This window comes from Cervus elaphus, chromosome 19 (genome assembly GCF_910594005.1).
Source record: "Cervus elaphus chromosome 19, mCerEla1.1, whole genome shotgun sequence".
Lineage (NCBI taxonomy): Eukaryota > Metazoa > Chordata > Mammalia > Artiodactyla > Cervidae > Cervus > Cervus elaphus.
The window spans coordinates 46,731,499-46,802,587 of NC_057833.1; the positions used below are offsets into that span (position 1 = coordinate 46,731,499).

Below are 71,089 nucleotides of genomic sequence, written 5' to 3' on the forward strand. Positions count from 1 at the left end.
TGCATCATGAGGGATCTTTTGCTGCTGTGCATGGACTTTCTAGTTGTGGTGCGTGGGCTCAATAGCTGACACACGGGCTTAGTTGCTCGGTGGCATGTGGGATCTTACCTCCCTGACCAGGGATTGAACCAGGGTTCCCTGCATTGCAAGGTGGATTCTTAACCACCACTGGACCACCAGGAAAGTGGTTACAGTCTTTTTCATATTCTTTTCCATTACAGTTTATCACAGGATATTGAATTTAGTTCCCTGTTGAGATGCCTCTTTTGCACTAACCATTGGCTTAGTCTGGGATCCACCCCCATGTCCCTGCCCCCACCAAAACAGATTCTGAACAAGAATTTATATCAGGTAGTTTATTTGGGGAATGAATACCAAGGAACAGGACTGGAGGACTGGTAAGAGTCAAACAGTTAAGGCAGGAAAGAAAAAGGCAATCCGAGGGTGGACTACTGAGCTGATTAAGTTGGACACTACCACTGGCAGCCAGGGTTCTGTCATCTTAGGTGTTGTACAAAATGTACCTCGTAACTGCCCACGTAAGAGTGGAACATTTCTCCACTAGCTTCTGTTCACTTTGGTCAGAGGTTGTCCAAGGACGTGTTAATTCCTTTGTACTTCCAGGTTTATGTCAGAATGGGCTGTGGCTTCTTGCAGGGGTCCAGACTGCAGTGACAGAGAGGCCCTGAGATTATCAAGTACAGCTGAAGCAAGGTCTTCTCCGGTTACATCCGTATGTAGCAGGCTGCCACAGCAAAGCTGGAATAAAAAGATGGGCTGGGAAGGTGTGAGGTCAGCCACAAATGGAATCAGATAGACACCGGCAATTGTCCTGCCTTCCATAAATAGAACTTCATTTCCATAAATCCTCAGTCCAAAGGTAGGAAGGAAGTCTGTTTTTCCTGGGTGGAAATATTAACTCTTTAGTCAACTGCTTTTGAAGCAATGAATAACAGTCAAAGTATAACCTGGTGTCCCAGCGTAGCGATCTAGGTTATGGCAGTGGCATGCTGTACCAGTGACTACTCTAAAAAACACCATCGAAGCAAGCTTGAGTCTGTCTATGAAATGGGTACAGAAAAACAAGACTACCGTACCTTCACCTTTCACCGGGTCCTCAAAGCTCTACCTGCAGGAGCTGGAGATAAAGCAAGAAGACATAGACTCAGCCCTCAAGAAGCTCACATAAGGTGGAGCTGAGAGGTTTCTTTAAAGCACCACAGGGCCCTCACTTCCTTCCTGTTTTCATCTGCCTGGTCCCTTTCCAATCAGTTCTCCGTAATTTGACCTAAACATAGGTCTGCCACTAATTTGCCAAGACAGCTTCCTTCTCCTCAGTTGGTTTCTCCTCCAGGAAACTTGGCAGGGAAGCTTGACTTGTGGAGATCAGCCTCCGGCGTTCCTTTGTTGAAACTCTGGGAAGCTGTGCTATTCGTAAATCTTTTTTTTTTTTTTAACCCATTGGAATAAAAAAATTTTAAATTAACCTCATCTGATCAAAAGACAAACTTTAAAACCAACCAACCAACCCACCTACCCCAAAGAGCTCCAGAGACAGTAAATAGGCATAGGTCCTGAAAGGCGCCTCAATCTCACCAGGTTTCCTCACTTCCTGGGGCGGCACCTTCACCTCCCTACCCATACCCCCGGGTGGTCTTTCCCTGCTCGCTCCAGAACCAGGATGGCGGTGGAGATCTGAGCGAGGTTTAGGGCTAAAGGACGGTCAGCAAGGGGTTAATCCCGGGCCTGGCGCCTAAAGAATAGAGTTATCCTCCGCGGGAAGGGGGCTGTGCCTGACGCCCCAGGACAAAGAAGGCGGCGCGGCGCTGCGCGCTCCCCGCCCTGGCAACGCCCGCCGTCGGGCTCCGCCCCGCGCAGCCCTGAGGCTGAGCCACTGTCTGGAGGCGCACCCCGGCCACTGAGGGTGGAGGCCGCAGGAGTGAGAGCGGTTAAGGGGCTTCGAGAAGGAAACGGCGGTAGCGCCCCCACTAGGTGGTACGGGACGCGAGCACGGGTGCCTGCGAAGCGCCAGGTTATAGCGAACGCAACAGCTGAGCCCTCTGTAACTGGAGCCCCCGCGCCAGTTTGTTTTGGGGTAAGAGGAGGGGTCTGCACCTCTGCAGCTCGGGGGTGACGAGCGGGCTCCCCTAAATTGGCGTGATGCTAGGCTTGGTTTGGATTTGCGCTGCTCTTAAGCCGGGTCGCGGGGATGCGGGTGGAGAAGGGGCACCACATCCTGTAGGCTGGGCCCTGCGAACGCGGCCGGGGTAAAGGTGTAAAAAGATGTATCGATCTCGTCCAGACCTGCCTCAACCTTAGCTAATCGTCATCCTCCGCCCTCCCGGCCTGAAGGTTATTATTCGGAATAGTGTGCTCCGTAGGAGGAGACCCAGGTTGACCATGTGGCGCTGAGTCTCCCAAGTGAAACCCTCAGCACTTATTCTTCTTTGCCGCCGCATTTAACAGAAGGCGAGCGCAGCCACAAGAAGGGAAGAAGCCGGTCCAAGGTCACATGGTAGTCGGAGACCGAGCCAGGACCGAAGCCAGTAGAACTGCTTTCTAGCCCGAGCCCCTGCATCTCTCCCGGCCTGCCCCGCATCCCTCGTCCTCCTTCCACGTCCTCCACCAGGCTCTGTTCTCGGGGACTTGCTGGTGGTGGGAGTGCTTCCTCCCTTCCCGCGGCGCCCTCGGGAAGGATGCTGGACAGCAGTCGGGCCGTCGGTCCAGCTTCCTCGAGCACGAGCTGAGCCGGCTGCTGCTGGAGGACCGCATAGGCCGCAGGACCGAGGGAGGAGGAGGACCGAGCAAGGTGGAGGCGCCGCGGGAGCCGGCGGGAGATGCTGGGTTGGTGGTGGGCCCCGGCGGGGCGAGGCCGGGAGCCTCAGCAGCCTGCTGGCGCCGGCACAGCGCAGCTGGGTCTGGGCGGTGCCGTCTCAGCCAGTGGGAGCGCGGCTTGGGCCGAGCCCCCTCGGCTGCTCGCCTCTGGTAGGCGGGAAGGTGCGGCAGCCCTGCGATTGGCCGAGCTGCCCCGGACGCGCGGCCAGAGCGCGCGCAGCGAGTTGGCGCCTGCGCGTCTCTGGCGTCCCACGCTCTCCCAGCGCGCTGGGGCTCGTCTGAGACAGGGCTCAGGGCGGTCTGCGCGCCTCGGGGCCGCGCCCGGCTGGGGGAGGGTATTCTGCCGCGCGCCACGTTAAGCGCCGTTGATCTCTGCGTGTTTTTTTCCAACCCGTCTGCCAAAGTGTGCCCCAAGTCAGCTGATGTAAAGTCACCTTCTAACCCTGCGAGAGGCTGCAGAGGCAAACATTTAGTTACGGTGGGCTTCCGACTGCCAGGATCCTTTATGACGCATCAAATATCTTCCTTTCTACCAGAGCATTGGAGCCCCGCCCTGTACAGGGCATATACCCGTGGCGGGCGAGGAAGCTGACCTTTGAAATGTGTGTAGCTCTAGTATTCTCTCAATACACATTTAAAGAGTGGCTGCTTCCTGTCAGACACCAGAGTAGTCATTTTGGAGGAACCTGAGATCAATGAAACAACACGTAGGTCCTATTTGTGGGGCAGTCACAGGCCAGGTTGAGACTGGTGGTCAGATGGGGGCTGTGAATGGTTATAAACAGAGATACCTTTAATGCTACCCAGCCTAGGTTAAGTGCAGTTTCAGAGACGCATAAGGAAAGAGTGAACTGCAAATATGGATGAAATTGATTTTTGATTTAGGGGATCAGGAAAGGTTTCTTGAAGGAGGTTATTTGAATCAGGGCTTGATGGATGAAGGAGACCTCAGATTAGGTGTAGGATGAGCAAGGCAGGAAAATTGGAAAGTACAGGCTTATTGAGAGATGATGTAGTAAATGGTATGAGTAGATGAGAAAAGCATAGTTGGAGATAGAATTTGGAGGGGCCTGGTGAGGACTAGGGTGTCGGGCTTGTACATTCTGATTTGAAATGTGGTTAACACTTCTGAATAGGATGCTCCTTAAACTATCAGTTGTACTAATGCCTTTTTTTTTACATCTGCACGAAAAAATCTTGGAAATATCTTTGATTCTTCCTTCTTTCATATCCTACATTTAATTTGTCAGTAAATCACAGTGGGCTTTCCGTTCAAAACACAGCCAGACTTTGACCTCGTCTAATTGGCTCCGTGGTTTCCACCAGCATAGTTTCCTCCATGGCAGCCCTTTATATATATATCTCCAGGGAGTACCTCTTCACATTTTCCTGGAATTGTGCAGTACACAAACTGCATGGCTGTTTGTGGTCCTGGATTATCGCCATAGCTTCTAAATGGTCTCTCTGCTTCTGCCCTTGTCCATCCTCAATCTATTCTTAACCCAGTGAGAGTTATCATGTTAAAATATAAACCCAATATGGTATTCCTCTGCTGCAGACTCTCTTGAAGCATTCAAATATCTTGTGCCTACTGTGTACCAGTCTGACTTGAATTTGGTAGACAAGCCCTGTTCTCCTAGGGATGGAATGCCTGCTTAATCTGGTGGATGTAATTATGGCCATTTTGACAGCTCTGGTAGCACTTTCTTTTGGGGAAGGACAGATGTTTCCTTGACAGATGTGAAGAGGGAGAGGCTCATGTTCCTGTTATGATTACGAGGTCTGCAGTGTGGCATTCTCAGAATATCAGGCAAGCTTAAGAATTGATGATAGTGTCTGCAGAAAGAACCTGCTTTCAGCGTGTTTTCACCAATATTGTTTTGGCTGAAACTGATTTTAAGCATGCTTAAATCAACACAGAGAGTAAGGACATCACCTGCCTTACAGAGCTGAAGACTGGAGGGCAGCCTGGTCTCAGGACTGCCCCCAGGAGGCTCTGTTAGTTTTTTTTTCTCTCTTCACTTCCATCTCTGTTTCTGTCTACATGTGTGCCTGACTTTTCTCTCCTTGCAGATTGGCTTTCTCCATCTCTTACTTTCTGGCTTCAGGCTCAATGTCACATAGCTGCCTATCTGCCTTCTCCAGCTCCAGCAGTCAGGTCACATGTCTGTGCCCCACGAGGCTGATTTGTATGCTTTCACAGTGCCAGGAAACAGAATAATGGGTTCATCTAGGGTCGGGTGTCTCTCCCTGATATAGTCTTCATGGCCAGAGAGTGGGGGGTGGGGTGGTCCTCACTGCACAACTACAGTATCAGAGGCTAAACACTGGAAACAATAGGCAAGTCTGGAAGGACAGGGATCAGGTGAGCAAGATGGACACCCAAAATTTGGCCACTGCAGAGAGTGTGATGTATTCTCTGAGACTTGGCCATCACCTAAGTCTAATCAGGTGACTAGAATTTGTTGGACTAATCCAAGTGTCTGTTAGGTTTGCCTTTGCTGAACTGAGCGTTAAAGTTAAATCTTTGGCTTTTATTGAAGGTCTCTGTTAAAGGCAGCTATATAAAAGTCACTTCTCCATTTATGATAAAATGATAGGGAGAACATAATCTATAATATCGTTTAGTGTTCCTTCAGGCTTTTGTTCCTGAATAGTTATCTCTCTAAGGAATAATAGGCATCTTTTTAAAATAAGGGCTTTAAAACTTGTCATGTTTCCTTTTTGCCTGACGTCAAGGAAACCCCCATTAACTGTGTAGTTAACATGTGTAGCTGAGCTGAGCTGAAATCTTCAGGCAAGATTACATTAAAAGTGATCAGAAGGAAAATAGCCAAAGGATAATAGACACTTGTCTGGTGAGATCTCAGACTCTGATTCCCACAGTGGCCAGGCAGTTAACAGAGGTGATATGGGTAGGCTTAAAATAGTAAGTACAAACTTTTTGTATTGAGTTCAAGCATAACATAGCTGCCTTCTTACATTGCCTTTTAAAACATCAGGCTGGCCAAACAAAATAGCCAAATAGAGTATGTTAGAAACTGGCTGCTGGTTGTCAGACCTTGGAGTCTCACACCACTTACTGACTTTGAGCGCCTCAGTGTGGAGTCCTTGCATAGGATGGTTCTTTGCTTAAACCCAGCTTGCCCTCCCCAGTGAAACAGGACCTCCCCCTCCCACTTGTTAGTACCAGCGTGCATCCAGACCTCATGTCTGGAAGTTCCCTGAGTTCCAGAACTCTGGGTTCTCTTTTCTGCCTAAGTATTGCTTCCTGAATTCCTGTTTGTTGCTGACGCCCTGCCTTTTCTGAGGATGTCAGTACCGGGAATGTTTGCCACTTGCAGGAGACACCTTGACCCTGAGCACAGGAGGGCAACCAGCTGTGTCTTCTGCAAGATCCTCCTGTCAGAATGTAGCAAGTGAGCCCAGCATCAAGACAAGGATGCAGGCAGGTGTTTTTTGTTTTTTTGAGACAGTATGCTTTCCATGGGTTACACATGGGTTTTGCATTGACAGTGGAAAGGAGGTACCCTTGAGAGTAGACCTAAGTGTTCTCAGAAAAGTTTTCCCCAGATTCCAGAATACTTGACCATTTTTATTTTACAGCTGTATTTTATTTTATAAATTTGGTTACCCTGGAACAGCTAACGAATTCAAAGCTAAAGAGGTGGTCTCCACCCCCAACAGGGGCTCTGCCTGTCCCCTTGCAGCACCTCCCTCCTACAGCCATTTCTGTTTCCAAACCAAAAAGCAAATGAGGGGCATCTCAAGTTTGAGAAGCTAGTATTTACAGAGGCTAAAGCCCAGCACAAGACACTAAGATGACAAACCACCCTGAAGAGTGTGCAGCAATTTCACTGCCTGTAGCATTGTGTTTGGAATGAAAATAGGAACATATTTAAGAAATGTAAAAGTCCAGAAGAAAAAAGATCTAAAATTCTAGTATTTTGTATATAAGACTACAGTGTAATAGTGCATTATTAAAGGGGCTGAGTTTTTATAGACTTTAAGCTATTTTGATGCCAGCACTTTTAGATGTGGCTGACTTGAAGGAAAATAAAGTTGAAAAGCAGCCCTTTATTTGGAGATGACATTGAGGCATTCTCTGCCACAGGCATTGAGCAGAAGGGATGGAAAGGGCTTGAATTATAAACAACTGGATTTAAAATTACCCAGTGGCGGTGACCTCAGACTCCAGTCCTGGCTGGAGGAGGTGGAGATGTGTTTGCTCAGCCAGCTGCTCAGTACTTGGGAAGCAGGTAGGGGCACCCCCATAAAGAATCTGAGCCCAGCATGGGCCTGTGCCTTCCATGAAGGGCTAGTCTGTGGGTGTATGGCGGGGTGGGCTTCAAGCCCACAGCGCACCCCCACTCAGCACTCACTGAGTGCCTCCTTCGTGTCGGGTTTCTTCCAGGCACGGGGCATTCAGTGGTGACCAAGATGGACCAGGCGCCTGGCCTCACTGAGCTTATGAGCTGGAAGGGAGAGATCAAGTAACGAAACAAGAGAATGTTGGATTGAAGAGTGATCTTACGGAGAGCAATCCCTGTGTGCTGCATGGGGGGTTGGGGCAGCCTCTCCGAAGTCAGAAGGGTGAGAAGGACCCAGTCATCCAGTGTGAGGAAAGGCAAAGTCCAGGGCCTCGAGGCGAGAAAGAGCTTGGCGTGTGTTCAGGTCAGCGTGGCGGCAGCACAGCGTGTGCAGGGGAGGGAATATCGAATAGGAAGGGAGGCAGAGGCAGACTCCAGAAGGCGTGGGAAGGAGGGAGGTTTCTAGGCCAGGGAGTCACACAACCTGACTGGTGTTAGAAAGATCTTTCTGGCTGCAATGCTGAGACTGCTGTGTGGCAAATAAGGGCAGGAGTGGAAGCAAGAGCCTACTGCACAGTCTGGAAGGATCACACAAGACAAAAAGCCCCATGTTTTGCTCTTCCAAGGATTAAACAGGTGGAACACCTCCACCTGCCTCCTACAGTGAACACTGTGGGCCAGTCAATGAGCTTATTTCAGACCTGGAACCAGGTGGCTGGTTATCAGATTAGGGTGGCAGCAAGAAGGCAGGGGAGGAGCTGCATCTCAGGCAGAGCCTTGTTACTGATAAGGGCAGTCTAACCCAACACAGGCAGGTGTGCCAAGAGACTAGGACAGTTCACCAGGAAAAGGGCAACAGCTCCCCTGAATGTGACTGCTTGGCTCAATTCCCTCCCTACCTCCTTTTCCTTCCCTTAGGCCAGGAGGGGTCACTAGAGGGGAAGTAAGCAGAACATGAGGGTAACTAGTGCACACGCTGATCAACAGTTCATAATGCCCACCTAGTCACTGTGGCTGAGTAGACTAAAGGTGACACCAGGGATACATGGTCTTGTTGCAGCAAGATTGACTTAACCTGAAAAGGGAGTGGTAGGGTGGTGGGAGAGACTCTGTGCGTTTTTTAATTTAGATTAATTAGAGCATGTCTCATTTTGTAGCTCTAGTTTCCATGCTGTGATGAGTTTTGGATGCATTCAGTCCCAGAGCTGGACCCTGTGTGTGGTGAGGTGGGGAGAGAGGTGGAGAGCTGAATCAAATGGTATGTGGCCCCGGGCTGGAGAAACTGCCTGTGGGGTCACGTGGACAAATTGAGTTGGATGTTTTGCTAGGTATGGGGAACACAGACTAGAGAATGGGACTCATGGAGCTGGACTCGCCGAGGGCTCAGTTCCCCAAGTGCCCCGCTGGTTGCCGCACAGTCTGTTTTGAGGGTCACTGATCTGGCCCCATCTCCTCATGCTACAAATGGGTGATGATTCATCCAGGGTTGCCCCATGAGTTTGTACACAGCCAGAGCCAGAACCCAGGTTCCTAGATGTTTCAGCCATCTGACTCTTTCTATCAGATGAGGCTGTAGCTTGAGAGGAGGGTGGCAGGCAGGGACTGTCTGGTGCCATAACTGGACCTGGGTGGAACAGAGCCCAATTTGACTTTTACAACCTGGAAGGAAAATGGCCACTCCTGCCCAAAGCCCTGAAGGCAACAGGCAATGAGGGTGCTTTTTGTGTTTCAGAAGCCACCAGGAGGAGCCTGACCATTCTGCCTTTTGTGGCCATAATGCTGACAGCCCGCCTCTCCAGACCCCTGTCACAGCTCCCAAGGAAAACCCTGAATTTCTCTGATAGAGAAAATGGAACAAGGTAAGAAAATGAAGGGTGGAGGGAGCCTTGATGGTTACACTTTCTGGGTAAAGCAGAGCTCTTCACACATAATAATGTCTGACTCTCAAAGGTGTCTCTCAGTACCCACCGTCTACCAGCAAAGGACACGCAGTGGTGTCCTTGGAAGACAGACACCTTCCCACAGGGCACACAAAGCATAGAAGAATATCTTTCATCAGATTTTTTTTTTATTTTAAAATAACTCTATATTTGTACAAAGTTGCAAAAATAGTACAAAAATATTCCGTATCCCCTTTGAAACTAACTTCCCCAAATGTTAATGTCTTACAGAACCATAGTGCATTCATAAAAACCAGGAAATTACCACTGATATCATACTATTAACTACAGATTTGATTCAGATTTCATCAGATAGCTCACGAATGCAGCTTTTCCTAGTCTAGGATACAAACCAGGATTCCCATTGCATTTAGTTGTTATGTCCCCTTACTCTTCTCCTATTGAAAGGTTGCTGCTGCAAGACGTGTGTTATGCCGGGATTCATGACCTCCAGAGGAGAGGATTTTGATCCAGGATCAGAGATGAGGTTTGACTACTTGGAGCTTTTTGTGTAGCAAAGTTTTATTAAAGTATAACAGAGATAGGGAAAGCTTCTGACAGACATAAGAAGGGAACAGAAAGAGTGCCCCATTGCTAGTTTTTAGCAAGGTGTTTTATGTCTGTTAGAAAGCTATTATCAGGTAACAGAGACACTTAAAGGCTGAGGGAGTTTCACCAGGCCCCTCCCGCAGTATGCAGTTGTGAGATAGGATCGAACAAGGTGTGTCATCCCCGGCCTTGAAACAGTTGACATGAATACTGATTTGTTGAGCCATTATCAGTCCAAGGTTTGAGAAAAGAAAAAAAAAAAGGTTAGTCTTAGGCAGAACCAGTTTCGACAACAGAGAAGGGTAAAAAAAGTCTGTCACTTGCAGTTTATTTCCTTCTGCCTCTTGGGGACCTCTGGCCTTCCTACCTGTTACCCACTCACTATCGGGGTCAGTTCCTCAGTCTTTGTCATTCATGACCTTGATACCCTGGAAGAAAATGTCTCTCAATGTGGGTTGTGTGCTGTCCTCATGTTAGGATTCACTTAGATACCAGTCCTTTTAAAATCTCACTCGTGAAACCAGTTAACTAAAATGTCACAAGACTTCACTGAATTGTGTGATTTAGAGAAAGTATTGAGTTGGCCAAAAAAAAAAAATTATTGCAGACTGACTTGTTGCCAGATTTTCTCTAAACTACTTCCCCATATTCAAATATATCCACTCAAAGTTGGGGGTTGTATTACACCAGGTATAATGTGTGTATATATTACACCTGGGTGCATTATACCAGGCGCTACTGCTCATACCCAGCTGTCAGTGGCAAATTTGGGTTTTTCTGTAACAGCTCACAACAAACTCGAACAAACTTTTTTGCCAATTCAATACAAATTAAACAAGCAACTCTTCTTTGAGAGCTTCTGGAAATTGCCTTTTCCAAGAGGATTTCATGTGCTCTGCTACCTCATTTTCTTCTTTTGCAGTCAGAGCGAGGGAAAAATAATGCCTTTTTCTTTCTTTTATATTTGAGAGGAGTGAAATCAAGTGGCAGTTTAAATTCAGAGTCCCAGCAACTCTAAAATGGATGGTTATTTTCCATGCCAACATGTGCTCTCTGGTGAAGTAGAAATTTGCCATTGACAGCTGGATATGAGCAGTAGCACCTGGTATAATACACCCATATATATGATATGTATGATACACCTGGTGTAATACAACCCCCAACTTTGAGTGGATATAGTTGAATATGGGGAAGTGAGTTAGAGAAAATCTGGTGACAAGTCAGTTTGAAATAATTATTTTCTTGCTGTGACTTTTTGTAACTTTCTAAAATATCAAATAGTACAAAGGGATGGCAGAGGACAAGCACAGTTCTGCCAGGGACACCTTGTCCTTTTTGTACAGCAAATCCTGGGATTATGATAAAATAGTGATTATTTAGATAAGGTCATTTAACTAGTTTTGGGTGTAGTAACCTTACCATTCTACTCACTTGTGACCAGTGTCCTCACCAGAGGCTGTGTCAGAGAAAGCCAAGTAGGAGCCAGGACTTACATTCTTCCTCCCTAACCACCCCCAACCCCCACACCCCCGTAATAAGGCACCCTCCCTGCCTGAGGTGAGAGTGGAGGAGTGTCAGAGGACATCTAGTGGAGAAAGAGAATCAGGACTTCCTCCACCTCTCAGCAGTAACCCGTACACCACCGCCCCCCTCATACAATGGGGAGCAGCAATGAGACACTATCTCCTCACAGTCGGGAAGGTGTTGGTGGAGACCCAGTGGGGAGCCAGAACTCCCATCCGTATCCAGTGGTAACTCTTTCCAATTTATTTTATGAAGCTGGTATTACTCTGATTCTAAAACCAGACAAAGACCATACAAAACAGAGAACTACAGACCAATACCCCTCATGAATATAGATGCAAAATTCTTAAAATATTAGCCAATAGAATTAGGCAGTATATTAGAAGAATTATAAACCAGGAAAAAGTGGATTTGTTTCAGGGATGCAAAGATGGTTCACACTGAAAATCAATTAATGTAATCCACCAAATTGAAAGTCAAAGAAGAATAATCATATGAATCTATCAGTGCAGAAAAAACAAAATTTAATACTCATTTATGATTAAGAACTCTCAGAAAGATTGGCATAGAAGGAAACTTCCTGAACTTGACAAAGAGCATCTCTAAGAACCCTTGCAGCTAGCATTGTATTAATAGTTTCTGGTGAAAGACTGAGTACTTTCCCCCTAAGATGAGCAGCAAGGTACCTGATTCACCATAGTGCAGAAAGGAAGTACAGTAAAGCAATAAAAGTAAATAAAAGTGATGCAGATTGTAAAAGAAGAAATAAAACTGTCCCTAATTTGCAGATTATATGATTGACTACATAGAAAATCCCTAGGAATCCACAAAGCACTCCTAGAACTAATAAGTGAATTCAGCAGGACACAGAATACGTGATAAAACACACAAATCAGTCTTTTTCTATATCCTAGCAATGAGCTTGTGGATATAGAAATCTAAAACAATACCATTCATAAGTGCTCAAAAGAATGAGTTACTTTAAAAAAAATGAGTTACTTAGATATAAATATAACAAATTATACACGATTTGTACATTGAAAGCTATATAATGCTGATGAAAGAAATCAAAGATCTAAATAAATGGAGACCCACACTATGTTTAGAAATTGAAAGGCTCAAAAGAATAAAGACATTGATTTTCCCCAAACTGATACACAAGTTTGGCATAATTTCTATCAAAGTTTCAGTCGGATTTTTATAGATAAAGGCAAGATTATTCTAAAACTTATATGAAAAGGTAAAGAAAATAGAATAGTAAAAACCATTTTGAAAAAGAAAAATAAGGGGGGAGTGCATGGTTCAATGAAACAGAATCCAGAAATAGACCCACACGGATTTGCTCAACTAGAATTTGACGAAGATCAGTTCAAAGAATTTGCACAATCAGTTCAATGGAGGAAGGATAACATTTTCAAAAAATGATACTGGAGCATGGATATTCACAGGCAAAGGCTTACCAACTTTGACTTAAGTTTCACATTTTATACAAAAGTTAACTCACAGTGGATCATGGATTTAAATTGTAAAATAAAACTATAAAACTTTAGAAAAAAGATAGGAGAAAATCCTTGGTTTTGGGCATAGGCAAAGAGTTCTGAAACTTGACACCAAACATTTGGTCCTTAAAAGGAAAAATTAGATAATCAGAGTCATCAAAATGAAACACCATTTCTCTACATAAGATCCTGTTAAGAGAATGAAAAGAGAAGTTATGAGCTAGGAGAAAATATTTGCATATTACATATGCAACAAAGGACTAGCATCTACAATACATAATGAACTCTGAAAACTCAGTAGTAAAAGAACAATTCAATAAGAATATGCACAAAAGACATAAAGAGACATTTTATCGAAAGGGATATAATGATGGCAAATAAGCACGTTAAGAGATGTTCAACATCATTAGCCATTAGAGAAATACAAATTGAGACCACAATGGATATCTCTACACAGTTACCAGCATGGTTAAAATGAAAAATAGTGATACTGCTAAATGCTGGTGAGGATATAGAGAAGCTGGATCACTCATATGTTACTGCTTGGAATGTGGAATGCTATAGCAATTCTGGAAAACAGTTTGAAAGTCTATTAAAAAACTAAACATGCAACTACCATATGACCCAGCAATTGCTCTCCTTGGCATTTACCCAAGAGAAAAACAAATTCACACAAAAGCCTATACAGGAATGTTCCTAGAAACTTTGTTTGTAATAGTCCTAAAAACTGGAAGCAACCCGGATGACCTTGGTCCGTGGAATACAATTTAGCAATAAAAAGAAACAAATTATTGAAATGTGACAATCCGATGAATCTCTAGAGAATTATGTTCTGTGAAAATAACCAACCCCAGAATGTTAATGCTGTATGATTCCATTCTTGAAATGACAGAATTACAGAGGTGGAGAACAGATGAACAGGTCAGTAGTTAGAGGATATTGGAATGTGTGGCTATAAAAGAATAATGCAAGGGATCCTTGTGATGGAACTGTTCTGTATTTTCATGGCATGTGTCAATGTCCTGGTGATGATACTGTACTAGAGATGTGCAAAATGCTACCAGTAGGGGTAATTGGATAAAGGGTACAGGACATCTCTCTATTATATCTTAACTTTATGTGAATCTAAAATTATTTCAAAATAAAAAACTATCAGGAAGCCACATAAAACCTAAGGATTAAGACCCTGAATTTGTACAAGGCTTTATTAACAAAGGTCTATTGCTGGAAGGCTCTTCCTACACAGTGACAAAAATGGCCACTATGACTGCTAGCCCACTTTCTCCCAGACTAATAACCCAGGAGGAAACAGGCCACCCTCCTCAGTGGTACCAGCAGGTAGTCCTCAGGGGTTTGGGGCAGGAATAGTGGAGTGCTCACTGATGCCTGAGGGTCTGCTGAGTTGCTTCTGCTCTAGAACAAGGGCTTCCCTCATAGCTCAGTTGGTGAAGAATCCACCTGCAGTGCAGGAGACCCTGGTTCGATTCCTGGGTCAGGAAGATCCCCTGGAGAAGACCCACTCCAGTATTCTTCAGCTTCCCTTGTGGCTCAGCTGGTAAAGAATCTGCCTGCAATGCGGGAGACCTGAGTTCAATCCCTGGGTTGGGAACATTCCGTGGAGAAGGGAAAGGCTACCCACTCCAGTATTCTGGCCTGGAGAATTCCATGGACTATACAGTCCATGGGGTCGTAAAGAGTCAGACACGACTGAGCGACTTTCACTTTCAGAACAAGGTGTGGTGTGACGGCAGCCTCTGGTCATGGCTTTCTTTCCTCTTTCAGAGGCTCGCTGCAGTTTTACTCTGCCCCCTTCGTCCCTGTTGGCCATCGGACTTACGCTGCTTCAGTGAACCCGGTAAGTGGCAGCCTGGCTACTTAGGAACCAGCCAGGTGGTCAGAGGCCTCCTTCTGGGCTCCCAGGCTCTAAGCCACCCTCAGAGGACGGGCTTCCGTGCTTCCAGGGCACTCAGAGCCATCTGTCACTTGCTGAACAACTCCCAACCCCATCAAATGAAGTTGGGGTTAAGAGTTTAGACTCCAAAATCTCTCAGGCCCAGTTTCAGTTCTGGCTTTATCACTAGTGATGTTGGGTATTTTAAAATGTCTGTTTCCTCACTTGAAACACAATGTAATAATCACATTTAGTGTATGGAGATATTGTCAGATTTAACATAACATATGCACAGTGCCTTGCATGATAAGTACTCAGTACTTGATGAGGAAGATGTCAGTGATAACGGTGATGGTGATGATGATGAATGTAGATGAGGAAACTGAGGCCCAGAAGGGAGATGACTTTCTCAAGCAACAATACTAGTTGGTAGCAGAGTCTGGGTTAGAACCTGTCTCTTGATTCTGAGTCCAAGCATTTCTACCACACCATGGTGCTTCTCCAAACAGAAAAAACAGGTGGGGAGGACCAGGCCTGGCCCACTCAGGAAGCCCTAATTAATTGTTGCTGCCCAGAGGAGGCCTGGTCATTCAGCCCCCAGGATCCTGGATTCCTCACGTGGAGTCTGACCTTTTGAAACAGGTTGGCAGCAAAGCTGTCCTGATCACGGGCTGTGACTCGGGATTCGGGTTCTCCTTGGCCAAGCATCTGCATTCAGAAGGCTTCCTTGTGTTTGCTGGCTGCTTGATGAAGGTAAGAGATGAGTCATTTTCATCATCATTGTTATTTTTTGTGGAGTTTTAAAATCGCAGTCAAATACACATAGCATAAAATGTACCATCTTAACCATTTTTAAATGTATAGTTCAGTGGTATTAAATATATTCACATTATCGTTCAATCATCACCTCCATCATCCTCATAACACTTTTCATCTTGTGAAACTGAAAGTCTACACCTAATATAAACATTAACTGCCATTTTCCCCTCCCCTCCAGCTCCTGGCAATCACTATTACAGTTTCAGTCTTTATGGATTTGACTACTCTGAGTACCTCATATAAGTGGACTCATGCAATATTTGCCTTTTTGTGACTGGCTTATGTCACCTGGCATAATGTCCTCAAAGTTCATCCATGCTGTAGCATATTACAGAATTACCTTCTTAAGGCTGGGTAATATTCCATTGTATGTATATATCATATTTTGATTATCTGTTCATCTGTTGATGGACACTTGGGTTTCTTCCACATTATTGTAAATAATGCTGCTGTGAACATGGGTGTACAGATATCTCAAGGTCCTGCTTTCAATTCTTTGGGGGTATATACCCACAAGTAGAATTACTAGATCATATGATGAATTTATCCTAAGTTGCCTGAGGAACTGCCATGCTGTTTTCCACAGTGATTGTACTATTTTACATTCCTACCAACAGTGCACAAGCGTTCTAATTTCTCTCCATCCTTACCAATACTTGTCTTCTGTTTGTTTGTTTTTTCTGATAATACTCATCCTAAAGTGTGTGAGGTGATAACCTCATCATAGTTTTGATTTGCATTTCCCTCACAATTTTTGATGTTGAGCATCTTTTGATGTGCTTATCTTCTTTGGAGAAATGTCTATTGAAGTCCTTTTTTAATGGAATGTTTTTGTTGTTGTTGTCTTAGGAGTTCTCTATATATTCTGGATATTAAGTTCTTATCAGATACATGATTTGTAAATATTTTCTGCCACTCTATGGGTTGCCTTTTTATTCTGTGGATATTGTCTTTCGATATACAAAATTTTAAAATATTTATGAAGTCCAATTTACCTATTTTTAATTTTGTTACCTGCACATTTGGTGTCATATCTGAGAAATCATTGCCAAATTCAGTGTCATGAAATTTTGCCCTATGTTTTCTTCTAAGACTTTTATTGTTTGGGGTCTTACATACGTGTAGGTTTTTGATCCATTTTGAATTAATTTTTGTGTATGGTATTAGGTAAGGGTCCAATTTCTTTCTTTTACATGTGGATATCTGGTTTTCCCAGCACCATTTGTTGAAAAGACTGTCCTTTCCCCTTTAAGTGGTCAAGGCACCCTTGTTAAAAATCATTTGACCATATGTATTAGGGTTTATTTATGAGCTCTCTATTTTATTCCATTGATCCATATGTCTGTCCTTATGCCAATACTAGGCTATTTTGTAGCTTTGTAGTAAGTTTCAAAATCAGTGAGTCTGAGTCCTCCAGTTTTGTTCACTTTTTTGAGATTGTTTTGGCTATTTGGAATCTCTTGGGATTTCCTGTGAATGCTAGGATGGGTTTTTCTATTTCTGTAAAAGACAAAATCATTAAGATTTTGACAGGTATTCAATTAGATCTTAGATTGCTTTGAGTAGTATTGACATTTTAACAATATTAAGTCATCTGATTCATGAACCCAGAATGTGTTTCCATTTATTTCTATTATCTTTCATTTCATTCATAAATGTTTTGTAGTTTTCGTAGTGCAAGTCTTTCGCCTTCTTGGTTAATTTAATTCCTAAGTATTTTATTCTTTTTTGATGCTATTGTCAATGGAGTTGTTTTTGTAATTTCCTTTTTAGGTTGTTCATTTGTTTATGTATAGAAATGCACCTGATTTTTGTGTGTTGACTTTTGTCCTGCTACTTTGTTGAATTCATTTTTGAGTTCCAACAGGGTTATATTTTTGTGGAATCTTTAGGGTTTTCTATGTGTAAGATCATATCATCTGCAAGCAGATAGTTTTATTTCTTCCTTTCCAGTTTGGATATCTTTCATTTCTTTTTCTTGCCTAATTGCTACAAATTCCAGTAATGTAGAATAATATTCAGTAATATTGAATAGAGGTGGTTAGATTGGCCAAAATCGACTGCTGTTTACCATCCACGCATTCTCCTGGAAGTTGCAAGCCTTAACAGATTCTAGATTCTAACAGACAAGTTACATCAGACAGATTCTGCAAGTGCACTGTCTAGGTGAAGAGACAGATTCCTGGTGATTCCTACTCTGCCATCTTCCCAGAATCTTACTTCAACCTGTGTATTTAATATCAGTACTGCCCAGAACCTGGGCCAGTGTTTGTGGTTGGTTTTAATTGCTTTGCCAACAACTGGCTCATCTGTTGCTTAAAACAGCTGATATCTTTTCCATTCTCTTCATTGTCCCTTATTCTTCATAGCTTCATTCATTCATTCATTTGTCAAATGCTAATGATATGCCTGACACTTTGTTAGATGCTGAAGAAGAGTAAGACCTGATCCCTGTCCCCAAGGAGCATTGTCCAGTGATGGGACAGTCATGCCCAGACACAGCTGGAAGAATTAGAGTGGAGAGTATTCTCAGTGTTGTGCAAAGAATGCTTAATGAGAATACATAGAAGGAAGGGGGGGCTTCCCAGGTGGCGCTAGTGGTTAAGAACCTGCCTGCCCATGTAGGAGACGGAAGAGACGCAAGGAGAGGATTAATTCTGGCGTGACAGAATTAGTGACAGAAGGAAGTGACATTTGTTCTGGGCCATGGAGAATGAATAATGCTGTCATAAGTGGAGACTAAGAGGAATGACTAGTCAGACAGAAGGAATAACCTAACCATATGCTTGGAAGCATGAGGCTCCACTGGGACTCATAAAGTAGAATTTAGGGGACATGAAAGGAAGCAATGGGACATGAAGTTGCAAAAGTAATTAGGAGACAGTTGTGCAACCATTACTACCATCCATTTTTAGAACATTTCCAACTTTCAAAAATTTCCCTCTTGATTATCTGCACACCCATCCACTCCTCTCTCTAGTCTTAGGTAGCCACTGATTTCTGTCTCTTTAAATTTGCCCTTCTGGACTATTCAAATAAATAGAATCATACAAAAATAGTCTTTTGTGCCAGGTTTATTTTACTTAGCATACTGTGTTTGAGATTCATCCAATTGTAGACTGTATCAGTAGTTCATTTCTTTTTACTACTGATTAGTATTTTAGTGTATGAATATGCTACATTAAGGGCTTCCTGATGGCTCAGCAGATAAAGAATCTGCCTGCAATGCAGGAGACACAGGAGACACAGGTTCAATCCCTGGGTTGGAAAGATCCTCTAGAGAAGGAAATGGCAACTCATTCTGGTATTCTTGCCTGGAAAACCCAATGGACAGAGAAGCCTGGCGGGCTACAGTCCAAAGGGTCGCAAAGAGTCAGACACAACTAAACATGCAGGCATGGCATATGCTATATTAAAAATTTTACAAATTGATAAATATTTGGATAAAAGTGTTTGGACTTTTGGCCTTTATGAATAATGTTGCTATGAATGTTCACATACATGTCTCCATGTAGATGTATTTTTACCTGGTTCCTTTTGGTGGGATTTGGACAGCAACATCTGGTATTAGATGTGCTCGTTGCTAATGGGGCATTGCTTCTCCTTGATCGTCTCAGTGACCAAAACTGGAATGTGTATATAATCATACATACATTTATATATTCATATACTGTATCTATCTCCTACATACATTTCGTATAAATACACACACACACACACACACACACACACAATTTGTAAGGTTGTCCTGACTTATTCCAATTCATCACAGTAGCATTCTTCCTACTTCCCTTATTACATATTTCTTTCTTCTTTTCCTGTAGTTAGAATGCTGACTCCCAACTATGTGGATATATATTAACTAATTTAGTAAATCCTACAATACATACACAAATGCTTCAGAATTGCTACATTCATATACTACAAACAGCAAACCTACTAAGTTGTTGTGTCCGTTTGTATCCTGTGAGAAGCAGGTGCCAAAATAGGATTAGATGTGTTAAGAAACTGATTTAGGAAATGCCTGTGATGGCTAGAGGGAACGGAGCAGGAAGAGTCAGGGAAGTCCTTTAGACTGCAGTGCAGGTCTTTGAAAAGAAATTGGAAGGAAGAGGATTAGGTAGGCCGAGCTCAGAGTGCAGAATAGTCTGAGAGTCTCAGCTGGGATGATGGGGAGTCCCCAGGCAAAGGTTATTTGTTCGAGGAGACCTGCCTCAGGCAGGAATGGCCCAGTAGCTTCCTGTCATGCTTGGTCATTGGCGGAGAGCAGTCTAGGCACACGTGGCCGTGGCCATGGCATTCCTGCCAAAATAGATCTGAAGGTGCAGCAGCATGAGGCCTTCTCTTAGCTGCTCCCGCAGAAGGTTATCCTGAAGGGAAGTCTGCGCCGGTCACCACAGTGTAGCCTAAGATTTCTTTAAGTGTTTTTTAATCTGTTGATCAAAGGTATACAAACTACTGTGTTTAAAAGTTACTTGGATCGCCAAAAAAAAAAAAAAAAAAAAGTTACTTGGATTAATTAATATCATTATTAAATTGGAGTAGGAAATGGCAATCCACTCCAGTGTTCTTGCCTGGAAAATCCCACAAAGGAGACTGCCGGACTGCAGTTCATAGGGTCACAAAGAGTCAGACACGACTGAGAAACTGAGCATATATACATACATTATTATATTATTTATTTGAAAAATAGTTTGATTCATCTATTTGTATTTTGTTCCTCCCTATTCTTCTTGATTTATTTAGTTTTAAAAGATGCAGACATTAACAAGGATCTAAAGCTAAAATAATATAAAAAGGTAAACTCAAAGTAATGTTACTCCACCACCTCCTATTTTTTCTACTCTATTCTTTCATTTCCACCTTCACAAATGTTTGCATACTGTATGTGCTCTTTTTTAGCTAAAAAACTTATTGATATATCTTGGAAACCACCCCATGTGAGTTCACAGAGATCTTTTTCACTTTTTTTAAACAGCATCGTAATACTCCATTGTGTGGGTAGACCACAGTTTACTGCAATGGTTTCCTATATATTTACTAACATATAGGTTGTTTTCCAATATTTTGCAATTATAAATAATGCCATAATGAAGAACTTTGTGAATAGGTATTTTTTCACATATTGTTGGAAGTTTATCTTTAGGGTAAATTCCTAGGAGTAAGGTGACTCTTCAGTCAAAGGGTTAATGAAGTATGTCATCATTTTAAAAGATATCCCCCAATTTCCTATCATAAGGGTTGTGTAATTTTACATTCCCACCAGTAATGTATGAAAATACCTGTTTCTACATACTTTATGCTTTAAACTTTTGATTTTTGCCAATCTGATAGATGAGAAATGTATCTCAGTATAGTTGTAATTTGTATTTTTTTTTACAATGAGTGCTTCTCTTACTGGTCTTTAAAGTCATGAGCCAGAAGTTGCATTTATGGCACATGTACTCTCTCTCTATTGGCCAGAGCTTAGTCACATAGCCTGCCTGGCTGCTGGGGAGGCTGGTAAATGTAGTCGTTATTCTGAAACAATATGTACCCTGCTTTAAGTCAGGGGTTTTACTGCTATAGAAGAAGGGACTAATGGGTATTAAGGACAACTCACTGTCCTCTGTTCAGGGGATGAAATATTTTTCTTCATTTTGAAGGCAGTAGGAACCCTGGGAAGGAGTTTTTTTCACTAGGTTTAATATCTATAAAACAATATCCATGCAATGTAAAAATTTCAATGACGTAGCAAGCACAGATAATAATTTGCATTGTCATGGTTTGAACATATTTCCAGATCAGAGAAGAGTTTGTCCTTTCAACATTTATTTCTTTTGAATTTTGAAAGTAGTACTTATTCATAATAGATTCAAACAATATAGAAGTGTGCGATATAAAAAATTAAAGTCTTCATTTCAGTGTCTTGCCTCACCCATGTGCACCTGGGTATGTGTGCTCCGTCGTGTCCAACTGTGCAGCCCCATGGTAACTGCAATCCATTTGTGCCCTTTATTTCTCACTTTTGTTATTACAGACAAAGCCACAGTGAATAGTCTTGTACCTGTCTTTGCAGGCTTTTATTAGTAATTGTTAAAAAAAATTTCTAGATGTGAAAGTGCTAGGTGGAAAGATTTTAGAACTTATTCAAATCTGCCAGATTGCTCCCCATGAAAGCTATACCAGTGCTACTCCCTCTAATGGTGAAGGAAGGGCTCGGAATGCCTCTGATAGGACTTTTATCAGGGAATGCCAGCAGCCTCTGTCTTGCCACATCCATTGGTTACTTCTCCGGCCATTATCATACCCAACCCATCAGCAGCTTTGACTGAACAAACCACTCTTGCTTATAACGCTTTGCTTCTTGATTTCATGGACACCCTACTCTCTAGGTTTTTCTTCATCTCCTTTGCTGGCTTCTCCTGTGGCTCGTTTTGTCATATTACAGGGGCCCAGGTTTGCTCCTCTTGTCTCCATGTTTCTAATATATGTGATAGGTGCTCACGTATAACATGTGCCAAGTGTCCTCACCTTCTGCCTTGAGGTGTTAGGCCACCTAACAGTAAAATGCTGAGAAACCATGAAAGCTTTCTGCTGGGATTAGCCCATGACCTACCTGCCTCAATGTTGTAATAAATTGAGATAAAAGAGGTTGGAAATTTAGAGAGGGTAGTTAGAGTGTTGGTTTATTTTCCCTCTGGTCTCAAGTAAAACGAGGTGGGCTTCAGGGAGCTTACTTGGAGAGCTTACCTTTTGTGCCTTGGTGATTAGAGGTCACAAAATGGTGTGTTACTGTTTAGCAAAATGAGTCTAAAAGCCCCCAGATGAGGCCAGAGTGGCTTATCTGCAAGCAGAGCAAGCATAGCCCCAGTGAGAGAGGGTTGTTCTTCCACCCAACCAGGACACTGCTGCCTGGATGTGGACAGTGGGAGAGCTGCCTGGAGACACCTTAAGGGTATGAGATGCAGTGAGACTCCTGAGAGGCTGTGTGTGATCCCAGACAAAGCGATGTCCCACTGAAGCCCGGGCTGAGGGAGGAGACCCTTCTGTAGAGGAGGGAGCGGTCCAGTGGAGGGATCTCTGTGGAAATCACAAAAGTGTCCCAAAAAGGGAGGGCCAGCTCTGGTGCGTCTGCTGTCCCAGGGCACCAGGAGCAGACGACGACGGCACCCCCGCCCCCTAGAAGACTCAGGTCTTGCCCTTTCATTGGCCAGTCCCTGCATCCAAGTCTGAAAGGGTCAGAGATTAAGGAACAGGAGTCAAGGACGAGCTCAAAAATAGTGAGACACCCAGCTTCCAGCCCTGCTAGTTGGCACCCCACTCCCACACCCCTATCCTGCCAGGCCCGGGTCAAGGCAGGCTCTAAGCTGGATATAAGTTTGAGGGTTTGGGCATTCAAGCCAGGCTGTACTGGAGTTAGTGGATCAGTAGACTGAACCGGACTCTGCCAAAACAAAAAAGTTAATCTGGGAATGAATGCAAAAGTTACCAGACAAGTCTGGTAAAAAGTTACAAGTCTGCCTGAATTTCATCCAGGGGTGGAAAAATAGCTTACAGATGAAATTTAAAGGGATAACAAAAGAAATGGGTTTATCAAGAAACTGGTTACACAGGCACCAACACTGAAGGACCAAATGCTTGTCCCTAAGCAGCAAGACAGATGTGGACACACACGGAAACTCTGGAGCGAGGAGGTGGAATGACCCGGACAGTGCAGCCTGGGCCCTGGGGCAGAAGGATCCAGAAGGACAGACTGCCAAGGGCTGTGGGCTGTGGGCTGAGGGGGTTGGGAAAAGGCTCCTTTGAACAGCTGGAGGCCAATCAACAGTCAGGGAAGCAGGACGTGGAGCCTGCTCAGAGGCCGACGAGGACATGGAATGGCGGGTGTGGGGGGGCTTCAGGAGAAGGTGGGAGGGTGTGGCTTCTCTCCTGGGGGCCTGAATGCTGAGCTGGAAGCTGTGGTTTTCTCTGAGAAGGCTCTTAGCTGTCAAGCAGCCAAACTATGTTCCTGTGGGCACCCTAACCTAGATTGGGGGGCACCCTAACCCAGAGTGGGGTGGGGCTCCCCCCAGGGACTGCAGGGGCGTCGGCTTGATGCTGGCGAGAGGCACAGGAGAGGTCCGGTGTGGGGTTTGGGAGTTGTTTGTTGCCTGATGGCGGCAGGATTAACAGAGGTCAGAGGAGGAAGGACACTCAGTTCCTGGTCACCTCAGCTGGAATCGTTCTATTGAAGCAGACATCAGCAGCCCTCGGAGACTTGGGCCACGCAGACTCTATCCTGAGGGGCTTTTGAGGAACCCCGCTACAAGGACTGAATTAAAACAAGACGGGTGTTTTCCTGAGGCCCATCCGTGGGAAAGAGAGGTGTCTGGGGGCAGCCCCTCCAGCCTCTGGACTTGAAGATGGCGTCCGGGCAGTTCTTCTCTGGTGAACCCCGGGGGGACGGCAGTAGGTGCTCAGGCCTGTCTGCTCCCCTGGAGCTGGAGCACCATGTCGATTAGAAAGACCGGCACATCCAGGGATCCTCAGGGCCAAGTCTTGGGCAAACCAAGCCTCACCCTGGCTGCTCTGTGCAGAGGTGACTGATGTATCTGGTGTTCCTGGTGCCAAGCAGGGCAGAGGCTCAGGGAGCCATGCCTCTAAGTCTCCCAGGGCCTCTGGGGAGGCTCCCTGGAGAAGTTGACAGTTTAGGGGTGGAAGAGATATTAGAGGGGGGGTCAGCCTGATGTCTTGCCTGATGCCTGAGTCTTCTCTGTACCATGTTCTCCATCCCATCCAGACAGACCCCACATCGTGGCCTCATTGTCTGAACACCTCCAGGGTAGCCCCTGCCATCTCCAGACGGTGAGAGTCACTCCTCGTTTTGAGCTGAATTTGACTTCCCTGCCCTAATTCTGTTTTCCGGGCTGCACAGGACAAGTAGGCCCCCTCACCATCCCGTTCTCCCAAGTCCTCTCCAGAGAGATTATCCTCTCCAGTCTTCTCTAGCACCGGTGGTCCAACGTGATAGAGTCTCCCCCATTCTCCCCTAGGTCCCTCTGACATTGCATGATGTGGGTTCTTCAGGCCTGGGGCTAGGGGCCTCCTGGTTCAAACCACTGATGACACTCAGCCCATCTTGCAGAGAACTTTCCACCACAGCCATCCTCATGCTCCCTGCTCTGGCCTGGCCGGGGGTGTTCTTTCCAGCCCCAGATGTAGCCCAGACCTGCCCTCTGCAGAGTGATTCTCTCAGTGGTCCGTGGAACAGTGAGGCCTGTCTCCGTCCCTTCGTCTTCAGGCAGCTACTCCTGTCCTCTCCTCAGATGCATCACTGTTCCATGGACCACTGAGAAAAGTCACTGCCAGTCAAATTATGACTGACAGTGTCTCATTTCACACTGATTGTAGCTCATCCCTGTGGTGAAAAGTGTGTGTCGTAGAATATAGGCGGTATGGTAATACACCCTGCTCTGGATGGGAGGACTAATGAGATAATGCATTTCAAACAGCACAGTGAAGCACAGTAAACAATAAATGATGTCTGCTTTATTCAGATCCTGCATCTGCTCACTGCTGCCCCCAAGCAGGCCCTTGCCTGACTCTCCAGCCTCACGTCCCACATTCCTCTATCTCTGCTGTGCCTTCAATGGCTTGTGGTAGGACCAGAGTTATCCTCTTCAGGAAGTGCCTGGTCCCCGGGTCCCCCTCTGGTTCATGTCCTCGGCTGGCACTGCTCTTGGAGGACCTTCCCTGCCCGCCCCACTTTCTGTGCAGCCTCCTGCCTCCCACAGGCTTTCCTGCAGCATAGTTGCCCAGTCTTGTCTGCTCCCATATCTGCCTCCTTCCTTAAAACGTGACTCTCTGAGAACAGAGGCTGTTATTTATTTTCACGTCTGTGTTATTAGCACAGTGCTTGAACATGATAGAGGCCCAAGACGTGAGTGCTGAGTGAGTGACACTTTTCTCTTGTTTAATAATACTTGAATTTGCATAGTGCTTTGACATTTAGCAAGGTTTTTTTTTTTAAGCGATTTCCTCATGCCATTAACCTGAGCAGGTCCGTGCAGGTGGCGATGCCCTTGGAAATAGCAGTGTCTGGAAAAACTGGGCCCCTCTTAAGGGATGCACCTGAGTGCACAGAGCCTGGTTCATGACCCAGCTGCAGTTACAGTCTGGCTTTGGTCTCTGGTCATGCTGCTGTGACTGGCTCTTGGCTTAGAACAGAGGTGACCGACTGGCGGCCTGCTGGTCACATGCAGCTGTGGGTATGCTTTGGCATGCAGTGGTTTTTTTTTTTTTAAGGGTAATTTTTCTAACACTTGAAACATCAGGAGATCCTAGTTATTAGCTTAAAAATCTAAGCGTCTGGCTGCCCTGGGATTGCATACCCACATGGACAACAGCTGGCGGGGTGAGAGGGCGTGTGCTCCGTCCCTGAGCCCCACCCTCCCCACTGTCTGATCCCCACATGCTTGGCCCCGGTCTGTACTGTGTTTGTGACCTCTGCTGGGAGACAGCATCCTGCCAAGGGGCTTTGGGGGCTTGTGTCTGAGGTGCTTAGTTTGGTATTTGATGTGCCATCATGCTCAGGGGTTGACTAGAACCATTTACTGGTGGAGCAGGTCCGGGTGGGTCCCCAAAGACCACCGCCTGCGGCTGTTAATAAGCCGTGCACAAGCCCCAGGCTTTGGCTGGGACTGGGAGCAGTTCCCTGCCTTGGCCCTGGTCCTCATCCCGCAGGCTGGGTGGGAAGGAGGCGGGTGCAGCAGCTCCTCTCTTCTCCCCAGGACAAAGGGAGTGATGGGGTCAAAGAGCTGGACAGCATGAAAAGTGATCGCTTAAGAACTGTCCAGCTCAACGTCTGCAAAAGCGAAGAGGTGGATAAAGCGGCGGAGGTCATCCGCTCGAGCCTGGAGGACCCTGAGAAAGGTAAGGGCGCCTTGGGGCAGTGGGGGTGGCACCTGGGCTGGCCGTTCTGAGGGGACCCTCCCCAAACACCCCCTTCCATGTGCTAACATCCTGCCAAAAGACAGCTTTCTCTCTTGTTTGGGCTCTTCTTCCTGCTGCACAGTGGAGGAAATAGGTTAAATTTCACACTGCACTGAGGCCATACAGACCAACCCAGCCAGTCCTCACGGAGTGCAAGTTCTGGGTGCTGGGCTGATGCCGGGGACACAAAGACGGCCAAAACACAGCCCCTGACCCCAGGGACCTCACAGTTCACTGGGGAGTTGACCCAGATAATCGCCATATCGCCTCTCAGAGTGCAACATGGGACAGAGGGACAAGCCTGGTCTTGGGGTGGGCTGGGGGAGGGTCAGCCAGGGCAGATTGGCAGAGCACAGGATGGGCATTCCAAGTGGGAGGGGGACCGTGAACAGTGGTGGGGAGCACACGGGCTGTGCTGAGGGGCAGCCAGTCAGGGTCAGGCTGGCGGTTGTGTTGGCAGCACATGAGGTCAGGCAGGGAGGTTGTGCAGGGCTTGGGGCCCACGTGAAGGAGCGTGGTTGCTCTCTTGAGGGCGAGGGGAGACACTGAAGGGGCTTTGCTGTGAGGAATGACCTGCTCAGACTGGTAGTCTGGGGACGCTGGTGGCAGCGTGGAGGGGGGCTTAAAGGGAAAGCGTTTGAGTGTGAGCCTCCTGAACTCTAGGGCACTGGGTGTTGGGAAAAAGGAGGTACCAGATTCGAGGAGTATTGCGGAGACAGAGCTGGCCGGACTGTGTGTGGGGGTGAGGGAGAGGCGAGAGGTCTGTATCCTGGACACCTACTGCCCCGCCCTGGAGGACAGCCGAGGGATGGGAGGTGCTGAAATGCCTGTGCACACACCCCCTTCCCCAGAAGTCTGTGGGCTGGAAATCAGGTGTGCCTGGTTGGAAGTGAGACTAGGAGTGGAGGAGATGCGAGGAGGGACTCCTGGGGAACAGAAGCAATTTGGGGCCAGAGAAGAGAAAGACAACTGTCAGAGAGGTTTGCTACAGTGCCCCAGAAGCTAAGGTAACAGAAAGTTGGGGACCCATCGCCAACAGGGTCAGATGCTGCAGAAAATTCCATAACGTAAGAACTCGAGTGCCCTCCCGGCCCAGCCCACGGAGGACCTTGGTGGGAGAGGCTCTGCGTATAGCAGAGGGGAGGGGCACACAGCAGGATGGTGCTGCATTCTGGTTGCGTCGCTTCTTCCAGGACATTTACCTTCGAGCTTCCTGTCAGCCCAGGCGAAAAGGGGGTGCCTTATTCAGCTCTCTGCCATCCTGCAGAGTGGGGTGGGGCGGCTCTCCTGAGCCGTTACTTCAGTCGGTGGTAGGGAGCAGGCAAGTGGATGAGTGACCCAGGCCAGTGCTGGCCACTCTGCTGAGCATTTATCAGTGAAGTGGAGATGCTGTCATCCCCCCAGCAGTGACCCCAGGGGCTCCCATGCTGTGTGGCTATCAGAAGCTGTCACTGATACATCACCTTGTCAGCCCGGGGCCACCCCCACCCCCACAGCAGGCCATTCCCAGGCCCTCTGCTCTCCGAGGAGAGGCCCACGAGTTCCTGAACTCACTGAACATCTGTTTGGTAATGAACACGCAGAGCCAGGACTCCTGCCCCATTAAGCGAAGGCAGGATGGGTCCCACTGGGATGATTACCAGCTTGGAAGGTACAGCCTGCCTCACCCCCTCCCTGGTGGTAAAATCCTCCTCCTGCCCGCCTTCCCTGGGCCGCCCTCATAAACGATTAGGCTGGAAAACAGCTGCAGTCAGCACCATAAACCGACTTCATCACAGCCTGTGGGTTTGTGGTGATAAAATGGCCATGGGAAGGAAGGGTCAGGGTAGAACTGAGCCCAGAACAGGGCTGCACTGGGGTTGGGGGCTGCTCAGGACCCAGGTCCTTGTGCTCAGCCACCACGGCGGAATCAACTCTATCCCAATACTAGTCTGCCCAGTTAGCCTAACCGGACAAGTCGGGGAGGACCCCGGGCTCCCCCCTGCCCTTGGATTGGGCTCAAATCCCAGCACCAACCCTGGTGAAGAAACCTTTCCCTGTTCCTTTTTGCCACATGACACATTCCTGCAAGGGTTGTTCAACCACTCACCATCACCTTAATTAACCAGTACTGCATTTTTTGGAAAAAAAAAAAAAAAAAGATTTGAAGATTTTTTAGATCTGAAAAAGAAAATAAATCTGTCATATATGTGGCTGCCCAGGTCTCTCCCCTTTTCCCTTCCTTCTGCGTGCCCCCCAGCCCCGCAACCCCTCATGGACGTATTTTACTGGGCTGTTGTTCTTTATTATTTAGTCACTGAGTTGTGTCAGACTCTTTTGCGACCCCCCTGGGCTACACCCCCAAACTCTAGCCCACCAGGTTCCTCTGTCCCGGGGATTTCCCAAGCAAGAATGCTGGAGTGGGTTGCCATTTCTTTCTCCAGGGGATCTTTCTGACCCAGGGCTTAAATCCTCGTCTTCTGCATTGACAGGCAGATTCTTTACCACAGAGCCACCAGGGAAGCCCCGTTTTTCTGGGTTAAACTGTGCAAATTCCTCCCCTCCTTCTCAGGCAATACTGTCTTTGACCACCAGGTGGCGCCCTCCCTGATCTTGCAGACCAGATGCCTTCCTTAAGCCTGTGGCTACTTTTGACTCATTTCACCCATCCACCTCGACTTCCCAGGTGGTGCTAGTGGTAAAGAACCCGCCTGCCAATGCAGGAGACATAAAAGACACGGGTTCGATCCCTGGGTTGGGAAGATTCCCTGGAAAAGGAAATGGCTACCCCCTCCAGTATTCTCGCCTAGAGAATCCCATGGACAGAGGAGCCTGGCGGGCTACAGTCCCTGGGTCGCAAGGAGTCAGACATGACTGAAGTGACTTAGCACACACACACACACTCATCTACCTCGGCAGGAACCTTCCAGGAGACAGTCCATTCTTCCCACCCCCCCCCACCCCCCAATTCCCCCAGTGTGGAAGGCACATTTTGATGGCGAGTCATCACATTTTGATGGCGAGTTTGATGCCCTTCACCTGGGCTCTGTGGAATAGTTGCTGCCAAAGCCAGGAGAGCCAGCAGTGGTGGTAAGATGAAGGGGATTGTCAGGTTAGAGCTGGTGAGCCTTCTGCCACCAGCCCCTTTGCCTCCCTCGCAGGGACCTGAGGGACTGGCCGTCCAGAGCCTGTGACCAGCCCCTCCTCCACCACCACCATAGGGAAAGGCCGAGCAAGTGGACCAACCCGCAGGCTGTGGGCATGGCCTGATCTTGAAACCACCACTTACCTTGCATTCAGTAAACATTTACTGAGTGCCTACTGTATGTTTGGCAGTGTGCTGAGCACCTGAAAGGGTATGAGCTTGCAGAGGAAGTTTGTAGTTGGGCAAAATGGAAGTCAGTGGCTTCATGACGAGACCTATGAGGATTGGTTACAACACTGGGGACTTTATGCCATGGACAGGGAGGTCCCTACATCTGGGGCGTACTCAGTCTGGGAGTGAGAAGGCTGCAGTTGCTCTGGGCTTAGCCTCTTACTAGTGGTGTGAGCTTGGGCTTGTACCTTCAGCCATGTGGGCCTCAGGGTGCCCATCTGTGAGGCTCACACCTCGATCCAACCACAGCAGGAGCAAATCAACAGAAGCTGCTTTCAGGCTGAGGGTCAGGGCAGCTGAGCAGAGTTAGGACACAGTGGAGGCAGGAGGGGCCGTGATGTCAGGGGAGTGGCAGACTGTCCAGGCTCGAGGGCAGAGTCCTTGGCGGGGAGTGGATGACAAGTGTGGGAAAGGACGCTCGCACATCCCACTCCAGAGGGAAGCAGAGGAGCAGGAAGTAGCTGACTGAGGAGAGCCTGGTGGAGTGGGTCGGATCAGGATGGAGGAGGAGAGCGACTGACAGGGAGACCTGGGAGAGCTTCTCCAACAACAGGGACCCAAACTAATGCTGTGGACACCAGAAAGAAGGCAGAGGAAGCCAACAGCAGCACGGGATTAAGGGCTAGAGCTATGTCCTCACGCAGACCTAGGTCCTACGCCGTCCTACCCACTGGTTAGCTGGGTGATGTTGAACAAGCTGCTTAACCTCTCTGAGCCTCAGTTGCTTCATCTGGACATGGGACAATTCAGTATCTATTGATTGATTGTAAGGATCAGGTGAATGAATGGTTACAAAGTGCTTAGTTCAGGGCCCAGCAGCCATCCTTTTGATCCTTCTGGGTAATATTAAAGTACTCATGGGCGCTCTTCTCTTCGTGTCTTTGGATCGATGTGCCCTCACGCTTCGAAGATGGATTTTCCTGCTATTATCTAAATAAAATAGAGCTGTAACACTGAGCTGTAAAAAAAAATAATAAAGTACTCATGACTCATTATATGGGGGAGAAATGAAGGGGCTAGAGGAGCCGAAGATGACAGGGAAGCTATAGCGAAGGGAAACTGTTAGCAAAGCAGGCTTGAGCACTTGGTGGTTAGTTAGTGTGAGTTGGGGGCCTGTGGTACCTTCAGATGAAAATGACCATCAGGAGGAGGAGGTGGGGCTGGGAGAGCCATGAGTTTCGAGGGGTGCCTGGGAACAGTTACTCAGAGGTGGCGATGGGGTGGTTACACGAAAGCAGCTGTCACCCAGACCAGCAGGAAGGTTGTGAGTCTATTCAGAATGTTGACCGAGGACTCCAGGGATCTCCTGGGTGCACACACTTGTTACTTATCACATCATCAGAGCTGTAATCCTAGGAGCATTGTGCATCCACAGGTCAAGTGCAGTTAACCTTTTTTCATAGCGGAGTCAGATGTAATTAATTTTTAGGTGGATAAAAGGGCGGTATGTATTTTATGTCATATATATGGTCCATATGAATCAAACATAAAGCAGCTGGCAACTTTCATGAGCATAAAGAAGATGAGGCTGCCTAAGCATTGCGTGTCACTGCAGGACAGTTGCTCTAGGACAGGATCCTGGAGGACAGGTGGAAAACGGGGGTCAGGGGAGATGAAGGAGGTGTAAGGAGGTGTGTGGGTATCAGTAGTGCTCACACCGGGGGCAGGCTGAGGCCAGAGAAGATGGCAGGGAATGAGGGTGGGAGAGATATCCCTAGCAAGGGGATGCCTTGGACACCCTGGAGCAGTGTGGGGCTGGGACCCAGACTGGCAGGAAAATGGGAAACTGGAGAGTGTAGCTCATGTTCTCAGAAGCCTGGCCATGGAGGGAAGGAGAGCAGACAGTGGTGTGAGGGGGCAGCATGACTAAGAGAAAGTTCTTTGGGATATGAAACATGGTGTTGATATTTACATTCATTCATTCACTTGACAAACATTTATTGAGCATCTAATGTGTATACTGTTGAAGGGAGGGAGGCATGGATAGGAGAAGAGTGAAAGTTGCATAAAAAGAAGGGTGGATGGCTCATGATGTGGAATCCAGTGGAGGGTGAAGTGTCTTGACAATTGGTGGGAGGCCTCCTGCTTCTCCTGGGAAGAGGAGGGGGCAGTGACTCCCAGGGGAAGGTCTGCAGGGGGTCGGGGGTCGAGGGGAGTGGCTGCGTCACTGTGAGGTCACTCATGAGAGCTGAGGGGGTGGCTTTGGCTTGGTCGCCATGGGGAGTGGAGGTGAGAGCGTCATGAGCACTTTGTTAACCGGCAATTTCCTTTCTCTAATAAATGCTCTTAATTCTCCATAATTGAAGGAGAAAGCACAAGAGGTCAGTTGACAAGCTTTAATTTGGGTAACACGGAAGGAAAGCAGTTAGAGACCAATTACTCTGTCATTTACACAAACTCACTTCCGTGATTAACTGGGGTGAAGCAGGCCAAAGTTCCTACAGGAGGGGACAGCCTCCAGAAGGCAGCTCTGCCCGAGGCTACATCTTGGGAAGGAGCACTTTCATGACCACGGGAGACTGAACCCTGAGGGTTTCCACAAAGAAGAGGCAGGGCCCAGCTGTCCTGAGGTTCCAGCGTGTCCAGTCCTTGCACCTGAAAAAACAGAACTCAGAGGGGGCCCTGCTGCACAAGGCTGCCCCTCACTGTCTCGCCCCTCCCTGTCTCGCCCCTCACTGTCTCACCCCTCACTGTCTCACCCCTCACTGTCTCACCCCCTCACTGTCTCATCCCCTCACTGTCTCATCCCTCACTGTCTCATCCCTCACTGTCTCACCCCTCACTGTCTCATCCCTCACTCTCTCACCCCTCACTGTCTCATCACTCACTGTCTCACCCCCTCGCTGTCTCACCCCTCACTGTCTCATCACTCACTGTCTCACCCCCTCGCTGTCTCATCCCTCACTGTCTCATCACTCACTGTCTCACCCCCTCACTGTCTCACCCCTCACTGTCTCATCCCTCACTGTCTCGCCCCCTCACTGTCTCACCCCTCACTGTCTCATCCCTCACTCTCTCACCCCTCACTGTCTCATCACTCACTGTCTCACCCCCTCACTGTCTCATCACTCACTGTCTCACCCCCTCACTGTCTCACCCCTCACTGTCTCATCCCTCACTGTCTCACCCCTCACTGTCTCATCCCTCACTCTCTCACCCCTCACTGTCTCATCCCTCACTCTCTCACCCCTCACTGTCTCATCCCTCACTGTCTCACCCCTCACTGTCTCATCCCTCACTGTCTCGCCCCCTCACTGTCTCGCCCCCTCACTGTCTCGCCCCTCACTGTCTCGCCCCCTCACTGTCTCACCCCTCACTGTCTCATCCCTCACTCTCTCGGCCCCTCACTGTCTCGCCCCTCACTGTCTCACCCCTCACTGTCTGATCCCTCACTGTCTCGCCCCCTCACTGTCTCGCCCCCTCACTGTCTCGCCCCTCACTGTCTCGCCCCCTCACTGTCTCACCCCTCACTGTCTCATCCCTCACTCTCTCACCCCTCACTGTCTCATCACTCACTGTCTCACCCCCTCACTGTCTCACCCCTCACTGTCTCACCCCTCACTGTCTCATCCCTCACTGTCTCGCCCCCTCACTGTCTCGCCCCCTCACTGTCTCGCCCCTCACTGTCTCGCCCCTCACTGTCTCACCCCTCACTGTCTGATCCCTCACTGTCTCGCCCCTCACTGTCTCGCCCCCTCACTGTCTCGCCCCTCACTGTCTGATCCCTCACTGTCTCGCCCCTCACTGTCTCGCCCCCTCACTGTCTCGCCCCTCACTGTCTGATCCCTCACTGTCTCGCCCCTCACTGTCTGATCCCTCACTGTCTCACCCCTCACTGTCTGATCCCTCACTGTCTCGCCCCTCACTGTCTCGCCCCCTCACTGTCTCGCCCCTCACTGTCTGATCCCTCACTGTCTCACCCCTCACTGTCTCACCCACTCACTGTCTCGTCCCTCACTGTCTCACCCCTCACTGTCTGATCCCTCACTGTCTCGCCCCTCACTGTCTGATCCCTCACTGTCTGATCCCTCACTGTCTGATCCCTCACTGTCTCGCCCCTCACTGTCTGATCCCTCACTGTCTGATCCCTCACTGTCTCACCCCTCACTGTCTGATCCCTCACTGTCTCGCCCCTCACTGTCTGATCCCTCACTGTCTGATCCCTCACTGTCTCGCCCCTCACTGTCTGATCCCTCACTGTCTGATCCCTCACTGTCTCGCCCCTCACTGTCTGATCCCTCACTGTCTGATTCCTCACTGTCTCGTCCCTCACTGTCTCACCCCTTACTTTCTCATCCCTCACTGTCTGATCCCTCACTGTCTGATCCCTCACTGTCTCGTCCCTCACTGTCTCACCCCTCACTGTCTGATCCCTCACTGTCTCGCCCCTCACTGTCTGATCCCTCACTGTCTGAACCCTCACTGTCTCGCCCCTCACTGTCTGATCCCTCACTGTCTGATCCCTCACTGTCTGATTCCTCACTGTCTGATCCCTCACTGTCTCGTCCCTCACTGTCTCGTCCCTCACTGTCTGATCCCTCACTGTCTCGTCCCTCACTGTCTCATCCCTCACTGTCTCACCCCTTACTTTCTCATCCCTCACTGTCTCATCCCTCACTGTCTCACCCCTCACTGTCTCACCCCTCACTGTCTGATCCCTCACTGTCTCGTCCCTCACTGTCTCACCCCTTACTTTCTCATCCCTCACTGTCTCATCCCTCACTGTCTGATCCCTCACTGTCTGATCCCTCACTGCCTCGTCCCTCACTGTCTCGTCCCTCACTGTCTCACCCCTCACTGTCCCGTCCCTCACTGTCTCACCCTTACTTTCTCATCCCTCACTGTCTCTTGACTCTCACTGTCTCTTGACCCTCACTGTCTCATCCCAGTTCAGCTCTGCCCGGCCTCACTGGTCCCGCTGAAGCCAGGCTTCCCTCTCATGTCTCCCTACCCATGAGAGTAATTATCAGACTAAGTGGACTCGGATGATCCTTCAAGTTGGTCTTGCAGGAAACACAACCCAAGTACACTCGGAGAGTTTGCTCTGATCATTTACTAAGGCCCATGGGATCACACAAGGCTGAGGGGTCTTTGCTACCTGCAAGGACCAGGTGTGTTCAGTGTTCATATTGATGACTGATGACATGCTGATGGTTGACCACATGATATCCTGCCCATAGTGCGTGGTTCAGAGGGGAGATCAGAGGATGGAGGGGTTGTTAGCATCTCAGTGGAGTCGGACTGGGGCATGACCCAACATCAAGGCTTGGCTGAGTCTCTTACTTGCTGTGTGACCTTGGCTGCTGTGTCCCCTCTCTGGTTCTCCAGAGAGGACTTGGCCTGGAAGATTCCTGAGGTTCCCCTGGTTTCTGGCAAGAGGGAGAATACAAGCAAAGGCTCAGAGGTAGGAACGAATAAACAGGTGCAGAGTGCAGGGTGAGACTGGAGGGTAGAAATGAGTAAGGTGAGGGGGGGCTCCAGACTGGGGGCGCCAGCAGGGCTGGGTCGTGATGGATCAGAGAGTGGCTGCAGGCAGAAGCGAGATGAGAATTGGAAACTGGAGACTGAAGGGAGGTCACAGCCGGCACTTTAGACCTCTCCATCTCTGGTTATTCCTGGGTGTCTCTAGAACATGTCTTGAGAGACTTGGACAAGAAGCTGCCAAGTTATGGGGAAAAGGAATGAAAGTGGGTAGGAGGATGGGCTGCAGGCTGTTGGGTGATGCCTGAGGCTGAGCCCCGCGGTGACCCAGTTCTTTCTTCCGGTGCAGGCTTGTGGGGCCTGGTTAACAATGCGGGCATCTCGACGTTTGGAGACGTGGAGTTCACCAGCATGGAGACCTACAAGGAGGTGGCGGAAGTGAACCTCTGGGGCACCGTTCGGGTGACGAAAGCCTTTCTCCCCCTTATCCGGAGGGCAAAAGGTAAGGTGGAAGGGGACCTTCTTCCTGCCCCCTGGACCTGCTCTACCTTTTCATCTTCGCTCAGAATGGTAATAGGTCTCAGCAGACCCACTACCCACCACCATCACTGGCTGAGCCCATAAGCCCCAGGGGTGACACAGGGCCTGTGGATCATGGCCAATGGGGGTGCCCTGGGCAGAGGGTGGAAAGGGATGTGTGGTTTTCAGACAGTAGAGCAGGTAAGAGGTCAGCATTCTACACCAAAGGCTAAAAGATTATAGCAGTAATCCTAGTCTGAGAACTTAATCTAGACAAATAACCACCCTTGTGCACAGAGCTTTGTGTATACATCACGTGCTAACAGAGGTGTGCTTAAGTAAATGTTTGTATATCCATCCTATGGGTTACTATGCCATAGTTTAAAAATGAGACAATTGTGGTAGTAGTTGAAAATAATAAGAATCAAAAAAAAAAAAAAAAAAAGAAAATAATAAGAATCAAGATTAGAAATTGGCAAAACAGACAAAATGCCCAAACCAGGTTAGGTAGCCAAATGTAAGCAAACCACCTAAGAAGACCTGGGCTCATATTTTCTCCCTAGAGTAGCAAACAATATGGCAAAAAAGGGAAGGTCCATACTCTATGTCCCAGTGACCCAGCAGTGACAAGAGGGACCCAGAGAGCAGCTGTGGGGTTTTTGAAGAAAACGCCAACCTTTCAGCAACTTCCAAGTTGGAGGTTTCTGGAAGGTGTCTCTCCCTAGTGCCCTGGTGTGGCCATGCCTTGACTTACTGGGGGCACACCCAGGGCAAGGGGGCCTGTGGTCTGCCTGGCCTTCCGGGGAAGGCTGGATGGGCTCCTCTACCCACTGGTCCAGGGCAGGGAGAGGCTGTGCTAACTCCTAGCGTCCCCAGGCTGGGCCTGTGGGAGAGCTTCTCTAGGCCCCCACTCTCCCCTAGTGCCTGAGACTCCGCTCAGGTTATTGTATTAGACCTGAAGGCATGTTCGGAACCCTGACCCTGCCTGCTTGGCAACAGAGCCAGGCCAGGTAACAACAGTTTGGAGTTACTGGCAATAAGAGAACATGGCAGGCAAGACAGAGCTGTTGTCCTTTATGTTGTGCCCTCCTGCTCTGCAAGCCTACTTCTCTTTTCTCCTTCCCTATCCTGCTTGGACCCACCTGGCTAGCCAGGAAATACCAGGGATGCTGATGCTAATGTGTGGACCTGAGCTGGCCTCCACTGTAAATGAGAAACCCCCCAACACTGGGTGGTTCAGAAGGCTGAGCCCCAGCCACGCAGGCTGCAAAAGAGGTCTCGGGCCAAGAGGCTGGGTTCTAACCAGGCCTCCAGAAACATGCCAGGCCCCAGGTCCCCTGCAGGCAGGGCCCCGTGAGCAGGTGTTTGCCGTCTTCCTCTGCAGGCCGCGTTGTTAACATCAGCAGCATGATGGGCCGCATGGCCAACGTGGCCCGTTCCCCATACTGCATCACCAAGTTCGGGGTGGAGGCTTTCTCTGACTGCCTGCGCTATGAGATGCACCCGCTGGGAGTGAAGGTCAGCGTGGTGGAACCCGGCAACTTCATCGCCGCCACCAGCCTCTATGGCGGCACTGAGCGCATCCAGGCCATCGCCAACAAGATGTGGGAGGAGCTGCCCGAGGTGGTGCGCCAGGACTACGGCAGGAAGTACTTTGATGAGAAGGTCGCCAGGATGGAGAGCTACTGCACCAGCGGCTCCACAGACACCTCTCCCGTCATCAAGGCTGTGACCCACGCCCTGACCGCCGCCACTCCCTACACTCGCTACCACCCCATGGACTACTACTGGTGGCTGCGGATGCAGATCATGACCCACTTCCCCGGAGCCATCTCCGACAGGATCTATATTCACTGACAAGTTTCGCGCTGGCCTCTGCTGGGGAGCCCTGGGTGTGGGGGAAGAGGATGGAGGGAGGGAGGGGGAGGGGCTTGTGCCATCACCTCCTGGTGTCTCACTGGTGGATTAGCCCCATCCCAGGAGGACCCACCACCAGTCTGAGCATTAACTAGAGCAGGTAGCCCAGCCCAATTTGCATACCCAGTGAATGGCTCAGGCCTTCTCAGTTGGGGTGCAGAATGGTGGGCAGGGCCCCCAAACCTCAGGATAAACATAGTGCCTCTGTCTTTCTGGAGTTGATTTTATACAAAGATTTTAGGTAGATATCTTTATGTTAACAACAGATTTATTATCAAATAGAATACAAATCCTTTATATTTTAAAGCCAAACACGAGTTGAAAAAAATATATCTCATTTGAGCCTTAAACCAGCCTCCTAAGTTAAAAGGACGTTTTTTTTTTTTTCTTTTGTACATGAAGCATTTTTGGCCCAAAGAAGATACGTGAATTGCCCTTTTATTGCTTATAAGTCAATTTTGCTTATATTGATTTCTATAAAATATAAAGGTCCAAGTTCCTGCCACTGCTGTAGAAATGTTTCACGTTTTATGTTCCGGGGCGGCTCTGGGGCCAGTCACTGGAGGATCCGTGATGAGCTCTGTGCCCTCCTTGCCTGAGCCGTGCACACCACGTGCCCACCGTGCGCCTCTCTGCAGGTCCTTGGTGTTGCTGTGTGCAGCCTGCAGCAGGCAATTCAGAGCTGAGTGAAGGGGGTGGCAACATTCTGGAGATTTACATTTGAGATTTCTCCAACCTGTTTTAGGACAAATGTGTGGAGATGCCCAATGGCTAAGAGGTAGTTTGTTTCTAGCTTGGATCCGCTTGGTTCTGCCCAGGGCGGGATGCATGTTGATGGGGCATCCTTGGCAGGAGCTGTGATATATAGGACAGGCACTGTGGCATCTTCTCCCCTGGGTGGGTCCAGGTTCCCTGTCTGTCTCATGTGGTGCTTGCACACACACACACACCTGTTCTATGGCACTCCAGCGTGGCCTTCATTGACAGCTCACCTTCCGGCTATGGCCTTATTTTTAATTAAGCCAGGCCACTGATAAGTAGAGTTTGTCTTATCACTTCTTGGGTTTGGCTTTGAAGGCTAAACTCACAGTATCCTTGAAATTGTCCAGAACCTGCATGTTTGGACCAGAACCAGGCAACACCCTTCTCTAGGTAGCTGCATACCTTGAGACAGGGCCCTGAGTTCCAGCCCTGCAAATCAAACCGGCCCTTCTGCCTCACCCTGAAAGGGCCAGGCCTGCCGCTAGAGGGCGGCCTGCCTCCTTCACAGCCGGAGTGGCCTCAGCTCCCGATTTGGGAGCTTCCACCCAAGCCTGAGGTCTCAGAGGGCTGGTGCTCCCCACCTAGGAAGCACAAAGACACAAAGCCACTTTAGAAACAATGTTCCTGCTCTTCTAGTAGTTTCCTGGATTAAACATGGAATCTGGTTCCAGAAGAAGGCAGAACCTGGGCAGCTGGAACCTGCCACAGGGCTCAGGCAAAGCCAAAGAAGAGGGGGTCTCACAGCCTTTGAATTCAGCTTACCTGTTAGGGAGTCATGCCCTCTGCTGTCAATCAGGGATGCCCTGCCCAGCTCACTGTGTGCAGAGTGAGGCCCAGAGGGCCTGTGTGGGTGACAGGTGGGCAGGGAGGCTGAAACCACCTCCAGAAACCCTGGGAGGGACACTTGATGGCCATTGTCTTTCCACAACAAGAAGAGCTTTTTGAGTCACAGAACTTGCTTTTCAGAGTCTCATTTTTTATATCTTGGGAGATTTTGTGTCCATGCTTAATTTTATCAAGGAAAAATGTATGCCGCAGTTGTTCGTGTGCATGGATGCCTGGGAACTGGCGGGAAAGGGTGATGGTCACACTCTGTGGGTCAGGATCAGCAGTAAACCGGTCACTGGAGAAGCACGTCTGCACCTGGGACCCCCAGGGGTCTGCCCTGCAGGCCGCCCTGATTTTTAATTTTTATCCCAGTGATTGAAAAACACAGAACAACTTTCCTCCAGATCTCAAAGCTAATTAAAACCTGATGCAAAGAAATGACTCATTGGGAAAGACCCTGATGCTAGGAAAGATTGAAGGCAGGAGGAGAAGAGGATGACAGAGCATGAGATGGCTGGATGGCATCACTGACTCGATGGACATGAGTTTGAATAAACTCCGGGAGTTGGTGATGGACAGGGAAGCCTGGCGTGCTGCAGTCCGTGGGGTCGCAAAGAGTCGGACATGACTGAGCGACTGAACTGAATTAAAACCTCACAATTACCATTCACCTTCTGGCGGCTGAATGCCTCCTTGGGGGCAGGTCTAGTTTTGATCCTTTACAAGAGACAGCTGAGGTGGGCAGAATAGAGGTCTGTTCCCCTTTTACAAATGACATTAGAGACCCAGAGAGGGGAAGTGACTCGCCCAGTATCACAGTGGTCTGAGCAGATCCAGGGCCAGCACAGAAGTCTCCTGAGCGGTGCTGTTCATCATCACCTCACCCTGTGACCCCAGGGGCCTGGGAACTAGGTGGGCAGGTCAGGGGCACCTGGCACCTAGACTCCCACTGCCTGTCAGCAGAGCTGCCCCTTCTTGTGGGGTTGGGGGTGTGGGGCTGCCACCTGCTCCCGCTCTCCAGGGCTGCTGAGGACTAATGACGTCTGCCAATGCTGCCTTGGATAGGAGCATTGTCTCTGGCACCCTCTTCTTGGAAGGGGTGCTCAGTCGGTGAGGCCTGAGGACGTGTCTCCAGTTGTCTGTTCAGGCCCGAAGCTCTGGTCCTGGTCCTCTTGGAGTATAGTCCCACCTCCCAAGCAGCAGGGACTGGTCACCAGTGCAGGGACCCACACAGAGCCCTGGGCCAGGAACCAGGCATTCTTGTCTCAGTGGATCTTCCTCAAGGGGTGTGAGGTATGGGCAAGGGGGCAAGTCCTGCACCCCAATCCCATGGTATAACCTTGAGCCAGTAGTAGCTCTGGGTCCCGAGCCTTAGTGAGGGCCTGAGGCAAGAGGAGGGGAAGCTGCAGACAAAGCCTGGCCCTAGGGAGCAGGGTGCTGACTGGGCTTTGCCTGTGCCTTCAACTGCCCCTCCCTTGATGGCTGGAGACTGGGTGAGGGCTCTCTGCAAGATGCTCCTGACAGCACCTTATTATGGAGCAAGGGCTGTGCTTAACATTCCACCCAGGGCCAAGGGCTGTGCAAGCAGGTGACAGACCGGCCTGGCCCCGCCTGCCATGAGCTGCTCGGAGTGCCTCTGCTGCCCAGGGCAGGGGGCCTGCTCACTTTGCTCACTTCTTGTACTTCAAGTGGGGCCTGGCTCTGCAAACTTGAACCAAGCTCTTCTGGTGCAGGTGTGGACGCGAGCAAGCAGAGGCTCCCTCAGCTTGGGTAGAGCCAGGCCCGGGCTGTCAGAACAAGCAGGCCCATCTGTGTGGTGCCAGCCCCGTGCACAGCCAGCTCAGCCCCTCCCCTCCTCTGATTCTCGCAGCAGCACCGGGAGGTAGGCAGGGTGGGGTTATTATCTCATTTTACACATGAGGCAACAGACTACCCCAAGTCTCTCACCAAGGGAAGGATAGAACCAGGCGGCCAAGTCAGATCTAACCTCCAGCCCGGAGTTAGTGATGCATGGAAAGCAGGGCAGATGGCACCCAGATCTAAAATAAGGAGGGGAAAAAATACCTCAATTACGTAACAGTGAGAAAGATCTGTAGGCATATGCACGGTACAACTGCAAGTGCTGCCCCATGAGCCATCTCCTCCTTCCCTCCCCCATCTTCCCGCTCCCAGGCTCCGGGCACTGCTCTCTGGAAAGGTTGTGCTGGAGGAGCCCTCAGTGACCCTTCGAGGGAATCTGCCTGGCCTAGCTCACAGTGGTGCCCCATCCTGGGCGTTTCTGAGGATGTGCTCCAAGAACACCAACACCTAACCTTGAACAGAAACACATTCAGGAGCTGCCTTCAGAGGGCTTGAGGTGGTGTGAACACAGGCTTGAGCACCCTCAGATACGGATCTGCGTCAGGGAGGGCTGTGGGGCTCCGGTGCTCTGGTGTAGACCAAGCAAACCCAGAGCATCTAGGCCCGTCTTGTGTGTAGGCACTAAGGAAGGTGGTTTGTGAAGTCTGTGGCTTCAGAAGTCTAGGGTGAACACCTACTGGCTTGGGTCCACAGCCTGGGCTTAGGAATGGGAAGGCTGCTAGGACCCTGGGAACCTCAGAGAAGGAAAAGAGACTCAACCATCATCCAGCATGACTCCCAGCCTCCAGGCAGCTGGCCAGGCTTTGAAGCCTTTCAGTGACAAATATCTCCTTACTTCCTAAGACAGCATTTCATTGGTTAGGGAAAATTTACCTGAAGACTGAGCTGAAATCTACCATCTGTGACATAAGTCCTTTGACACTTGGCCATGACCCAGAACTGCACAAAACACTAGGTTGGAAATGGCCAAGTCAGGTTCAAGAGCCAAGGTCCCTCACTTAATAAGGTTTCCATACTCCTCGCTGTCTGAGCAGAAGGTTCCAGCTGTGGTTATTCCGCCTCCCATTCTTGATGACACACAGCAGGCTGAATGGTCACCTAAGTCCCCCCAAGCAGCAAGAAATCTGAGGCAGGTTTTAATACATCTGTTGAGATGCTGACAATTTCTTACCCACACATGCCCCCTCACAACTCATCTCTCCTCTGATCCTCATAAATGGCAAGGCTATTGTTCCCACTTTACAGATAAGGAAACTGAGCCTCAGGGAGGTGGAATGTTTTGCATAAAATCACAAAGCCAGGAAGTGGGAGAGCCAAGACAGAAATCCAGGCCTGGCATCCATCTCTAGGACCCCTTCCTTTATGCCCAGGCTGCCTGAGCTTCTCTTATCAAGGACCTGGAGCTGGGCTGGACCACTCACTCAAAGGCTGGTCATATAACCTGTGAAGGAGTGATGGGTGGGGAGCATTAAACTCAACTCTCTCCCAGCCCAGTTTTGAAGATAGCAGTGGGGGGAGGGAGGCCAAACCTTTCCCATTTGTCACTGCAAGTGTGTCCACTGCGCCTGGATCTGCCCCTGGTCTGGACTCTGAGAGAGGGCCTGAGGTGGAGAGATCAGGGCCAGGAGGTATTCCCAGGGCTGTGGCTGGGGACCATCCCGGACTCAACACCGATGACATGCATGAGAGGAGAGAGGGTGTGAATGGGGACTGACCTCTGGGGATGCTGGAGTCCAGAAACTCCTTGTGCTGTTCTCTCAATGAGACTTAATTACTCTATAAAATGCGAGGCTGCTCCTACTTATCAAATTATAAATTGAGCTTAATTACAGTTCACTGAGTAACCACACTGGGCGCCTTCAGAAATAGCAGTGGGCTGATTGCTCTTCTCAGCTTCAGCTGTGGTCACCTGGGTTTCAGGAGGAAGTGCCCACTGTTTCCAGATCTCAGTGCTGTTAAACTCCACTCTCAGATTTCAGAAGAAACTATATGCCAGGACGCGTCAGGCATGCTCCTGTCCTGACCACCACCTGGCTGGGCCTGCATGTGATCTGCTGGGCCATCTCTGTTCAATTGCTGAGTTGTTTATTCTGCCAGGGCCCCTCTCTCTCCTACTTATATTGTTATCTGACTAAATATTTTGGCTCCTAATGTCTGACCCAAAGTGTGCAAAGTAGTGCAGGACAAGCCTTAAAAGACAAGGAAAGAAAATGGTGCTGGATGAGAAAACACACATGTTATGGAAACTCAAGGGCACCTTCAAGGAAACAAGTAAATAGCAGCAGGCCCCTACGGATTGGTGAAAGGTCTGTGACATTATGAAGGCACCATAAACTTCCCTGAGGGCTGGCAGGATTGACTTGTTGCAGTGGAAGAAACCGGTGGAAGGCATGATGTGATTTCAGGGCCTTTGATGGGAATGGATTGAGGGTAGGAGGAGAAGGGGAAGACCGAGGAAGAGATTGTTGGATGGCATCACTGACTCAATGGACATGAGTCTGGGTAAACTCCGGGATTTGGTGATGGACAGGGAGGCCTGGCGTGCTGTAGTTCGTGGGGTCAGACACAACTGAGCAATAGAACTGAACTGATGGGAATAGAGGAGCAAGCTGAGGATAAGACACTTGCCCTTCGAGTTCCCACCTTCAGAGGTGCCCCTGGGACTTGTGTGCTTAATAGCATCTGCTCCCTCTCTGCCACCTTTATTATTTGCATCTTTGTCAAGTGCTGTACTGGGCAGAGGGCATCCAGTGGCAGGCAACTCACTCCTCTCCTAGGAAACTTCATTGACAGATACCATGATCTGGGGGAGGAACTAAATGCCCTATTCTATCAGCAATGAATTACCGTATTGGTCATTTTCAGTCTACACACAACCTAAATTGCCTTCTTCCTTTTACAGTCTCAGCACCCAGGTGACAGCAGATGTGAGGGGGCAGGAATGGGCAGGGGTCTTTTTCTACTTGTGGAGTCACCTGACTTTCTCAGAGGAAAAATAAAGAGTGAGTGTCCCTGGAAGAACACTGCTGGGCCTTGTCCAGATGCCAACAACAGGAAGTGGCCAAGACAACAGTGCTATGACAACTGATCTGGAGGCTGAAGGTAGAGGCTGACCAGACGCTTAGGCTGAGGGCAGACAAGGAGGGGTGCATGCCACCTCGAGGAACATGATGAATTGGAGTTTTCAGTTTTGGGGGTCAACTTTGTGTGAGGTTAAGTGTACAACAAAAAAATGCAGCAGAACACTAAGAAGATACTCTCGGGGAAGCTCTTGTTTTCATGCAGCAGAGAAAGAAGGGGCAAATCTGGGGCCCCAGAGTGGACAGCCTTTGGGGAAGACAGCCCTTCAGTGATGCCCTGTTAGAGATGCAAGGACCTCAGAGAGCCTGCAGCCAGACTGAAGAGCGGAAAGAAACAGTCTTTGCTGGAAATATTCTGGGCAAGGTTAGGTAGAAAGAACAGAAGCTCTGGAGTCAGACAGACCTGACTTTGAATCTTGTTCTGCATCCTTCTGATAACACAATGATGTCAAGTAATCCAGTCTCTCCAAGCCTCAGTTTCTGTATGTCTAAAATGGGGGTAACAATGAGTCCCTTGCAGGGTTGTTAGGTGTGTAAGGTCCCTAGCATCTAGCACAGGGAAGGGACTCAGGAGGCTCCTGGCTAGTATAGGCCAGGCCTAAGTAACTCTCTCCCCTCCCCAGCCGACGCCACCTCAACCTTTCAGAGAAATACACAGCTTTTACTCCAAGGGTGTTCAGAGGCAGAAACAGAAGTCAGAAAACACTCATAGTTGAACCCTCGCAGCCAGAGCCCACCTCACCGCTCACCCTGCTCCTTCCAGGGACCTGGGACAGAGGAGGTAATTTCTTCCTCCAGGTGCTTCTTTCTGATTACTAAATGCAGAACAAGCTCTACAGCCCTACATCACCTCCTCGCCAGAAACCCCTGAAGAGGATGTCAGGTGGGCTAAGAAATTATCTGCCAGAAGGACTTCAGCCCTCAAAGCCTTGGATAACAAGTGCATCCCTGGCAAAGAAGGAGGTATTTTCTCCAGCACAAACCTTTGAAACTGTCCAGGGAGATCAGTCCATTCATTCGGCTTTGGGGAGGACGGACTGGTTCCTCCCACCTCCCTCACCCCCCTACCTTGGGCTGTCTGTGTTGGGAGTCTGCGTTGGGAGCGCATCACCACTCCTCCCCCACCCCAGGCTGTCTGTGTTTGGGTTTGCATTGTCAGTGCAGAATCTTAGCTATTGGACCACCAGGGAAGTCTTCTGAGGGCTTGTTTTAGAAGCACCAGGGTAGGGAGATGCTGGTGAACTCTCCCCCCTTTTCAGAGACCTTTGTGGGGTGAAGGAAGGAGAAGGAAAGGTATTGCCTGAGCCCTGGAAGAGGCCAGGTGGCCAGCTGGAGTGTTCCTGTTAGGAAAAGAAAGGTGGAAGGCCCAGTGCAGATCTGTCTGTCCAGTTAGGCATCTGGATTGTGGTACTAGGGGGCCCAGCCTCCCCACAATTTTCAGGTGTGTATCCTACCAGGGAAGAGTCCATTAGGCTGTGCCAAGCCCACCTTCTATGTCACTCTGCCCCCTCGGAACTCTGTGTCGTTCAGTGTCCTCTCTTTGGCCAGGAGGGGGCATCAGCTGCCTCTCCAGTTTTCTTCCTGCCTTTAGAGTTGAGGCCTGGGAAGGCCCAGGAGGTAGTTGAACAGGAAAGGACTTTCTCTGACCCACAGCAGGACACCTGAGTTCCACATTCTCATTGCAGATTGAGTCACCAGGGAAAGCTGAGGAGAAGCAACATGCTCCCATTCCTGTTTTTTAGTGGTCTGAGACCTGACTTCAAGCTCCCTAGCTCTCCTACACAAGCCAGAGGCTTGGGGCAGAGCCTGCTACAGGTTTCTGATATATATTATACATTCTCCCTTTCTATAGCACTATACCCATCAATGTTTAGCAGGACACGTGGCTGCCCATAAGAAAGACTACATGTCCCAACTTCCTTTGCAGCTATAGGTGATCATGTGACTATGTTCTAGCCAATGACATTTGAACAGACATGGTAGTACAACAGCTTTCAGGAACCTTTCTTATGAGAGAGCCTACAAGCACCCTTTGGCTCCTTCATTCTGTCATTCTGCTGCCTGGAACTTGGATACTGCCATCTTAGACCGTGGGGTCAAGGCCATTTATGGCATTATAAGATAATGTCTGAATCCCAGATACAAGGGAACTATTACTTTCCACACTTGATCAGCTACTCAAATTTTATGTGAGAAGAAATAAACTTCTGTCTTTTCTACATTACTACTAAATTATGTACTTTGGGATTATTTCTTTGGAGGCAAACCAAATTCTGAGTAATGTAGGCCACAGCTAGACAGAAGATGAGGAAGTCATTGAGCACATATGGGGGCAGGCAGACACATTTAATGATAATAGTCATGAGCATTTATTGAACACTTCCTAGTGCCAAGCCCTGGGTTAAGCACTTTATATGCCTTATCCCATTTGATCCTCCCGATGATACTATGAGGCAAGATTTATAATCCCAATTTTATAGATGATTAAACTGAGGCTTAGGTTAAAATCCTTGCCCAGTCAGTCAGAAAGTGACAGGATTCAGAACCAGATTCTCTTTAACTGCTGGACGCAAGCCCTGACTGTTTCTCAGGCTTTAAGCAGGGTCCCTCTCAAGCTGGGCTCAGCTTAGATTGAGAGGAGAGACTCATGAATCTGTGACTGAACTAAAAGTGACCATAAATCAGGCTGAGACCCTGAGCAACCCAAACTCTAGACTGTATTCTCCAAACAAAAGTCAGACTAAATTTTTTTGAGGTCTAGTCCCTCCACCTAATGAGGGTGTCCCCTCAAGAGCACCCCCAATGTGATTATCTGCTATAGTCTGAATGTTTGTGTGCCACCAAATTTGTATGCTGACATCCTAACCCCCAAAGATGATGGTATGTTGGACAATGGGGTCTTTGGGAGTTGCTTAAGTCATGAGGGTGGAGTCCTCAGGAATGGCGTCCTCAGCTGGTGAACCAACAATGAACCAGGGAGAGGACCCTCCCTTGCTTGACCTTACTGGCACCTTGATCTTGGACTTCTCAGCCTCCAGAACTATTAGAAATAAATTTCTGTTGTTTATAAGCCACCCGTCTGTGGTATCTTGCTATAGTAGCAGAGGTAAGACATCTCCTATCTAGTAGCTGAGCTCAGAAGGCTCCAGACACCTCTTCTTCCACCTCCTCCTCCTCTCCCCACCTTTCTCTTTTCTTCCTCCTCTCATCTCCCTCCTTTTCTCTGCACTCCCTCTCCTCCTTTACTTCCTGAGGATCATGGAGATTGTGCTTGCCGCTGCTGCTGCTGCGTTGCTTCAGTCGTGTCCGACTCTGTGAGACCCCATAGATGGCAGCCCACCTGGCTCCTCCGTCCCTGGGATTCTCCAGGCAAGAATACTGGAGTGGGTTGCCATTTCCTTCTCCAATGCACGCATGCATGCTAAGTCGTTTCAGTCGTGTCCGACTCTGTGTGACCCTATGAACAGCAGCCCAGCAGGCTCCTCTGTCCACAGGATTCTCTAGACAAGAACACTGGAGCGGGTTGCCATTTCCTTCTCCAGGAGATTGTGCCAGAGGCCCCTTATACAGTGTGGCCTCCCCCAAATGGACTTTTGTTTACTTTCAAACATTTCCATGGAGCATCAATCTCAAAATGTCTAAAACATCAAGAACTCCATCTAGACAGGAAAGCTTAGTACTGCTTCTCACTTTACAACCAAGTTCCTTTGTCACCTGGTCAAGTCCCTTCTCTGTTCTGAGCCTCATTTAAAAAACAATAGTAAGGATAGCAATAATATTAATAGCAACCCCTAAACACTGTGACCCAGGCAAGACAGGTTATAAACTGCACTACATGCATTAATTCGCTTAATCCTTACAACAACCTAGTTAAGGAGGCAGTACTATTCTTACTCTTGTTTTACCTGTGAAGAACCTGAGACTCAGGTTTTTAAGTTGCCCCAGGTCACGCACAACAAAATAAAAATAAGAGAACAACAGATTTGAAAGAGGGCCTCAAACTAGTGCTTAGTTACACTCTCCAAATGATGTCTCCTGCAGTTTTAATGCAGCAAAAATGAAAGAGGAAGGGGGTTGGGGGTGCCCTCTAATCTCTCACCCCTACCACCTCCCATGCACTACCCTGGGGTCCTCGCTTTCCACCTAGAACAGTGTGCAAACCATACAACTCCAGAGCTCTAGTCTCTAAGGGTCCCTCTCCTTGGAACATTCTGAGTTTCTCTTGACCAGGAGTCACTGGGATTGGGAAGGCAGGGTGCCGTGCCCTCTGCCAGCTGACACTGGGATTAAGGGCTTGATAAACACCTGTCCGGGAGCTATCCTGCCGGGTGATTAACCCCCCAGAAGGGCCTGTTTTTCCAGGTGAGCAAAATCTCCTCCTAGAAAAGCTGGGGCCTTCTGCTTAACCTCAGGTCCTTTCAGAAAGCATCTCCGCTTTAAACTAGGGGCAACACCCACCCCTAGAACAGAGGAAGAGAGGCAGCCAGTTCCTGCGGGCAGGCCCAGAGCAGCGGCGTTCTGCTGTCTGTGCGGGCGAGGGAGGCGCTCTGGCCGCGGCCCGGCGCCCCGGCGTCCGCCCAGCAGCTCCCAGCCAAGCGGGCACGTGGACTCGCCCGGAGCAGGAGGCGGGGCGTCCGGGTGGGCTCGCCGCGCTGGCCCCGGTCGCCCCCTTGGCTCCTTGCTGCTCCTCCTGTCGCCTTGAGACCCCGTCCTTCCCCGCCTCCCGGCCCGGCAGCTGGGGTGCGTTCCGCCCTCCTCCACCGGTGACCCCTGCCCCAGCGCTGTCTGGGCGATGGGGGACCTTGGTCGAGTCTCATAAATCTTTTTGTGGTAGAACCGTCTGCCTGGCCTTCAGTCCCTGACAGTCCTCTCCCGTCCCTCGACCCTCCCGTGTGTGGACCACCTGCCCCACACCAACGTGGTGGAGGGGTTGGCATGTCTGACCCCTGCGAGCTCCCTGCGGCAGGAAGGGCCATCAAAAAGCCACTCTGGCTGATGACAAATGCAGGTGCCCTGTGACATCGTGGGAGACACCTGGGGCCCTTCTGCGGATGCGTCAGTCTCATGGCCTGGCCGTCAGTCTTCAGGGGAGCGATGGAGAAGGCTCTGGCAACTGGCAGGAACTTCCATTTGTCCAGAGTTGCCCATCCTGCTCCTGCTTTATTTCAGCGAGGGGCGAAGGGCTCAGTGCCTCAGAAACAACCTGCCAAACGTTCTCGTTTTCAGAGGAGACCATGAGTCTCCTGCTGTGCACGAGATTTGTTTATTACAGTGGTGCCAATACAACACCCGCCTAGTCACTACTCCACACCTCTGTGCTGAGCCTGTTCCCTCAGGGTACGGAAATGGCTGGAGAAATGATGGAAAATTTGCATGTTTCTTTGATGCTCTATTGAGCTGGAGACACCTATGCTGAGGGTTAGCATCTACTTTCCAGGTGGTTTTTGAAATTTGTTTTAACTAACTTACTGTGTGGCATTGGTCACATTCCACCCCTGCTTTGAGTTTTGTTTCCCTCATCTGCACAGTAAATCAATGGTGCTTCCTAGGGGCCCAGCGATTCTTCAAAAGTAACTGATAAGGAGTTTGCTTTAAGATCTTGTGAAGAATGGGATGTTCCCAGGGAGGTGGGAGGGGGGATCGGGATGGGGAATACATGTAACTCCATGGCTGATTCATATCAATGTATGACAAAACCCACTACAATATTGTAAAGTAATTAGCCTCCAACTAATAAAAATAAATAAAAAAAAAAGAATGGGATGTTCAAAAAAAAAAAAAAAAGGTAGGGGGAGGGAAAGGGGTTGAAAAGCACTTGCTTGGGTGACCTCACACCTCTGTCAAGGAAGTGGCTGCTTAGGTCTTCTCATGGAAAACTTTTCTTTAGGCTTCATCATACAAGGTCCCAGGGTCTGATATGTTTTCTCCCCTTAGAATGACCAGTACCTGCCACCTTGAAACAGCCCCAGGTGGAGACAGGAATGAAATCATTCCATAGAGCTTTCCTGCTTCTGGGAGCTGAAGGTCATTTCTGTATCCCCCACCCCCACCCCCATCTTGCTCCCTGCCCAAGCCTCCCCTGTCTGCTTTTCCTACAAGATCATGACAACAAAGCCCTCCCCGACAGTGTTCTCATTTGACACAGCACAACTACAATGGAGGGAGGGACAGAAATTATTTCCCCCATTTACAGATGAGAAAACAGCCTCAAAGGGGTGAAGGGATTGAGCAAGGTGACAGGCAAGTTTTTGGCAGAATGGTGTAAGAATCTTGGTGTCTTGACTACTTAAGGTAAACTGGGACTACTGCCAGCTAGGGAAATGGTCCTGAGGGGTGTGATGTTGGTGAGATAGAAAAACACAATGTGAAAAAAAAAAAAGAAAGAAAGAAAAACATACTGTGAATAAGCTAATCCACCCTCTTGAACCTGCTCTAACAACCAAAACAGGCTGTGGTGTATAAGAGTGGGGTGTGGCTTCTCTTGGACCCCTGGTGTCCTCTGAACACTTCCTAAGGGCTCCTGAGCCAGGACAATTTAAGGAATGGACAAAGGGTCCTGGCCAGAGACAGGAAGGCCCTGGTTCAGTGACTCCCCTGCCCCCAACACACACACACCCCTGGGAGTGAGAGGGTGATCCTCGGCGATGACAGATTCTGACGCAGAAGTTCTATGCGAGCAGAGGGTTCTCCTTGCCAGCCAGCTCATAAGGTTCTGAGTTTCCCTGGAGCACTGCTGACAGCCTCTTAACTTCCTCTGCTCTTTCTAAGGGAGAAGGCAATGGCACCCCACTCCAGTACTCTTGCCTGGAAAATCCCATGGACAGAGGAGCCTAGTGGGCTGCAGTCCTTGGGGTCGCTATGAGTCGGGCACGACTGAGCGACTTCACTTTCACTTTTCACTTTCATGTATTGGGGAAGGAAATGGCAACCCACTCCAGTGTTCTTGCCTGGAGAATCCCAGGGACGGTGGAGCCTGGTGGGCTGCCGTCTATGGGGTCGCACAGAGTCGGACACGACTGAAGCGACTTAGCAGCAGCAGTAGCAGCAGCTCTTTCTAAGATGGGCCCGGCACATCCTCAAGGAACCCTGAGTGGAAATTGGTACTTCAGTCACATTTCCAGTGTCTGTAATCCTTCTTGCTTGGGTAGCACTTGGGAGTCTACAGAGTACCTTTACACCAGAGGTCCATGAGTTAGGCAGGATAGACAGAAGATAGCAGACTTATCTCCATTTTATGAACTGGTCACAACAGAGACTTGGGGATGGGAGTGACTTGTCCAAGGTCACACAGAGCATTGGAAAATTCAGAACTGGAACCTGGGACTGTGACTGTGTTAGGTTGAGTGAGGGTCTTGACATATCAATTCCTGGCTTTGCCTGCGGGGTTTTCTCCTCAGCTAAGGCCACAGCAGCCTCTCTGGCAAAGACAAGGGCAGGGTATCCATCCTGACTTCCAGCATTTCTCCATGACAAGCTGCTCCTCTTACAATCAGAAAAGGGAGGTAGGGGACGAAAATCATGCAACCGACCTGGGAAAGAAACACTTTCCATGTCCTGTATGAGCCATGGCCAGTCCAGTGGAGTGGGAATCAGGAGGCCTGGGCTTGGGGTCCAGGTCAACAACTGATTCTCTGGGGTCCTCGGTCAAGTCATTTTGTTTTTTGAGTATCAGTTCCTTTCTCTGTAAGATGGGGTAAAGGATTAGGATTACTATTCTCTACCAACTTGTTAATTGGGAAAGTTTATGCAAAACCCACCCTAGGGCTAGTGGATCAGCTGTGGGCTTAATGAAATCTGTGGGAACCCACATTGTTAACCTGGTGATTCTGAATGATTCTGAGGCCCGCGGATGTCTGAGATCACAGGACTAGAGAGTCCCAAGGGCCTTTCCTACACTGACATCCTATTATTTGAGGCATCAGGAAGTGTGGAAAGTGCACTCTGACTCTCTGCTTATTTCCTCCCATGTTTTGTTATTTGAGTAGACCCAGTGTCCTAGAAAATGAAAAATCTCTTGAAATAGATGACCAGAGTACAGTCTCTCAGTTAAAGTACGACAAGTATGAGAAGGCCCAAGAGGGGCAGGATTTTGCTTTCCCAAGGGACCATGAACCAGTTGTGGGTTCTCTGGGTCTCCACCTATCGGGTGTTTTCCAGACCTCCAGTCCAGGGTGTTTTAGGTGACCCACCCCATGGGCATATCTCCATAATAGGATGATTCCTCTGATGTGGCCTCCACCCACAGATCTGTGGGAACCCTGACTCCATCTAAAGGCTCTATCTAGCTTAAAATGGCCAACTTTCCTCCCTGTTCCTGAGGAGGCGCTACTTAGGCGCTGCCAGAGCAGTCCTGCTCCCTCCTGGAGTGTCTGCATGCTTGGCAGCCACATGTTTGGCTACATAGAGAAGTCAGATGTCACTGCCCTGCTGGCCCCAGACTATACCAGTCATGGTTCTTGGTGGAAAACAACAGAAACTAATTCTGCATCGCTTAAGCAGAAAAGGAATTTATTCAGGGCTATTGGGAAGCATTGAAATTCAGTAGGAAGGCTAGAGAACCAGCCTTGAAAAACAGGTAGAAACAAAGATGGCAGCCAAAGCCTCATACCCTGGGGGGATTCCCCAAAACTAAAGACAGATTGGAGACAGCAAAAGTAGATGAAGAGGCCTGTGAGAATTCAGGTGAGAGATAATAGAGTCTTGGGCTACTGAGTAGTGGTAGAATGGAACAAAGGACAGATTCAAGACAAGTTTAGGAAGGGAAATTGACAGGGACTTGGTGGTAAGTAGGATATGGGGAGAGGTGGGGATTTCTGAGATCACTCTGAGGCATGTAACTTGTGCAGCCAGGTGGAGGAGGGTATTAGGGGAACACTCATTCCCCACTCCTTATGTTCCTCCTGGTGAAGGAACTCTTATTAGAGTAACACTCCTGAGCTCTGTCCCCATGGTTCCCTATACAATTGATTGGTCCGTTAGGGAGGAGGAACTGGGCTAGTATGGCTCAGGGCGTTCTGAGTTTTCTATTCACCATTGCCTGCCACAGATGGGTGTGATCCAGTTTGGTCTCAAAGCCATGCCATGAACTTAGTGGGGTCAGTTCTGCCTTCCCCACCCCTACTCACATCCCCTGTGTAGAAGCCTACATTCTGGAAGGCACGTTCAGTTCAGGGCAGCCTAACCAGTTCAACCAGCCTCAAATCATAGAAATTGTTCTGACCTGGAAATAAAAGAGAGCTGTCATTTTCTCGGGCTCCCTCCCTTCAAATCCCCAACACTTGGACATATTTATTGAGACAGGGAGCACTTAAGCGAGAATAGATCTTAAGGGAGAGATCCTGAATTCAACTCTGGATTGCTTTCTTGGCCACTTTGATTTCTTACCATTGACTAAAATGTCCTATTAAATCAGTACACTTCCGCATGCACTTCTTTTTATTGTCTTGGGGACATTAACTACATCAAAATAAAACTTTCTAAAATTTTACTTTGTTTCGGTAAATCAGCCTGAACTTAAAATCTGAGTCAGGTCTCCTCAGAGAGGTCATGAACCTGCACCCCATACAGAGGGATAATCATAATGACAGTAACAACTACCAGTCGAGGACTTTGCTGTGCTCAGACCTTCTCATTTAGTCTTCACAGTACCCTCTGGGAGAAGCACTTTTGCTATTCCCACTTTACACATGGAGAGGCTGAGTCACAGAGAGGTTACAGGTCAAAGGCAAGGGCACCAGGCTAATGAGAGGTGACTTTAGGATTCCAAAGCTCTTGCTCATAAACAACATGCTGTCCTGGAGGGTGTGCTGAAAGATTTTGAGGGAGTGGGGTTGGGGGCTCTTTGAAATGATTCATTGTTCAACTTGAATACATGTGGGCTCTAAGGACAGGGCAGGTCCAGCCTGGGATCCTGCTGTGCTAGAAGATTTTTAATTGCTGTGTGAAAGTAAGAAACAAAATGTTTTTTGTGTTCTCCGCTGAGGGATTCCAGGACCTGTTGTCAGCCTCTGCTTTTCTCTTTTGGTCTGCGCTGGTCCTGCAAGCCTTTGAATGTAGAGCTTCCTCCTCTCTACTCTTCAGGCATTTTCCAGCTGTCCCTCCCCCTCCCCTGTCACGCAGAGACAACCTATCTGTTAAAGCCTCATAAATACAGCCAGGACCATCTGAAAGAGTTCAGCAGGCAGGCAGGAAGGCCAGCCTGAAACAGAGCAGAGTTAGCCAGGGTTCTGCCCAAGGCGCTCACATCTACTATGCAATATAAGCACTGCCTGGTGTGGAAAACCGGTTGCACTGGAGCTGGTCTGTGGTCACTGACTTGTCCTCATTTGCACTGGGAAGTAATGCTGTCCTGAGATTTAGTCTTCTGTAGGTCTGCACTGGAAGTGGGGGAAGCACAGCAGCACCCTCCCCACCCCAGAGTCTCAAATCCCCTGCAACCTGGGCCCCCAGCCAGATGCTTTCACAGCTGTGTGGCGAGCTGTGCTCTGCCTGGTGAGCATTGCTCTGAGGTCTGAGTGCCTGGACCCAATCCTACACCGTGTGCCTTCCAGGGTCTCCTCCAGGCCTCTGTGTAAAATGAGGATAACAGTTGTACCAAGCCCATGGAGCCGTGGTGAGAATACATGATTTAATACGTGTAAAGGCTTCTGCCCGTAGTAAGTGTGCAAAACAGGTTGCTGTCATCATTGTCACATCAGTACTTGGTTTTCCACCTTCATGTTTTGTTTATTTGTTCTTAAAATCAAAACCAGTACCATACATAATAGTGAAAGTGAAGTCTCTCAGTCGTGTCCAACTCTTTGCGACCCATGGACGGTAGCCTACCAGGTTCCTCTATCCATGGGATTTTCCAGGCAAGAATACTGGAGTGGGTTGCCATTTCCTTCTCCAGGAGATCTTCCCGACCCAGGGATTGAACCCAGGTCTCCCGCATTGTAGCCAGACGCTTTACCGTCTGAGCCACGAGGGAAGCTCACCATACATAATATTATTTATTACTTCAAATGAGGAAGAGAAGAGGGTGACAGAGGATGAGATGGTTGGATGGCATTATCGACTCAATGGACATGAGTCTGAGCAAACTCTGGGAGATAGTGAAGGACAGGGAAGCCTGGCAGGCTGCAGTTCATGGGGTCACAAAGAGTCAGACATGACTGAGTGACTAAACAACATATACTTCACATGAACTTTAAATAAACTCACTTTGAAACACAGCATCCTTCTAAATAAAGTAGCCTTGAAATCACAGATTTGATGATGTTACTTATATTTTAAGTGACTCTTTGCAACAAATGCATACCTGTTGAAGTATATGTGTTCACCCTGTAGCACCAGGTTATCTTGTTCACAACCAGGGTCCCTTGGCCTGGCTTTGAGGAACACTGCTGTGGGTGAGTGCTGGCGTCTATCTCAGTCTTCTCATCTGTAAAACAGGTGATCCTGCTGCTTCCCAGGACCGTTACCATATTCTGTGGTGTGTTGACTGTGACCAAGCTTTGTAAAGTACTGTTCACTAGTTGCATTGCTATCATGTGGCTTTCTCATCCCTGCCACATTCCAGGTTAGCTGTTATCCCAGGTTTGCAAAAGGAGCTGCTGATGGTAAACTTTACCAACCCCCGTCCCACCTCTCCTTGGAACTTGTTGGAATTTGCAATCAAGTATATATATTTGTGCTCACGTGTTTCATTTCCTCAGGCTAGAACAGCACCCCAACCTATTTTAATCCTTCATCCTCATTCAGCATCCCTCCTCCTTATTGAGGGTGTTAAACCTAGTTGCTAGATTCATGTGATGACACCCCCAGCCCATGCCCCTCCAGCGAGGCTCAAGCCTGCCCCAGGGTTCAGGAAGCAGCACCTCCAGGAATTTTATCTCCATTGGCCATGGGCCCTCCTCCTTCTTGCCTGTCCATGAAACTCACAGGTCTGCAAATACCTGTTCTCTGAATCGACCATCAGAGGCACCTGCCCCAATTCTGCCTTTTCCCACTGCGTGATGACTTGGTAGGCATTCCTTCTGACTAGAGGCTCTCCCCTCTCTTCACCTGGGCCAACATCTCCACCAGAGGGCTTGGGGTAATTTTAGCTCCAAGGGGAGAAGGCTGAGGACTTGGGTGGGGTGTGGCTTGGTTGGGGAGGGGCTGTTCTGTAGGCAGAGGAGAGGGTGGGAATAAATTCCCGGGCTGATGCCTGGGATGCTTTGCATTTCTCTGACCCCGCCCTGCCCGCTCATCCTGCAGGGCTTTGCAAAGTCCATTTAGAAAACTCCACCCTGCTCATGTGGGGAGGTTTGATGGACGGCCTCCATCAGACACAGGAAAAGCTAAGGAAGCTGAGCACTGATGACCGTGTGATTCCTTTTATTTTATGGAAGGAAGGAGAAACGCCTCTAAAACAAAGCCAGAGTTTCTCCCTGAAGAGTGGAAGAGAAAAACAGTTTTTAGTTTCTTAGGCAATTTTACTCTTATCTATGTGCTATGGAATCCAGTGTGTGCATGCATGCTCAGTCATGTCTGACTCTTGGACCTGCAGCCCGCCAAGCTCCTCTGTCCATGGAACTCTCTAGGCAAGAATACTGGATTGGGTTGCCATTTCACACTCCAAGGGAATCTTCCCGACCCAACAATCAAACCTGCATCTCTTGCCTTTCCTGCGTTGGCAGGTGGATTCTTTACCACTGCACCACCAGCGAGTCGTGGAATCCAGAAGAATATACAAAACAGCCTTTCAAGTGTGAGCTGTATCTTCCAAATCAGTTGGAAGTGGCTCTTCTCCACTCCACCTGGGGAATCCCTGGGCCTTCCTTAGCCCTAGATCCTTGTAGGTAGGCCAGAGGGCCCCTCCCAGTTGACTCTCTCCTTTTAGCAATCCCTGCCCCAAATATTGCCCCTTCAGATTTTCTCAGCTCATTACTCTGGATCCCAGGTCCTGGCTTGCAACACTAAATTCCAATTTTCCATGGCACCTGTTTCATTGTAACAGCAATTGTTACCTCTTAATAAATGGTGCTCAATGATAGCTGTTCCAGTTTATAGAACCCTGGGGAAAGAGCTTCCAGAACAGTGATATGTCGTACCTGCCACAAAATTCAGCAAGTTGAAGACAATTGTGAGCGCTGACCCTCCTTATGAGAGTCTTATCTGGTGGGATAGTTAGTAGGTGACAGAGGGACGTTCACAACAGGGATGATAACAACAGTAACAGTTCTTAAGATCAATACAGCTGGGCCCTGTAGTAGATGGTGAGGATTCAGTCACAAACAGGATGTGCTCTCTGTCTTCAAGGGCTCTGAGTCTGGGTTATTTTGACTCAAAATAATTTGCAGTGCCCTTTCAAGTCCACTCTCCTCTCTCCAGCAGCCCTGGCTCATAGCCATCAGCAAGCCATCATTTCATCAGATGGATGCAGGTATGACTGAGGATTAGACACCATTCCTTTTATTCCTTCCTGATACTATGGGCTCAGATTTTGTAAAATATGGTTCATGTCTGCATATCTTTTTACACTTTAATCCACATCAGTGTTGTTTTTTTGCTTCTTAGCTAAACTCCCAAAGATGAGGAGGAAATGTGTTCATTCATTTAAATTGCTTTGCACCAGGATCTGCTTAACTGAACACCTGGATGGCATTTCGATAATGATGATGCTGATGTTGACAACTGCTTAGTAATTCAACTTCTATGTAAAAGTGCCCTATTTTTAAAAGAAAGCTTGGCTAGAACCTAACTAAAATCACAGACAATTCAGAAGATGTTTCCTTTAAGAAAATGGCAAGAATTTGCTGTATGACCCGGGGAGTTCAAATCTGGTGCTCCGTGACAGCCTAGAGGGGTGGGAGGGGTGGGAGGTGTGACGGAGGTTAACGAGGGAAGGGACTTACCTATGGCTGACTCATGTTGATATGGCAGAAACCAACACCATATTGTAAAGCAATTATCCTCCAATAAAAAAATAAATTAAAAAAAGAATATATCATGAGCAGCAGGTAAAAACTTAGGTGTTACGTATAAATTATGTATAAATAAATGGTCAAATAATAATTTTTAAAAAGAAAATGACAAAACATTTTGCATACGAGGGAAGAGTGGTCCTCCTGGTAGTTGTTTCTGCTTTCGGCACTATCCAGGTCACCCCCAGAATGATGCAATGTCCTTGTGAACCTCATCCCATATGCCTCTGTCTGTCATGGTCCAGGGCCCATCAATCATTAAATGCTACCCTTCCTGCCTCCCAGGCAGGCCTGGACTTCCCCTGTGAGTCACTCTCTCAGAAGCTGTGACCCATGCAGCACCCCAGAGCATGTCAGTGCAGCACTTCATTGCTAGCCTCTGTGTTCATCCAATAGTTCCAAGAAGAAACTGTGAAGGGTTGTTCTATGCCTAATCAAAAGCTGTTCTGCCAAACAACAGGGCAGTGAAAATAAAGGTTGCTTTCAAAGCTAAATGGAAAGCAAACAAATATAAGACCAAATTATGTTGGTCAAGTTGATTGCTTCAATCTCAGCCCGTCAGAGGCAGCAGTGGAGGCTTCCTCGCCTCCATGTGACAGGGCTGATATTCAGCTGGTGTGCAGAGTAAAGATGGCTCTGTCCCACCAGCTTCCAAGTGCCCGCTCATCTCTGGAAGCTCCCAGAGAAGAAGCAAGTATTGCTCCCTCTTGGAAGGAATGGGCAGCATCCACACAGTGATGAAATTCTCAAGATCCATTTTTTATCGCAAGACTTTCAATAGCTCCCTAACTACCCCTGAAGTTTGCCTGGCCATACCCCTGTCTCTGGCCTGATGCTCCAGCTAAACAACGCAATAAGAAATACTCTGGCAGCCCCTGCATATTGGGGTGCCCAACAGCTGTGTGCTCCTGAGCTGGGGAACTGGAACTACCAGACCATTAGAGCTGGACTGTCTGGGACCACTTTTTCTCTGCAGACTTTGAAGATGTAAGGCAAGGACCTTGAGAACCAAATTCCAGAAGATATCAAGAAGACACAAGTGGAGGAAAACAAAGAAAGAAAAGCGAAGTGATCAATACTGCTGCATAAATATAGAATCATCAAGATACCACTGGCTTCCAAGAGGGGATCATTATCCCACGGGTTCTCACCCCAGGCTGAAGGCCCTCTACTGCAGCAGTCCCCAATCTTTTTGGCACCAGGAACTGGTTTCATGGAAGACAATTTTTCCACAGACTGGGGAGAGGGATGGTTTTGGGATGGTTCAAATGCATTACATTTATTGTGCACTTTATTTCTATTATTCTGACATTACCTCCACCTCAGATCATCAGGCATTAGATCCCAGAGGTTGGGGGCCCCTGATCTATTGGATTGTGAAGACATCTTGGGCGGGTCCAATAACCTGAATGTCTTCTTTGCCCTTTGCTGGGTTTCAACTTGAGAAACAGAGAGGAGGGAGGATGGTTGCTATGAGGGGTGTGGATGTGAGAAAGATGGGGATGTGAAAATCAGGGTCTCTGCAACTAATATCTGAGATTTGCCACCAGCCAGAAAAACATTAGTTAAGCATTACCCTAGGTCACCAAGTACACTGTCCTTAGAAATCCTGTGGAACATTTTCAACCTGAGAGCCCCTTATGCTCCCAGAAATGTATTTCATATTCCTCAGTTCCTCACCAAGAAAGGGGAGGATATGGACCTGGTGGGCCTGCAGGTAGTCTGGACCAATAATCAGAAGGAGCTTTGAGTTTAGTGCTGGGTCCAACACCGACATAAAATCTGTCTTTCATCTGATCCCCCTTGGATCCCCTGGATATGCTGGAAATAGTCCTTGACAGTTTTAACTGAAGTAGCTGAGACAATGGAAATTTGGAGAGCAAGACCCAGACCACAGCAATCTGTTGGCCACAACAAGCCACACTGCAGACTTCCCTTAATGCACTCCAAGTCATCATTTATGACTAACCCCATGGATGACCTGCTGATGGTGGGCTGCCACTTCACCAGGCCGGTGGGAACAGATGGTCTAATGTGGTGAGAGCATTGCAGAGTCTCAGGGCTGGAACTCCTTTATTCTACCGATAAGGAAGCTGAGTCCCAGGAGAAAGATATTATAGTTATTTGTTCACATTTCTGCTTCCGCAATTAGGTTACAAATTTCTTGAGGATCAGGACTGTATTTTTTGAAGACTCAGAGCCTTAACAGAGGGCCTGGCCATTGTAAAATGCTCAGAGCACATTTGTGAAAGGGAGGGAGGGAATATACGAAGAGGCCTTGCTCAAGGTCACACAGATTGCAGAGGCAGAGGTGAACCCCCCACCCACAGGCCTCTGTCCGGAGGCTGGCATGCTGGCCAGCTCTAGTCGATGCCTCTGCAGGTCAGGCTGGCTCTGTCTGTTGCCCAGAAAGTATCACGGCTACGAGACCCCAAGGCCTCAGCTGCTCCCCAGCAGGTGGAGAAAGCACAGCAGCGCTTACCTGGCCTGTCGTGTGAACATCATCAGAGGAGCCAAGCCTACCTTGTCTCAACTCCCCTGCTGGAGGGAGTAGGCCTGGGCTATCAACTTAGGCTGATGTCTCTGTTGGGGCAGAACCCAGAGCTGGAGCCAAAGGAGAGCCAAGACTGAGGGCCCCAGGGTGCATCCCAGGGTGCAACCCAGGTGCAAGCAGGATGGAGCCAAGCAAGGCAAAGGGGTGGCAGACTTCTGGAAAAGTCAGTGAGGCAGGGCCTTAGAAACCAAGCTTCAGAGAGCAGAAGTGTTAGTCGCTTGGTCATGTCCAACTCTTTGCAATCCCATGGATCATAGCCTGCCAGGCTCCTCTGTCCATAGGATTCTCCAGGTAAGAATACTGGAGTGGGTTGCCATTTCCTTCTCCAGGGGCTCTTCCTGACTCAGGAATTGAACCGGTGTCTCCTATGTCTCCTGTATTGGCAGGTGGGTCCTTTACCACTCGTGCCACCTGGGAAGCCCCCCAGAGAGCAGAAGGGGCCTGCAAAGCTCACCCACTATTGGGGCAGAAATGGATATGAGGCAGAGCTAGTCTCTTCATAGGAGAAAGGTGTTCTCTCCCTCAGAAGAGTGAGGAAGAGAGGGAGTCAGAGCCCAAGTCCTGGAGGAAATACGGTGCAGTTGCCGTTTCTGTTTACAGGGCCGCAGCAGCCTCGCCCAAAGCATGTCGGGAGTGGCGGTGGGGCTGGGAATGGGGTGGGGTGCTATTACAGGAGCTGGGCCGGCTGCGTGGCGCTGTTGTCTCAGACTCGCCCCACCTTCTGCCGGCCCTGGGAATCTACCCTGTTTCTTCCCTTGTGCTGGCTGCACTTTGGCAGTGGGTAGAGGCCCAGAGTTGGACGTGACTATCTTCTAAGCAGACTTCAAGGCCCCGTCAGTAATGTCACCTTCTGCCACGGTCATACACAAGGTCTCCCTTGTGCCCCAGGATTGGCGCTGGACCCAGACCATGGTCCCTGCCCCTAGGGGTCTTAGACTCTTGGTAGGGAAGTGCAGCACCTTTGAGACAGCCAGCATGGGGCACTCCGAGGCCAGCACAGCTCTGGCCACACCTAGTGGGTTCTTCAGAATAAGCTAAGATCCTCGCAGGTAAGTTGGCTTCTTGGAGGGGGTGAGGCTGGAATTGGAGCCTGAGCGTTGCACATCAGGGTGAGGTTTTGAGTAAGGTCACTGCGGCCATATATGAGCTTCTTACAGGGTCGGGGGACAGAAAGTTGTTGGGGCAGCCTCATGAGTCATGGGGTGAGGGTCAATGTTTTTTAAGCATTTTCCTTTTCTTAGCAGCAGAATCCTTCACAAAGGAAAGCTTACTCAGGTATCAATGTGCTAAAAGCAGAACTGCTCAGCTTCCCTCTTAGCCCAGAGGTAGCGCCCCAGGAAAGGAATGGAGGTTTACAGCTGGACTAGTTCAAGCTTCTTTGTTGGACGGACAGGGAAACTGAGGCATGGAGAGTGGAAGGACATGCTCGTTGGCTTTCAGGAGTGGAGGCAGACAAGGTTGAGGTCTGTCTCCTATCTCTAGCCCAGGGCTTCTGCCAGTAGACCCTACTCCCTCCAGAAGGCAGTCAAACTCGGGAGACCTTCCCCCAGGCTAAGGAATGGGTTCCACAAGATGGAGAATCATGGAGTGTGTTAGGGCAAAGGTATTCTTTCTTACATTTCAGTGTGTGCAACCTACCTTGGACTGCAATCTCTTGATGTTTCAACCCCTTGATTAAGGAGGCTAGCATATTTGAATCACCTGAGATCTCTTGCAGTGAAGGGTAAAGACATGTGAGGATGGTGGTTCAACTAGAGGACAGGTGTCACTGGATGAGTTTTAGTAGACGGATATGTTGTCAGTGGATAGGTTCAGTGGAAGGATCAGTACTTCTTAAACTATAGGAGAAACTGTGCTTATTCAATGGCCTAATTATGTGGCTTTAATTAGGAGTTCAACAGTAACAAAAAAAGTCTTCAGAGAAAGATTAATACTGTGTGGCACCACTTACATTGACTCAGTAGTAAAGAATCCACCTGCCAATGCAGGAGACACCAGAAATGTGGGCTCAGTCCCTGGGCTGGGGCAGAGATGCCTGGTAGGCTAAAGCCCATGGAGTCACAAAGAGTCAGACACGACTGAGAAAGCATGCATGCATGCATCACTTATATGTGGAATCAAAAAATATAACAAACTGGTGAATATAACAAAAAAAGTAGGCTCACAGATATAGAGAACAAACTAATGGTTACCAGTGTGGAGAGAGAAGAGGTGGGCAATATGGGGTAGGGGATTATGAAGCCCAAACTGTTATGATAAAATAAATAAGCTAAAAAGATTTATTGTGAAACACAGGGAATATAGCCAATATTTTATAACTATAAATGGAGTATAATCTTTAAAATTTGTGAATTACTGTATTATACACCTGTAACTTATATAGCATTGTACATCAACTATACCTCAATAAAAAAAATACCCTTAAAGATCTAAATGAAAAGTAAAATTAAATAAGCCCCATCTTGAGCTCACAAATAGTCCAAAGAAGTGATAAATGTCTTTGGAAGTTAGACAAGACCTCCTGCCTCAGTCTTCCTTGCAGATTTGTCTTGGCCAAGCCTCCGCCCACTAGGCCTCTATCAGTTTTAGTACAAGTCTTAGTTTCATGTACCTTGTGACTAAGAAGGCTAACAGGGACTTGGAGTGGAGTGAAACGTCTGAAGTGGGTAGCACATGCATTTATCTTTTTCTTTTTTTTCTTATTCCTTCTTATGACTGAGCTGAAAAATACTCGTCAGGGAACATCAGACACTTTCTGAGGTCTCAGGGTCAAACCACCCTTCCACTATCACCCAGGAGAGCTGCTCTCTCAAGTCCTGACTTACCCAGCACCACCTGGTACATAACAAACACACTTGGAGTGCTTTATAGTTTGTAAAGAGCTTTCCAGTATATTCTTTCATTGAGCCTCACAAAAGTGCCTTGAGGCAGGCCAGCAGGCACTGTCTTGATTTTAGAGAGAGGGTAAAAGCAAGGGTCACAGGGCAAGGAGACTCGCTCAGGTGATGTCACTAGTTAGCATTTATTTCACAGATATCCATTGTTTTATCTATACTGCTTTATGGATGATATTTGTTACTACAGCATGAAGCAAGATCTGCTGACTTGCTCCTCAGGACTCTTTCAGTAGCACCAGGCTTTTTCTCCTAAGGACATAAATAAAAATGGATTTTCCACTGGAAACAGGTCAAATGACTTAATACAGCCATAGACAATTCAGAGGGACCTGGTAAATCCTAAATGAGTCATGCTTCATTTGAATAGCCAGAGGAACTCTGAAGCCTGCAGCATAAGGAATTAGAATTATACAGTTGGAGGGAAATCGATTATTGAGAACAGTGGCTTTTAAACATTTCTAAGGCATAAAAATCATTCTTAAAATTCAATCTTAACAGGCATTTCACTAAGAAAGCCTATCAAAGCAGCATCTGTGTAGAACTTGAGGCTTCACTTAATATCTTTGGAAAAACCTTCTTATTTAGAGATGAAGAGACAGGCCCAGAGACCCAGGGCCTAGTCCCTTGGGGAATCAGTGAGCTGGGGCTGGAACCCCAAACCAGTGGTATTTCATGCAGAATGAACTGATTGACCCAACTTATTTTGGGGGCTTCCCTGGTAGCTCAGACAGTAAAGAATATGCCTGCAATGCAGGAGACAGGGTTTGATCCCTGGGTTGGGAAGATCCCCTGGAGAAGAGAATGGCAACCCACTCCAGTATCTTTGCCTAGAGAATTTCATGGACAGACCATGGGGTCGCAAAGAGGTGGACATGACTGAGTGACTAACACACACATTTTTTGGTCATGGTCTTCCCAGGTGGCGCTAGCAATAAAGAATACGACTGCCAATGCAGGAGACACAAGAGATGCCCATTAGATCCCTCGGTTGGGAAGATTCCCCTTGAGTAGGAAACAGTACCCCATTCCAGTATTCTTGCCTGGAAAATTCCATGGGCAGAGGAGCCTGATGGACTACAGTGCATGGGGCTCCTAAGAATCTGTCACGAATGAGCCCAGCACACATATTTTGGTCATAATCCCCCACTGGTCCCCGTATTACTAACATACCCAGTCTTTTCCAGTCACCTTTGCTCAAGCTAGTCTCTCTTCTCAGAATGTATTTCTGCCTGTGAAACTTGTATTTCTTTCCCTCCAGATCTGGATCAAAGACATCTCCCCTCCCCTAGGAAGTTTCTTCCAGGGTCATAGTGGAAGAGACCTACAGTCTCACTTCTGAGTCCCTTTGGTGACACTCTTAGGATGCTCTGCTTTGGTCTTAGAGTCATTGGAGGCTTAATCCCACTCCTGAGATTTCATCCTTTTTGAGGATAAGGGCCTCTTCCTAGAACCTATTTCTGTGTCTTTCTTCTAGCTCTAAAATACTATGAAGCTACAATCTCAAAAGATGTTACTCTAGAGTCTTTTTTTTTTTCTTTTTCCAAATGGAATTATACAGAATCAGCCTCAGTTTTGAATACCTAAGTCTTGGCTATTTAGAGTCTTTTAAAGCTGAGCAAAGTTCCTTCCATCTTGTCATCTTTCTCATTCCTGAGCATTTATCATGCAGCTCTATAAGAACACTGACTGACTTTGACCACAGCCTGTGAAACACACACAGTGCCTGCCTCCGGGGTCACTGGCCAAGGCGTCCACACGGCCCAAGCCCCATCCTGGTCCTGCCATTTCCTTAGCAAGCCCCGCCCTCCCTCAGAGCCCCTGCCCCTTCAGCCGTCACACGTGTCCACTCCTCTGTGAGGAGCTGAAGACAGGTACATGTAGAGGCATTTGTAAACGGTAGGCTGCCTTGTTGGCCAGTTTACTGAAATCAATGGGGAAAAAATTAGTCAGTCTAAGATTTCAAAAAACTGTGTAATACCAAAAAACTGATTTATCTGCCTATTCTCTTTCTAGTGGGTTTCTGAGGCATTATAGAGTTATAGGGTTCCTACCACTTATGGTTCAGCCCTGTGGCCCTTGTATTTGCTGCTCTGGAAATCAGTTCACTGTAATCTACTGACTCCAGTTGAAAACATTCATTCCCAAAATATTTTTTGAGCATCTACTATGCCAGGGTGTTATAAGTTGAATTGTGCCTCAAACAAGATAGGCTAGGGACTTCCCTGGAAGTCCAGTGATTAAACCTTTGTCTTCCATTGAGGGGAGGTGGGTTGGTACCAGTTCGATCCCTCATCAGGGAACTAAGATCCCACATGCCTTATGGCCCCAAAACCAAAACGTAGAACAGAAGCAATATTGTAACAAATTCAATAAAGACTTTCAAAACGGTCACATCAAAAAAAATTTTTTTCTTAAAAAAAGATACACTGAAGTCCTAATCCCTGATATCTGTTAATGTGACCTTATTTGGAAATAGAGTCTTGGCAAATGCAATCAAGTTAAGAAAAGGTCTTACCGAGTAGGGTGAGCCCTACTCCATTGTGACTGATGTCCTTATAAGAGAAAATGAGAAACACATGCAGATCCAGAGAGACGTCTCCCACGTGAAAATGGAGGCAGAGATTGGAGTTATGCTGCCACAGCCAAGGAAGGCTTAGACCTAGTGGAAGCTAGAAGAGACAAGAAAGGATTCTCCCCTAGTGGGTTTGCAGGGAGCATGGTCTTACCAAGACCCTGATTCAGATGTCCAGCCTCCAAAACTGTGAGCGATTACATTTCTGTTGTTTTAAGGCACTCACTTTGTAGTACTTTGTTATGGCAGCCTTAGGAAACTAAAACATTGGCAAACAGGGCATCTAACAGAGAATAAGACACAGAGCTTACATTTTGAAGAAGGTAGTATGACAATAAACATAGATGAATAAATATGAAAATGGCCGATACAGGTACTAAAAGGGAGAATCGTGTGATATTTTAATTCTTACTTGAAGGAAGAGAAGCCCTTTGCATAGAAGGTGGGCTGGAACCAGATCATGTAGGGCCTTGGGATGATGTATGGGGAAAGGGATTGTCATGGAGCCATGGTGGCTATGGACAAACCTAGCTGGTTGCTTCAGATGGATAATGGTGGCCTCGAAGAGATCAATGGCAATGGAGGTGAAGTGAAATGGACAGATTTGAGATACTTCACGATGACTGAACCAAAAGATCTTACTGATGGACTGGCTGTAGAGATGTGAAAAGAGGAATCAAGGATGAATCTAGATTTTGGCTTAAGCCAAAATAATTTCTTTTGGAGTAGATGGTAGGGGAAATTAGAGGACTAATATGTTAAGGTGTGAGTGGGACAGCATCAAGAGTTCTGCTAGTTTTCTAAAAAATTATTATTTGGCTGCACTGAGTCTTCCTTGCTGAATATGGGCTTTCTGTAGTTGCGGTGTTCAGGCTTTTCATTGCCATAGCTTCTTTTGTTGTGGGCTCTAGAGCATGTGGGCTTCAGTAGTTGCAGCTCATGGACTCCAGAGCATCGGCTCAGTAGCTGTGACGCAGGGTTTAGTTGCCCTGTGGCATGGTATCTTCCCCAACCAGGAACCTAAACCTGTGCCCCCTGCATTGGCAGGTGGATTCTTAACCACTGGACCACCAGGGAAGCCCAAGGGCTCTGTCAGGTTTGAGATGCCTGTTAAACATCTTTGTGGAGATGCAGGCAAGCCATTGGCTATGTGAATTCAGTGGCAAGAAGGTCCTCAAGTCCAGGGTTCTTCTCCTTGTCTGAGAAGAAATTTTTCCAAATCCTAAGGCCTTCAGTGAGGCTGGAGAGAGTTTCTTTTTTTCCTATTGGAAACCTTCTCTTTGTCCAGGGTTATAGCTGGGCATATGCCTCCTGGGTGGCCCAGAATAACTGCTAACGCTAATAAATTTGCCAAGTAGCATGCAGGTTTTCAAACTCTTTCACAAAGGATTCTGCGCTTCCTGCAGCATCTTCAGAACTGTGTCTAGCTTCATCTGCAGAGTCAGGTCTCTTGGGGCTTCTGGGATAACCTGGGTAGAAGGGTGGGGCGAAGCTCTAGGTGACCCTGGACAGTATTCCCAGGACTTCAGCCTCCAAGTGGCTTGGCTAATTAAGAGAGCAGAAGAAACCTTTTGCTTTACACAGACTCACTTCCTGCACAAAGAACTTGGGGGGTGGGGGTGGGGAAGAACCCAGAAATGCCTGCACTCTGGGCAGGCCGAGCCTCACTCAAGGTGCTGACTCAGAAACAGCAGCTGCTTGCCCTGGGAGCTGGCACAGCCAAAGATCAATTAAAACATGCCATTCTGGTTTGCTCTCCCCACCCTAATCCCTCCAGGGCACTTCCTCTCGCTTTTAGCTTCCTCCAAAGACTCCTTTGCTGCCTAATTAGCTTAGAGTCCAGTGGCTGTAGGAGGGAGGAGTGTTGCACCAGGAACTAGGACCTGGGGCCTGCCTGGGCTCCCCCAGTTCCACTGCTGGGACTGTCGATGAGCCACTGAGCTCCCTGGGCCTCTGGATCCCCAACCAGGAAGCAGACAGTGATCACCACCTTCCAGTCCTGTACTTCAGGGTTAACCTGAGGGTGAAGAGAGAATGCATATGGCCATGCTCTGTAAGCTGTAGACCCCTCTCCAGGTTTAGTGGGTTTTGTAACATATAGCTATATAATACGACAAAGCGTGTATTTTTAACCCGTCTTAAAAGTAACACTAAGAGAGAAAAATGGAATTGTTCTTTTCTAGTTGCAAGGTAGTTTAGCAGGCAAGAAATCAATAATCCAGAAACTCCTGACTTTTCCTGAAGGTGACATCTCCCTGACCTCAGGGACTCAAAAGCGGGGCTGTAATTGGGTGACAGAGAATGACTGTAATACAGGATTCCTGGAGCCCCCCAGGGAGGGTTGCCAGATCAACAAATAAAAATATAGGATATCTAGTTAAATTGGAATTTCAGATAAACAGCACATAATTTTTAGTATAAGTATGTTCCAAATATTACATGGGATATACTTATGCAAAAAATTATTCATTGTTTATCTGGAATTCCAGTTTACCTGGCCATCTTATATTTTACCCAGCAGCTATACAGGATGCCTGGGCTGTATCAGGCAGAGGACTCAGCAGGTGTACAAAGCCATGTGAATGACCAATATGCCTCACCTGTGACCCCAGGGTTGCACCCTGTCTTCAGGGTGGGGTTTCCTTACCCTTGAGGCATTTTGGATTAAGGAAATGGTCTGTCTTTACTAACTCAGTACATATGTTTGAGGGCTTCCTATGTGCAGAAAGGCATTGTCTAAATCTACAAGACAATAAATCCAGTCACCATGAACTTAGAGCTTGGAGAGTTTTAGAAGGAGAGGAGACCAGACTCAAAGGAGACGACAAGGTGAAAGCTGAGGAGAGCGTTTGCCAAGGAGGAGGACTGAGGAGAAAGCAAGTGACGGGGCCTTCCCATGCCCCAGCACAGCCTCTTTCTCCACGGACTGGGCACTTGGGACCCATGTCTGTCATGTCCTTACGCACCTCCTCCCAGCAAGTCCACACACTGGAGTCACTAGTGGGCTTTGCACGCAGGCTTTTCAGTGAGGGGAAGGGATGCAGTGAGAGTTACCTCAGATAACGCCTCTCCTGGGAAAGCAAAGTTGAGATTTCCTGCTGCAACTTGTCATTAGCAACACTTGACATGCACAAAAAGGAGAAGGCAAAGGAAAACTGGCCAGTGACCCGGCTGTATTCCCACCTGAGGAGGTACTTGTCCGGGCCCATAAAGTCTCTCCTCTCCTCTCTTCCTTCCTGCCTTCCTCATTATTTCCTGACCAACTAATTTTCTCACAGAGGAGAATTAGTCAGAGTCCCACTAATATGCTGCTTACAATTACAGGTAAGAAAGTTAAGAAGGGAAAAGTCTGAGGCCTGAGAGCAATCATATCCAACTGGGAAATCCAGGAAGGCTTCCTGGAGGAGCTAACATTTTGCTGTGAGTCCTGAAGAACACTTAGGATTTGGACACATAGAGACAGGGTAGAAAGAGGTCACACACAAACAAAGGAAAGAGGGTGAGGCAAATAACAGAGCTGGAGAAACCCAGAATACAAGAAGAAATTGTTGATTGGGAAGATTTCAAAGCCTTCTAAGCTTGATCTCAGGGTTCAACCCAGGGGCTCAAGGGAAAGCAAAGTTTGCATTGTCCTGGGATGCTCAGAGAAACATTCTGACCCACTTGTTTACCTGTTTTTCTCTTTCTCCTCACTTGAGCACATCTTTCTATGTTGAAGGCTCATTTATAATTCGGGCAACCTCCTTCAGAGGGAGCAGGTGTTTCTCTGGGATGAAGCACCTTGGGAAGCAGAATGTACAAATAGAAAAAAAGCATGTCACAGCAGAGCCAGGCAGAGAGAAGCCTGGGTCGAGGCAAGGGCAGAAGGAGGGGGAGGCTTACTGGCATGCGGAGACAAGGCAGCAAAAGAGAGCATCATTCCCTTTTCTCCCCATTTCTGAAAATTGGGAGAAAAGGGAATTTTTCTTTATTCTCCTTCAGCTCCATTGTCTGTGATCCCATCACTAGAATGCCTTTCTTTGAGTCTCAGCAACCCCTCCTAAAGATCTCTCTTTAAAAATGCTCACATGCTTATGAAAAACTGTCTACCCCGAGTTCCTCAGACAGCAGAGCTTGAAGTAATGCTTAAGTATTTGCTTTATTAGGGCATGCAACCCCAAGTAGCAGAAATATGGGCAAAGGGGAGTGAGGCTGGGGTGGGGCAATCAAAAGGCATGTTTTCAAGCCAGTTACAACTTGCATAAACCACAACTGCTGCTTCCACGAGACCATCTTCTGAGAGGCCACCTGACAACCATATACAACATGCCTTCTTGGTCAGGAGAGGAACAGAGAAGAGTGTATCTGCCACCTTCTACCTCCTGTGGAGACATTTGGCCCATGAACATGAGTTCCTCCACTCTTCCATTGCACATATATGAGCACCATGCAGGCCATGAAGCACTTTACATGTCAGGTCAAGAGGGAAGCTCCATTCCCATGACGGTGGTGAGTGGTGTGGCCTTGAGGGAAAGCACTGTGGGGGTCAGGCCTGGGTGAAAGTTGTTGGGGCCCACACCGAACTAGTCTGCAGTGGACACTGGGGCAGAAACCAGTGGCCTTTGGAGAGGCCAAAGAGATTCTGGAGATGCCTATGTGGTATCTGCTTTAGGAAATGTCCTTCATCTTATTATTAGCAGCTGTCACCTGAGTTACCAGTTAGCTCTTTATCTGAGGCCTGCCTGCTGGTGACTGCTGAGAGTCAGACATGGATTGGACATGGCCATAGGCGGAGGTGCTGAGGGCAAGGTGGGTGTCTGGCAAGCTCACTTCCCCACCCTCCATCCTAGGTTGGGGTGTGATGTGATGTGAATCACTCTGTAAGCCCATTTCTCACCCATGCTCACCTGTGACTGGGAGGCAGGCCCCCAGAGGGCCTCAGCAAGCAAATACAACCCCACACAGAGACAAGACATTAAAGGGACTCCTGAGGACCCAGCATTATTAATGGCCTATTCAAGTCAGAGGAAATCAATAGCTGTTTAGAAAGGGCTTTGGGGAAGGAACTAGTTTCAA

General features: G+C 48.3%; 1 protein-coding gene and 1 long non-coding RNA gene across 4 annotated transcripts; one reads left to right on the top strand and one right to left on the bottom strand.

Annotated features, from left to right (window-relative positions):
- Positions 1–345: 345 nt before the first annotated feature.
- Positions 346–1,824, bottom strand: LOC122675600. 2 transcript variants are annotated; one of them, XR_006335296.1, is made up of 3 exons: positions 1,538–1,677; positions 1,098–1,138; positions 346–902 (listed from the first exon to the last, which is right to left on the bottom strand). It is a non-coding gene; the product is annotated as an uncharacterized LOC122675600 (long non-coding RNA). The 2 variants fall into 2 exon arrangements; XR_006335295.1 differs by having other exon boundaries at positions 346–1,138; positions 1,538–1,824.
- On the top strand, positions 1,576–38,037 carry BDH1 (3-hydroxybutyrate dehydrogenase 1). Of its 2 annotated transcripts, none has more exons than XM_043874548.1 (7): positions 1,576–1,949; positions 8,878–9,004; positions 14,440–14,512; positions 15,191–15,301; positions 26,119–26,260; positions 35,446–35,598; positions 37,000–38,037. In XM_043874548.1, the coding sequence occupies exons 2-7, from the start codon at positions 8,922–8,924 to the stop codon at positions 37,470–37,472; spliced, it is 1,035 nt and encodes a 344-aa protein (XP_043730483.1). In that variant the 5' UTR covers positions 1,576–1,949; positions 8,878–8,921; the 3' UTR covers positions 37,473–38,037. The 2 variants fall into 2 exon arrangements, with proteins under 2 accessions (XP_043730483.1, XP_043730482.1); XM_043874547.1 differs by having other exon boundaries at positions 1,912–2,095.
- Positions 38,038–71,089: the final 33,052 nt, after the last annotated feature.

Coding starts and splice junctions, on each gene's coding strand:
- BDH1 (XM_043874548.1), top strand. CDS start 8,922: ATGCTGACAGCCCGCCTCTCCAGACCCCTGTCACAGCTCCCAAGGAAA. Junction 15,302..26,118: donor TTGCTGGCTGCTTGATGAAG/GTAAGAGATGAG, acceptor TCTTCTCCCCAG/GACAAAGGGAGTGATGGGGT. Junction 26,261..35,445: donor CCTGGAGGACCCTGAGAAAG/GTAAGGGCGCCT, acceptor CTTCCGGTGCAG/GCTTGTGGGGCCTGGTTAAC.